General features: G+C 39.0%; 2 pseudogenes; one reads left to right on the forward strand and one right to left on the reverse strand.

Moving 5' to 3' along the window:
- Positions 1–8,412: 8,412 nt before the first annotated feature.
- Positions 8,413–36,738, reverse strand: LOC100663975 (protein Shroom3-like; annotated as a pseudogene).
- Positions 36,739–46,927: 10,189 nt separating this feature from the next.
- On the forward strand, positions 46,928–47,340 carry LOC100661823 (vesicle transport protein GOT1B-like; annotated as a pseudogene).
- The last annotated feature ends 24,749 nt before the right edge of the window (positions 47,341–72,089 follow it).

A 72,089-nucleotide genomic window follows, 5' to 3' on the forward strand; every position in this document is an offset into this window, starting at 1 on the left:
TTCTTTTGTTGCTCACTTTCTATTTGTTCAAGTTGTAGGGACAGTTCTCTGATTTTGGCTCTTTCTTCTTTTTGCATGTGTGCATTTATTGATATAAATTGGCCTCTGAGCACTGCTTTTGCTGTGTCCCAGAGGTTTTGATAGGAAGTATTTTCATTCTCGTTACATTCTATGAATTTCCTTATTCCCTCCTTAATGTCTTCTATAACCCAGTCTTTTTTCAGGAGGGTATTGTTCGGTTTCCAAGTATTTGATTTCTTTTCCCTGATTTTTCTGTTATTGATTTCCACTTTTATGGCCTTGTGGTCTGAGAAGATGTTTTGTAATATTTCGATGTTTTGGATTCTGCAAAGGTTTGTTTTATGACCTGATATGTGGTCTATTCTAGAGAATGTTCCATGTGCGCTAGAAAAAAAGTATACTTTGCACCAGTTGGGTGGAGAGTTCTGTATAAGTCAATGAGGTCAAGTTGGTTGATTGTTGTAATTAGGTCTTCCGTGTCTCTATTGAGCTTCTTACTGGATGTCCTGTCCTTCTCCGAAAGTGGTGTGTTGAAGTCTCCTTCTATAATTGTGGAAGTGTCTATCTCACTTTTCAGTTCTGTTAAAATTTGATTTATGTATCTTGCAGCCCTGTCATTGGGTGCGTAAATATTTAATATGGTTATATCTTCCTGGTCAATTGTCCCTTTTATCATTATGTAGTGTCCTTCTTTATCCTTTGTGGTGGATTTAACTTTAAAGTTTATTTTGTCAGAAATTAATATTGCTACTCCTCTTCTTTTTTGCTTATTGTTCGCTTGATATATTTTTTTCCATCCTTTGAGTTTTTGTTTGTTTGTGTCTCTAAGTCTAAGGTGTGTCTCTTGTAGGCAGCATATAGATGGATCGTGTTTCTTTATCCAGTCTGAGACTCTCTGTCTCTTTATTGGTGCATTTAGTCCATTTACATTCAGCGTAATTATAGATAAATATGTGCTTAGTGTTGTCATTTTGATGCCTTTTTATGTGTGTTGTTGACAATTTCATTTTTCTACTTTTTTGTGCTGAGACTTTTTCTTTGTAAATTGTGTGTTCCTCATTTTCATAGTAGTCGAATTTATGTTTGCTGAGTTGTTATGTTTTTCTTGGTTTTTATTTTGAGTTATGGAGTTGTTATACCTCTTTGTGGTTACCTTAATATTTACCTCTATTTTTCTAAGTAAAAACCTAACTTGTATTGTCCTATATCGCCTTGTATCCCTCTCCATATGGCAGTTCTATGCCACCTGTATTTAGTCCCTCTTTTTGATTATTGTGATCTTTTACATATTGACTTCCGTGATTCCCTGTTTCGAGCATTTTTTTTTTTTAATTAATCTTAATTTGTTTTTGTGATTTCCCTATTTGAGTTGATATCAGGATGTTCTGTTTTGTGACCTTGTGTTGTGCTGGTATCTGATATTATTGGTTTTCTGACCAAACAATTTCCTTTAGTATTTCTTGTACTTTGGTTTGGTTTTTGCAAATTCTCTAAGCTTGTGTTTATCTGTAAATATCTTAATTTCACCTTCATATTTCAGAGAGAGTTTTGCTGGATATACGATCCTTGGCTGGCAGATTTTCTCCTTCAGTGCTCTGTATATGTCATCCCATTGCCTTCTTGCCTGCATGGTTTCTGCTGAGTAGTCTGAACTTATTCTTATTGATTGTCCCTTGTAGGAGACCTTTCTTTTCTCCCTGGCTGCTTTTAAAATTTTCTCTTTATCTTTGGTTTTGGCAAGTTTCATGATAATATGTCTTGGTGTTTTTCTTTTTGGATCAATCTTAAATGCGGTTCGATGAGCATCTTGGATAGATATCCTTTCGTCTTTCATGATGTCAGGGAAGTTTTCTGTGAGCAGGTCTTCAACTATTCTCTCTGTGTTTTCTGTCCCCCCTCCCTGTTCTGGGACTCCAATCACATGCAAGTTATTCTTCTTGATAGAGTCCCACATGATTCTTAGGGTTTCTTCATTATTTTTAATTCTTTTATCTGATTTTTTTCCAGCTATGTTGGTGTTAATTCCCTGGTCCTCCAGATGTCCCATTCTGCATTCTAATTGCTTAAGTTTGCTCTTCTGACTTCCTATTGCATTGTCTAATTCTGTAATTTTATTGTTAATCTTTTGGATTTCTGCATGCTGTCTCTCTATGGATTCTTGCAACTTATTAATTTTTCTACTATGTTCTTCAATAATCTTTTTGAGTTTTTCAACTGTTTTATCAGTGTGTTCCTTGGCTTTTTCTGCAGATTGCCTTATTTCATTTCTGAGGTCATCCCTGATCTTTGATCTATTTTTAGCTAGTTTTTGTGCATGGTGTGAGGTATGGGTCTTGTTTCATTTTTCTGCTAATGGACATCCAGTTATTCCAGCACTATTTCTTAAAGACACTGGCTTTTCCCCATTTTACAGACTTTGGGACTTTGTCAAATATCAACTGTTCATATGTGGATGGATCTATGCCTGGATTCTCAATTCTGTTCCATTGGTCTATGTATCCGTTGTTGTACCAGTACCAGGCAGTTTTGACTACTGTGGCTATATAATATGTTCTAAAATCAGGTAGTATGAGGCCTCCCACTTTTTTCTTCTTTTTCAGTAATGCTTTACTTATCCAGAACCTCGATCGCTTCCATAAGAATTTGGTGATTTGTTTCTCCATCTCATTAAAACATGTCATTGGAATTTGGATCGGGATTGCATTGTATGTATAGATTGCTTTGGGTAGAATAGACATTTTTGCAATGTTAAGTCTTCCTATCCATGAGAAAGGTATGTTTTCCCACTTATGTAGGTCTCTTTTGTTTTCTTGCAGTAGTTCCTTGTTGTTTTCTTTGTATAGGTCTTTTACGTCTGTGGTTAGATTTATTCCTAAGTATTTTATCTTCTTGGGGGCTACTGTAAATGGTATTGATTTGGTGATATCCTCTTCAATGTTCCCTTCGTTGTTGTAGAGGAATCTAACTGATTTTTTATGTTTATCTTGTATCCTTATTCACTGCTTAACTTTTCTATTAGTTTCAGTAGTTTTCTTGAGGATTTTCTATGTGTAAGATCACGTCATCTGCAAATAGAAATACTTTTACTTCTCCCTTACCAATTTGGATGCCCTTTATTTCTTTTTCTAGCCTAAGTGCTCTTGCTACCACCTCCAGCACAATGTTGAATAACAATGGTGATAAAGGACATCCTTGTCTGGTTCCCATTCTCAAGGGGAATGCTTTCAGACTGTCTCCATTTAGGATGATGTTGGCTATTGGCTTTGTATAAATGCCCTTTATTATGTAAAGGAATTTTCCTTCTATTCCTATTTTGCTGAGAGTTTTTATCATGAATGGGTGTTGGATGTTGTCAAATGCCTTTTCTGCATCAGCTGATAAGATCATGTGATTCTTGCCTTTCGTTTAATTGTTTTTCTAATGTTGAACCATTCCTGCATACATGGTATGAATCCCACTTGGTCACGGTGAATTATTTTCTTGATATGTTGTTGAATTCTATTGGCTAGAATTTTGTTGAGGATTTTTGCATCTAAGTTCATGAGGGATATACGTCTATAATTTTCTTTTTTGTGGTGTCTTTACCTGGCTTTGGTATCAGGGATATGCTGTCTTCATTGAATGATTTTGGGAGTATTCCATCCTTTTCTATGCTCTGAAATACCTTTAGCAGTAGTGATGTTAACTCTTCTCTGAAAGTTTGGTAGAATTCTCCAGTGAAGCCATCAGGGACAGGGCTTTTTTTGTTGTTGTTTTTGGGAGTTTTTTGGTTACCTTTTCAATCTCTTTTGTTATGAGTTTATTTAATTGTTCTACTTCTGTTTGTGTCAGTTAAGGTAGGTAGTGTGTTTGCAGAAATTCTTCCATTTCTTCTAGGTTTTCAAATTTGTTAGAGTACAATTTTTCATAGTATTCTCTTATGATTCTTTTAACTTCAATTCAGTCTGTTGTGATATTGCCTGTCTCATTTCTTATTTGGGTTTATTTGCTTCCTCTCCTGTTTTTCTTTTGTTAGTTTGGCCAGTGGTTTATTGATTTTTTAAATGTCTTCAAAGAACCAGCTTTTGGTCTTGTTAACTCTTTCAATTGTTTTTCTGTTTTCTATTTCATTTAATTCTGTTCTAATTATTATTATTTGTTTTCTTCTGGTGCCTGAGGGTTTCTTTTGTTGCTCTCTTCCTATTTGTTCAAGTTGTAGGGATAATTCTTTGATTTTGGTCCTTTCTTGTTTGGGGATGCATGCATTTCTTGCTATAAATTGACCTCTGAGTACTGCTTTAGCTGGTCCCAAAGATTCTGATAGGAAGTGTTTTCATTCTCATTGGATTCCATGAATTTCTTTATTTTGTCCTTAATTTCTTCTAAACCCAGTAGTTTTTGAGCAAGGTATTGTTCAGTTTCCAAGTGTTTGGTTTCTTTTCCTTGTTTTTTCTGTTATTGATTTCTACTTTTATGGCTTTATGGTCAAAGAAGATGCTTTGTAATATATTGATGTTTTGGATTCTGTTAAGGCTTGCTTTATGGCCTAATATGTGATATACCCTAGAGAATGTTCCATGTGTGTTGGAAAAGAAAGTATACTTGGCTGTTGTTAGGTGGAGTGTTCTGTATATGAGGTCAAGTTTGTTGATTGTGACATCTAGATCTTTTGTGTCTTTATTGAGCTTCTTTTTGGATGTTCTTCCTTCAATGAAAGTTGTGTGTTGATGTCTCCTACTATTACTGTGGAGCTGTCTATCTCCATTTTAGAGTTTGTTTTATGTATCTGGAAGCCCTATCATTGGATGCATAAATATTTAGTATGGTTATATCCTCCTGGTATGTTGTTCCTTTAATCACTATATAGTGTCCTTCCTTATCCTTTGTGGTGGATTTAACTTTAAAGTCTATTTTGTTGGAAATTAATATTACCACTCCTGCTCTTTTTTGATTGCTGTTTGCTTGATGTGTTTTTTCCATCCTTTGAGTTTTATTTTGTTTGTTTTTTAAGTCTAAGGTATGTCTCTTGTAGGCAGCATATAGGTGGATCTTGTTTTTTTATCCATTCTGCCACTCACTGTCTCTTTATTGGTGCATTTAATCCATTTACATTCAGTGTAATTATGGATAGGTATGAGTTTAGTACTGTTATTTTAATGTCTTTTTTTGTGCATTGTGGACAGTTTCTTTTTGCACTTAATTTTTTGTGCTGAGTAGTTTATCTCTGTATATTGTCTCTTCTTGTTTTCCATTGTTGTTGATTTTGTTTTTGCTGAGTCTTTGTGTTTCTCTTGTATTTTGTTTTGATGTGTAGGATTGTTACGCTCCTTTGTGGTTACCTTAATATTTACCCCTATTTTTCTAAGTTTCAGCAAAACCTTACTCTCTTTATATGGCCTTGACTTCATCTCTATATAAATGATGTTTAACTACATTTTTTAGTCTGCCTTTATTGATTTAATATTGTCATCTTATACATAATGACATCGCTGTTACCCTGTTTTAGTGTTTTTTCTTCTTGATTTATTTTTGTGATTTCCCTACGTGGGTTGATATCTGGTTGCTCTGTCTTGTGTTCTATTCTTGGGTTGATGTCTGATGTTACTGATTTTCTAACCAGAGAACTCCCTTTATTACTTCTTGTAGTTTTGGTTTGGTTTATGCAAATTCCCTAAACTTCTGTTTATCTGGAAATGTCCTAATTTTGCCTTCATATTTGAGAGAAAGTTTTGCAGAATATATGATCCTTGGCTGGCAATTTTTTTTTCCTTCAATGGTTTATATATGTCATCCCATTGCCTTCTTGCTGCCTGGTTTCTGCTGAGTAGTCTGAGTTTATTCTTACTGATTTTCCTTTGTAGGTGACTTTTCGTTTATCCCTAACCACTCTTAAAATTCTCTCTTTTTATTTGATTTTGGTAAGTTTGATTATAATATGTCTTGGTGACTTCTGTTTGGGATCTAACTTATGTGGGGTTCGATCAGCATCTTGTATAGATACCTTCTTATCTTTCATGATATCACAAAAGTTTTCTGCCAACAAATCTTCAACAATTCTCCCTATTCTCCCTCCCTATTCTAGTACTCCAATCACTTGTAGGTTATTTCTCTTGATAGAGTCCCACATGATTCTTAGAGTTTCTTCATTTTTTCTTATTCTTTTATCTGATTTTTATTCAAATATATGGGTGGCAAGTTATTAATTCTGACTTCCATTTCCTCAGTTTTGCTCCTCTGACTTTGTATTGAGTTGTCTAATTCTGAAATTTTATTGTTAATCTGAACTTCAGATTGCTGTCTCTCTATGGATTCTTGCAGCCTATTAGATTTTTCGTTATGTTCTTGAATAACCTTCTTAATTTCCTCGACTGCTTTATCTGTCTGTTCCTTGGCTTGTTCTGCATTTTACTTGATCTCCTTCCTGATCTCTTGAAGAGTTCTGTATATTAATCTTTTGTATTCCACCTCTGGCAATTCCAGGAAAACATCTTCTTCTGTAACATTCCTTGATTCTTTGTTTTGAGAGCTTGCTGAAATGATCATGGTCTGCTTCTTTATGGATTCGATATTGACTGTTGCCTCTGAGCTATGTATAAGTTATTGTATTAATTTATGTTTACTTGTCCTATAGGGGTGCTATGAATTGGAATCGACTTGAGAGCACTGGGTTTTTTTTTTTTGGTTTACTGTATCCTAGCTTCTTGCTTTGTTTTGTTTTGATATGCCCAAATAGGCTGCTTGAGTGAGCTAGCTTGGTTACTTGTGCCTTTGAAGTTCTAACGTCCTGTCACCAGGTGGCTAGAACTGTCACCAGGTATATGAACCCAGGAGTCCATTCACTCTTTTTTGTATGGATTCAGCCCATGTGTCCAGGTAGCTGGTCACCAAGTGCGTGGTGCAGGCTCTGTCCTACAGTCTTAGAGGGGCAGAGGTGTTTGGTGTAAGCATAGGTATCTGGTTGCAGCAGGGTGTCATGCTCTGAGCAAGGCAGGGGGCTGACAACCATCCCCTGAGTGTCTGTGAGGAAAGTGCATACCTGTTCCCTCGAGTGCACAGGTGGGTGGGTTCTGCAGCTGGACTGTAGGCTTTTGGTTGTAAGGACTGGGAGGTACCACTTATCCTTGGACACCTGTCATGGGTGGTTAGGAGGCATGGGTGGAGCCACCAGTCCTCAGGTACTTGATGTGTGTAGGTGAGAACCCTGTTTAATAGGCAGAGTGGTGTGGAACATCAAAAACCCACCTCTCCACCACACAGTTGAAGTCAGATCTCAGGCACATACACCATTGCAGTCTGCCAACAAGGCCCTAAGCTCCTGAAATGGGCCCACACAAGTCCATGCAGCAGTGAAAGGCATTCAAACTCTGTGGACCATCAGTGCCTGGACAGGAGCCTCTTCTGCCCTGAGTTCCCAGCTTAGGGGAGCTGGCAGATTATCTTTCCCCCCAATTGTTAATTTATTTCTTCTCTAAGGCCAGAAGAATGGCTCAGGGTATGAAGCAGAACCTATCTCAGACCTTGGAAAATCAGCAGCCACTGAAACAAAATATAAGTACTTGCAGTAAATTAACACAAGTACTTATATTTTGCCAAGAGCACTGTTCTCTGATTCCAGAGACGTGAGAAGACTGTGCAGCTCACTGTCTCTCCCTGAGGAACCCATGTCCCAAACGCTACACTAGCCCTGCAGTGGTCATGCCACCAAGAGGCACTGGTTCCTGCCGAGTCAGGTCTAGCAACTCCTCGCTGTTTCTGAACCATCTCTCCCTCCTCCTGCTGCCCAGTCCAATTTCCTAACTTTGCCTTTGATATTCAGGGCCCCTACTTGCCATATATATAATCACTTCACTTGTTTTTTCAGGTCTTTGTTGTAAGAGGGATCACTGGAAGCAACTGACTGCTCCACTGTCTTGGTCCCACCTCCTGTCTGTCTTTTTAAGGCTTTATGTTGCAGACCCTTCATTAACGAGGACTTGTACCCTGCCATCAGGATACTCTACCCACAAGAAAGGAAGGCAATTGTTGATATAGTCCTATCGGTGGAACACACTGATCTATGTTGCCTCAGCCTATTAAAAATTAAATGATCAAATACCCTCCAACCAGTTCTCACAGTTTCATTAATTTTCTTGATACTAGAACGTAATGATGGAAAGGGGTAAGTCCCCAGGTGCATTCGAGCTCTCAGAGGATCAATCATGAAAGGAAAGAAGGAAAAAACAGACTTTCCTGGACAGAATTTATTTCCTTTTATCCAGAAAAAAATCAATAACCCATAAAGTTTAAACAGTGGTTTGTACTAAAACATTTTTCATAATAATTAGTGTTGAGAGAAAAGGTGATCTTTTGTTTGGATGTTTTCTAAGAGGTTAAAGTGGAGAGGTTAAAACCAAACCAAATCCATTGCCATCAAGTCAATTCTGACTCACAGTGACCCTAGAGGACTCAGTATAGTGCCCTATAGGGTTTCCAAGAGCACCTGGTGGATTCAAACTGCAGATTTTTTTGGTTAGCAGCCATAGCTCTTAACCACTATGCCACAAAGTTTTCCATGGAGAGGTTAATGCTGGATAAATACTACTGAAAGTACATTCCCCGCAGGAGCTGTTTCAATTGCAAGGTTAGGGGGCAAAGTCAGTGCCCCTGCCTTCAGAATGAAATCTGAGGAAAGGCTCTCCAGCAGACACTTGACCTGCTCCTGGCCCAGTTTGATCTTTTCATCCAGCTTTTGCTGTTCAGTGTGGAGTGCTGACTTCATTTTCACAAAATGCTGGTAGTCCTGGAGTTTCTCCTCCAAAAGGTAATTGGCCTATACGTCCAGCACCACCTGCTCTCTTCGATGGAGGTTGTCCTTGAGCTGCTGGGCATCCCACTTCTCCTTGAGGTAGCTCCATTCTTCATTACTGGCATCTTCCCCAAGGCCACTAAGGATGTTCTCAACATGGACCAGGCACCTCAAGAGGGAAAGCAGCAGGTTTACCATTTTGTCCAAGTCCCCTATGAACATCTTGTATTTGTCAAACTCATTGGGCTTGCAGCGCTTACGGATCAAAGCCTCTACTTTCTCAAGGCATTACTGAGCTTGACGTCCATCAGCAGACTCCCTTTCACTTTCTGAAGGGTGTCAAGCTTGTGCGTGAAGCTTCCCGTGAGTTCTTCCTTCTTTTCATCTGCCTGCTCCCCTTTCTCATTCACCTCTAATGGTATATTTTCAGTTTTGTTCAGAAGCTCAGCGTTGGATGCAGACACACTGTAGTAAGCAGGACAGTTGACCAACATGCCCATCATTTCCTTTTCTTCACTCCTCTTATCTTTGCACCCTGGGCAGTTGACAACTCTCACCATGGCCTTTCTCTTTATGTCATTTTCCATCATCAAGTTAACATCTCGGGGAAACAAGCCTTCCATCAGGTCCATAGTTCTCTTCATTCTAGAGTCTGAAACCAAAATATTTGCCTGAGATTTGTCTTGGTGGACAATTTCTTTGGCTAAAGGCTCTGTTCTGGTGTCTTTTAAGATCTTCTGAATACCAGCACTGATTTTCTTTTCTAAGCCCTGAGTTCCACTGACTGGATCGTGAGTGAGGCTTTGGGTCTGAATGGGAGGCGGCTGCCCTGGACTTAGCTGTGTGCCAAGAAACCCAGCCAGCTGGGGCTGGTCACCCATGATGGAGGGTCAGTTGGTCTCATTGGCCCCAAAGCCCTGATAGAAGCTTGGAGTCTAGAAGCCAGTATCTGACTACCCACCAAATGGGCTACACCAGGGTCTGGTCTTTCTCTTGAAGTCATCATCTTGGAAAATTTGCTAGAGCTGCTGGTATCGTGGTCCTCGTAAGCTTCTCTGTCCAGCTGTGCCTCACACACAGCTTGGGGAGAGGAAAGTCATCCAAGCTATTCACCAGGGTTTCCAGGCTCAGTGGAGAGGGTGGAGGTGGAGGAAGAGCTTCAAATGTGGGGCTAGAACTGGTACGGGTTGCAATTACTTCACAAACACTTCATTGTCATAATCTTCCCGAGGTGGTGGGGAAGCCTACAGGACTGACTTGGATAATGGAAGGCAGATCCTCCCTTGACTGCTTGGGGCCCCAACAGGTGTATCTGGCTCAAAAGTGCTCTTTAGCTTGGAAGACTCTGCTGTTTTTTATAGTTTTCAAGTTTACAAACTCTGGCGACAATGGTTTCTCAGGAAGACTGTCCTCTCAGACTGTGCTTAGGCCCATTTTACTTAAGGAGGAGGAGGTAGAAGAGGCCTCTGGGGCAGTGAGAACTTTTTCTTCATCCTCTTCTCTATCCCATTCTCTGGGCTGATGGATTCCAAGCCTCTGGAACTTGGAGACTGGGTCAGGCTGGGACTGTTGTTTTGGAGGGGTTATTGCAGGGGTGCAGAGTGAAAGAGGCTGTCGTCCTTCCTGACTGTTCTTCTCAGCCTACTGGTCAGCAGCAGCCTGTGAGCAGTAGGTAGAGGACACAGTGGAAGTCAGAGCGGAGCTGAGTGGGGTCTGTGGTCCCGCCCTGGTGTCTGTAAGATGGTCTTGCATTCCTGCTGGTAGTGGCCTGGGACAAGGTGTTCTGCTAGATTGTCTGTGAGGGTCCAGGGTTCACTGGGAACTGAGGGGCCACCAATTGCTCTGTAGCCTGCGGTAGGATGGTGTGTGAACAGTGGCTTCTTACCAAACAACTGAGTGACCTAGATCCAGTGCCAGTCAAGGAGCATGGATCCTTCACAAGAAGACTGTTGTCCCACAAAAGCATATCCTGGTGCTTTTTGTCTATAGTGGGAGATGACCTGGACCACATGTGGGCAGGAATAGCCAGGACACTGGAGCACTCCAGCAGGTCTTCAGCCGACTTGAAATTCCTGGTCCTCCTGAGTGTCCTAGCCACTCTCTGGGGGCCCCAAGGCCCATAGTTGGCCCCACCCAGCAGCTCAGTCCTGTTAGGCTCCTTTGATGCCTGGCAGTCCCCTCACTGTCATTCCCAGTTAACACAACTACAATTCAAATTTACGGACAAATAACTAAAGCCAAAGATAAAGAAACTAAAGATTTTTACCAACTTCTGCACTCTGAAATTGACTGAACATGCAATCAGGATGCATTGGTAATTATGGATGATTTGAAAGTAAAAGTTGGAAAAAGAAGAAGGATTGGTAGCTGGGAAATATGGCCTTGGTAAAAGAAACAATGCTGGAGATGGCATGATAGAATTTTGCAAGACCAACGACTTCTTCATCTTAAATACCTTTTCTCACCAACATAAACAGCGACTATACACGTGGACCTCACCTGATGGAATACACAGGAATAAAATTGACTTCATCTGTGGAAAGAGATAATGGAAAAGCTCAACATCAACAGTTAGAACAAGGCCAGGGACCAACGGTGAAACAGACCGTCAATTACTCATAAGCAAGTTCAAGTTGAAATGGAAGAAAATTAGAACAGGTCCACGAGAGCCAAAGTATGATCTTGAGTATAACCCATCTGAATTTAGAGACAACTCCAAAGACCAGATGAGTTGTGAAATGACATGGAGGACATCAGACATGAAGAAAGAAAGAGGTTATTAAAATACAGGAAAGAAAGAAAAGACCAAAATGGATATCAGAATGGACTTTGAAGATTGCTCTTGAATGTCCAGTACCTAAAGCAAAAGGAAGAAATGATGATGTAAAAGAGCTGAACAGAAGGTTTCAAAGGGCAACTCAAGAGAAAAAGAATTATAATGAAAAGTGCAAAGATCTGGAGACAGAAAACCAAAACGGAAGAGCACACTCAGAATTTCTCAAGCTGAAAGAGCTAAAGAAAAAGTGGAGCCTCGAGTTTCAATATTGAAGGATTCTACAGAGAAAATATTAAACATTACAGGAAGCATCAAAAGAAGATAGAAGGAATACAGAGTCACTATACCAAAAAGAATTGGTCGACATTTAACCATTTCAGGAGGTAGCACATAATCAGGAACCAATTGTACTGAAGGAAGGAACAAGTCCAAGCTGAACTGAAGGCATTGGCTAAAAACAAGGCTCCAGGAATTGATGGAATGCCAATTGAGATGCTTCAACACATGGATGTGTGCTGGAAGCGCTCACTCCTCTATGCCAAGAAATATGGAAGGCAGCTACCTGGCCAACTGATTGGAAGAGATGCTTATTTATGCCTATTCCCAAGAAAGGTCATCCAAATAAATGCAGAAATTATTGAACAATATCATTAATATCACATGCAAGTAAAATTTTACTGAAGATCATTCAAAAGTGGCTGCAGGAGTATATCGATAGGGAACTGCCAGAAATTCAAGGCAGATTCAGAAGATAACTTGGAACCAGGGATATCATTGCTGATGTCAGATGCATCCTGGCTGAAAGTAGAGAATACCAGAAAGATGTTTACCTGTGGTTTATGACTACAAAGAAATTCGACCATGTGGATAATAACAAATTATGGATAGCTTTGCAAAGAACGGGAATTCCAGAACACTTAATTGTGCTCATGAGGAACCTTTACATAGATCAAAAGGCAGTTGATCAAACAGAAAAAGGGAATACTGTGTGGATTAAAGTCAGGAAAGGTGTGCATCAGGGTTGTATTTGTTCACAATGCTTATTCAATCTGTATGCTGAGCAAATAATCCAAGAAGCTGGACTACATGAAGAAGAACGTGGCATCAGGATTTGAGGAAGACTTAGTAAAACTTGCCTTGTGCAGATGACACAACCTTGCTTGTTGAAAGTAAAAAGGAGTTGAAGCACTTACTGATGAAGATCAAAGATCCCAGGCTTGAGTATCAATTACACTTCAACATAAAGAAAACAAAAATCCTCATAACTGGACAAATAAGCAACATCATGATAAATGGAGAAAAGATTGAAGTTGCCAAGGATATCATTTTACTTTGTGCCACAATCAACACCCATAGGAGCAGCAGTCAAGAAATCAAAAGACACATTGCATTGGGCAAATCTGCTACAAAAGACCTCTTTAAAGTGTTGAAAAGCAAAGATGTCGCCTTTGAAAACTAAGGTGTGCCTGACCCAAGCCATGGTGTTTTCAATTGCCTCATATGCATGAGGAAGCTAGACAATGAATAAAGAAGACCAAAGAAGAATAGACATTTGCCATTGAATTATGGTGATGACAAAGAATATTGAATATACCATGGACTGCCAAAAGAACAAACAAATCTGTCTTGGAAGAAGTGCATCCAGAATGTTCTTTAGAAAGAAGGATGGCGAGACATCTCACATACTTTGGACATGTTATCTAGAGGGATCACTCCCTGGAGAAGGACATCATACTTGTTTAAGTAGAGGTTCAGCAAAAAAGAGGAAGACCCTAAATGAGATGGATTAACACAGTGGCTGCAACAATGGGCTCAAGCATAACAAAGATTGTGAGGGTGGTGCAAGACTAGGTAGTGTTTCGTTCTGTTGTGCATAGGGTCGCAATGAGTCAGAACCGACTCAATAGCATGTAACAACAACCCAACAATAAAGGGCATTTATACAAAACCAACAGCTCACGTCATTCTAAATAGAGAGACTCAAACTGTTTACCTTGAGAACAGGAACCAGACTAGGATGCCCTTTATCATCACTCTTATTCAACATTGTGCTGGAAGTCCTAGCTACAGCAATAATGCAAGAAAATAAAGTGCATCCAAATTGGTATGAAAGAGGTAAAACTATACCTGTTTGTGGATGATGTGACCGTATACCCAGAAAACCCCAAAGCATCCAGAAGAAAGCTACTGGAACTAACAGAAGATTTCAGCAAAGTCACAGGATAAGAGGTTAACATACAAAAATCAGTTGGATTCCTCTGCACTGACAAAGAGAACTTCCAAAAGGAACTCAGCAAATCAATGCCATTTACAATAGCCCCCAAGAAGATAAAATACTTAGGAATAAATCTAACCAGGGATATATAGACCCTATACAAAGAAAACTACAAATCACTACTGCCAGAAACCAAAGGAGACCTACCTTCATGTTCATGGATAGGCAGAGTCAACATTGTGAAAATGTCAATACTCCCCAAAGTGATCTATAGATACAATGCAGTCCCAATCCAAATTCCAATAGCATTCTTTAAAGACATGGACAAAAAAATCATCACATTTATATGGAAAGGGAGAGGCCCTATGTAAGCAAAGCATTAAAGAAGAAAAGAACAAAGTAGGAGGCCTCACACTACCTGATCTCAGAACCTATTATACAGTCACAGTAGTCAAAGCAGCCTGGTGCTTGTACAACAACAGACACATAGACCTATGGAAGAGATTCGAGAACCCAGATGTAAATACGTCCATCTATAAGCAGCTGATATTTGACAAACCATCAAAGTCTATTGAAACGGGAATAGACAGTCTTATTAACGAATGGTGCTGGCATAACTGGATGTCAATCTATTAAAAGAACGAAACAGAAGCCATATCTCACACGATACACAAGAACTAACTCAAAAATGATCAAAGACATAAATACAAAACCTAAAATCACGGAAGAAAAAATAGGGACAACACTAAAACCCACTCCGTCAAATTGACTCCGACTCATAGCGATCCTATAGGACAGAGTAGAACTGCCCCATAGAGTTTCCAAGGAGCACCTGGTGGATTAGAACTGCCAACCTCTTGGTTAGCAGCCATAGCACTTAAACAATACACCACCAGGGTTAAAAATATATGGCATAAAAAAAAATTATACACTATAATAATTTGCAGACCAGAAGATAAACTAGATAACTAGGTGTACCTAAAAATTAAACTTATGCTCATCAAAAGACTTCACCAAAAGAGAAAAAGAGAACCTACAGACTGGAAAAAAATTCTCGGCTACAGCATTTCCAACAAGGGTCTAATTTCTAAAATTAGCTGCCTGAATGTCTCCTTTGGTGAAGTGTCTGTTCATATTCTTTGCCAATTTTTTATTTGAATTATTTGTCTTTTTCTTATTGAGGTGTTGAAGTATTCTATATTGTTGGTGTTGTTAGGTGCCGTAGAGTTGGTTCTGACTCGTAGCGACCCTATGCACAACAGAGCGAAACGCTGCCCGGTCCTGCGCCATCCCCACAATCGCTGTTATGCTGGAGCTCATTATTGCAGCCACTGTGTCAATCCACCTCATTAAGGGTCTTCCTCTTGTCCACCTAACCTTTACTTTGCCAAGCATGATGTCCCTCTCCAGGGACTGATCCCTCCTGACAACATGTCCAAAGTATGTAAGACGCAGTCTCACCATCCTTGCTTCTAAGGAGCATTTTCGTTGTACTTCTTCCAAGACAGACTTGTTCATTCTTTTGGCAGTCCATGGTATATTCAATATTCTTCACCAACACCACAATTCAAAAGTGTCAATTCTTCTTTGGTCTTCCTTATTTATAATCCAGCTTTTGCATGCATATGAGGTGATTGAAAACACCATGGCTTGAGCCAGGTGCACTTTAGTCTTCAAGGTGACATCTTTGGTTTCCAACACTTTAAAGAGTTCTTTTATAACAGATTTGCCCAATGTAATGTGTCGTTTGATTTCTTGACTGCTGGTTCCATGGGTGTTGATTGTCGACCCAAGTAAAATGAAATCCTTGTCAACTTCAATCTTTTCTCCATTTATCATGTCATATTGTTGGTCCAGTTGTGAGGATACTTGTCTTCTTTACATTGAGGTGTAATCCATACTGAAGGCTGTGGTCTTTGATCTTCATCAATAAGTGCTTCAGGCCTTCTTCACTTTCAGCAATCAAGGTTGTGTCTTCTGCAGAGATTATTAATGAGTCTTCCTCCAATTGTGATGCCCCATTATTCTTCATATAGTACAGCTTCTCAGATTATTTGCTCAGCATACAGATTGAATAGATATGGTGAAAGAATACAACCTTGACACACACGTTTCCTGACTTTAAACCAATCAGTATCCCCTTGTTCTGTCTGAACAACTGCCTCTTGATCTATATAACGGTTCCTCATAAGCACAATTAAGTGTTCTGGAATTCATATTGTTTGCAATATTATCCATAATTTGTTATGATCCACACAGTTGAATGCCTTGGCATAGTCAATAAAACACAGGTAAACATCCTTCTGGTATTCTCTGCTTTCAGCCAGGATCCATCTGACATCAGCAATGATATCCTTCATTCCATGTCCTCTCCTGAAACCTGCCTGAATTTCTGGCAGTTCCCTGTCGATGTACTGCTGCAGTCGTTTTTGAATGATCTTTAGCAAAATTTTGCTTGCGTGTGATATTAATGATAGTATTCTACAATTTCCACATTTGGTTGGATCACTTTTCTTGGGAATAGGCATAAATATGGATCTCTCCCAGTGAGTTGGCCAGGAAGCTATCTTCCATATTTCTTGGCATAGAAGAGTGAGCACTTCCAGTGCTGCTTCTGTTTGTTGAAACATCTCAATTGATATTCCATCAATTCCCTGAGCCCTGTGTCTGTCAGTTTGTCATACTGTGGGGACTTGTGTGTTGCTGTGATGCTGGAAGCTAGGCCACCAGTATTCAGTATGCCACCAGTAGGGTCACCCATGGAGGACAGGTTTCAGCTGAGCTTCCAGACTAAGACAGACTAGGAAGAAGGACCCAGCAGTCTACTTCTGAAAAGTATTAGCCAGTGAAAACCTTATGAATAGCAGCAGAACATTGTCTGATATAATGCTGGAAGATGAGCCCCCGGGTTGGAAGACACTCAAAAGATGACTGCGGAAGAGCTGACTCCTCAAAGTAGAGTCGACCTTAATGATGTGGATGGAGTAAAGCTTTCGGGACCTGCATTTGCTGATGTGGAATGACTCAAAATGAGAAGTAACAGCTGCAAACATCCATTAATAATCGGAACCCGGAATGTACGAATTATGAACCTAGGAAAATTAGAAATCATCAAAAATAAAATGGAATACATAAAAACATTGATATCCTAGGCATTAGTGAACTGAAATGGACTGGTATTAGCCATTTTGAATCAGACAATCACATAATCTACTATGCTGGGAATGACAACTTGAAGAGGAATGGTGTTGCATTCATCATCAAAAAGAACATTTCAAGATCTATCCTAAACTACAATGCTGTCAGTGATAGGATAATATCCACAGGCCTACAAGAAAGACCAGTTAATACGACTATTATTCAAACATGCGCACCAACCACTAGGGCCAAAGATGAAGAAATAGAAGATTTTTATTAGCTGCTGCAGTCTGAAATTGATGAAACATACAGTCAAGATGCATTGATAATTACTGGTGATTTTAATGCGAAAGCTGGAAATGAAGAAGGATAAGTAGTTGGAAAATATGGCCTTGGTGATAGAAACGATGCTGGAGATTGAATGATAGAAGTTTGCAAGACCAGCGACTTCTTCATTACAAATACCTTCTTTCACCAACATAAACGGCGACTATACACATGGACCTTGCCAGACGGAACACACAGAAATCAAGTTGACTACATCTGTGGAAAGAGACAATGGAAAAGGTCAATATCATCAGTCAGAACAAGGCCAGGGGCCAACTGTAGAACAGACCATCAATTGCTCATATGCAAGTTCAAGTTGAAACTGAAGAAAATCAGAGCAAGTCCACGAGAGCCAAAATATGACCTTGAGTATATCCCATTTGAATTTAGAGACCATCTGAAGAATAGATTTGATGCATCGAACACTGGTGACCGAAGACCAGATGAGTTGTGGAATGACATCAAGGACGTCATACGTGAGGAAAGCAAGAGGTCATTGAAGAGACAGGAAAGAAAGAAAAGGCCAAGATGGATGTTGGAGAGGACTCTGAAACTTGCTTTCAAACGTTGAGCAGCTAAAGCAAAAGGAAGAATTGATGAAGTAAAAGAACTGAACAGAAGATTTCAAAGGGCTTCTCGAGAAGACAAAGTAAAGTATTATAATGACATGTGCAAAGAGCTGGAGATGGAAAACCAAAAGGGGAGAACATGCTCTGCATTTCTCAAGCTGAAAGAACTGAAGAAAAAATTCAAGCCTCAAGTTGCAATAGTGAAGGATTCTATGGGGGAAAATATTAAATGACGCAGGAAGCATCAAAAGAAGATGGAAGGAACACAGGGAGTCATTATACCAAAAAGAATTAGTTGATGTTCAAACATTTCAAGAGGTAGCATATGATCAGGAACCGATGGTACTGAAGGAAGAGGTCCAAGCTGCTCTGAAGGCATTGGAGAAAAACAAGGCTCCAGGAATTGATAGAACATCAATTGAGATGTCTCAACAAATGGATGCAGCACTGGAGGTGCTCACTCGTCTATGCCAAGAATATGAAAGAAGCTTCCTAGACACATCCAAATACCTTGAGGGACGAAGTTGCTGGGGCAGAGCTTTAAGGACTACGGTCTCGGGGGACATCTAGGTCAAACGGCACAACATAGCTCATAAAGAAAATGTTCTATTCCCTACTTTGGTGAGCAGAGTTTGGGGTCTTAAAAGTTTGCAAGTGTCCACCTAAGATGCATCTATAGGTCCTATCACATTCTGGTCAAAGGAGAATGAAGAAAACTAAAGACACAAGGAAAATATTAGTCCAGAAGATTAATGGACCACATGAACCACAGCTTCTACCAGCTGTGCCCAGAAGAACTAGATGGTGCCAGGCTACCACCACCAACCACTCTGACAAGGATCACAATAGAAGGTCCCAGGCAGAGCAGGAGAAAAATGTAGAAAAACATCCAAACTCACAAGAAAAGACAAGAATCTTATTGGTCTGACAGAGAATGGAGGAGTCCCCTAGAATATGACCTCAAACACTGTGTTAACTCAGTACTGAAACCACCCCTGAAGTCCACCTATCAGCAAAACATTAGATAGACCTATAAAACAAAAAATAACACACATGAGGCAGGTGCTTCTTAGTTCAGTCAAGTATATGAGACTAAATAGTTAACATCTGTCCAAAAGCAAAGAGAAGGCGGAAAGGGACAGGAAAACTGGACGTATGGACATAGAGAACTCAGGGTAGAAAGGAAGTGGGGAAGAGTGCTGACACATTGAGGGGATTGCAAACAATGTCACAAAACAATTTGTATATAAATTTTTGAATGAGAAACAAATTTGCACTATAAACTTTCACATAAAACACAATAAAATAAAAAACAAGGAAAGGGGCAAAAGAGTTTTTTGGGTTTGTCTTATTGAAATGAATTAAAAATGTTAAAAAAAAATTTTATATTCAATTCTTCCACTAGCTCACCAATAGATTGTAAAATGAGGGTTATTTTGAGTTTGATCAAGCTCACTGTAGGGAACGTTTCGGAAAGAGAAAAAAAGAAATATAGCTACTTATACACCCATCTGCATAAAAAAAATAGAAATAGAGGGGAGAAGGTATATTCTAAAGATAATTACTACTTGGGAACCAGCTAGACAAGAAAATGCCAGTGAGAAAGATAAACTAGGATGGCACCCAGTTAATGGATTGTGCTGTTATCAGGGATAGGTGGTATAGGTTGAAAAAAAGTGTATATTCACCTTGACAAGTTTATAGGATATCCAGAGAGATACAGAATAAGTGCTTGGAAATATCAGTCTACAGTTTAGATGTGAAGTCAGGATAAGCAGTTAAATTTTTGAGTCACCACTTCACTGAAATAGGCATATCAAGGGACATGGGTGGTTCAGTGGTAGAGTTCTCACCTTCCATACTAGAGGCCAGGGTTTGTTTCCTGGTAATGTACCTTATGTGTAGTAAAATTTTGCTGAAGATTATTTCTAAAATTGTTGCAGCATCTACAAGGAACTGCCAAAATTCAAACCAGATTTAGAAGAGGACGTGGAATGAGGAATATCATTACTGATTTCAGGTGGATCTTGGCTGAAAGCAGAGAATAGCAGAAAGATGTTTATCTGTGTTTTATTGACTAGGCAAAGGGAGTTTACCGTGTGACTCATAACACATTATGGATAATCATGTATTGCATTGAGCAATTTTGTTGCAAAGAAATCTTTAAAGTGTTCAAAAGTAAAGGTGTCACTTTGAGGGCTAAGGTGGACCTGACCCAAGCCATGGTATTTTCAATCATATGCATGCAAAAGCTGGAAAATGAATAAGGAAGACCGAAGATGAATCGATGCCTTTTAAATTTTGGTGTTGGAAAAGAATATTGACTATACCATTGAATGTGAGAAAAATGAACAAGTCTGTCTTGGAAGAAATACAGCCAGAGTGCTTCTTGGAAGCAATAATGGCTAGACATCATCTCATGTACTTTGTCCATGTTATCATGTGGGACTGTTCCCTGGAGAAGGACATCATGCTTGGTAAAGGATCAGCAAAAAAGAGAAAGACCCTCAACGAGATGGACTGACACAGTGGCTGCAACAATGGGCTCAACTATATAACGTTTGTGAGGATGAGGCAGGATGGGGCAGTGTTTTCGTTCTCTTGTACGTAGGGTTGCTATGAGTCAGAAGTGACCCGATGGCACCTGACAACAATGCACCTCGTGTGTAGTCAACAGCTGTCTGTCAGTGGAGGTTTGTGCGTTGCTGTGATGCTGAACAGATTTCAGTAGCCCTTCCACACTCTAACAGACTAGGAAGAAAGACTGCGCTATCTACATCTGAAAATCAGCCAACGGATGACTCTGTGGATCACAACGGTCCAATCTTCAATCGACTGTGGAGATAACGCAGGACTTGTCAGCATTTTATTCAGTTCTGCACGGGGCCGACTCCAAAATAGCTAACAAATTTCACTGAAAGTTTTTTCTTTGGATATCCACTAATTCATTCAGCAACCATTTATTGAGTGGTTATTTTATGCCATGCACTTATTCCAGTGTCAGAAATAAAACATATCCCTGCTTTTATGAAGTTTACTTTTATGAAGTGAATACAGATGTATTTATCCAGAGATAAAATAACTACCATTTTCTGTGAGTTTATCCTGTATGCCAATACTGTACAAAGTACTTTTTTCCAAAAAATCACCAAATTCTATAAGACCATTGTTAAATAAGGAATAAATATTACAGTTTCAATTTATACATAAGATAATACAGCATTTAAAAAATTTAAAATAATTTTTTCCAAGCTATTCAGCTATAAGTCAGCTGAATCAGAATTCAAACTTTTTTTTTTTCTGACTCTAATGCTCTTTAACTCCTACACTGCATAGATAATAAAAGAGCCCTGAAGAAGCAGCCTGGGAAATGCTCCTATATAAGGAAGGCCAGCAGAAGATAGCCCAGGAGCAAGGTAGGAAAGGAAGTGGAGTCTCAAAAGGAAAGAGAATTGCCCCCAATCAGAAGAATGACTTTGAGGACAGGTAACAAGTAAAGGGACAATCCACTGGGTCAAAAGCCCCCAGAAGTATGAGGTCACACATTGTACAGAGAACCCACTGAAGTCAGCTATGAGAAGGTCAATGATGTGACCAGAGAGCAGCAAGAGCCAGAAATGGAGGGCTGATGGGAGACAAGCAAGTGGCAACGTTGACTGTGAGAATATATCATGTAACTTAATTGGAGAGAATTTAGGAAGGAGAGTAAAGATACATTGCCTTAGTAACAGGGGAATTAGAATCAACATGGTAGATTAACTGGAATGATCCTACTATATAGGTTGTAGAGAAATTTCAGATTTTTTTTAACAAGAAAATTCCATATTGCTACACTTTGGGAGCACTTTTGTTTTCAGAGTAATTGGATGAAGGCTGTTCACTTCTTGCAATTTTATAATAGCCAAAATTCTATTGATGTTTTGTCTGAAGAAACTAACTAAATATTTATAAAAATTAAATGTAGTTCACATTAATTTCTTATGTGACCTTTCTATAAGCTACTTAATATGACTCTGGTTAAAACCAAGTGGTTGGGACAAAGGTCACGAATATTCTACTGCCATAATTATGGGTATTATGATATAGGAGGTGGGGTACTTTGTGGAGGAAATGTGTACCTATGGTGTTTTTAAAAAAAATTTGGTGAAAATTATCATCTTATAAAATGATGTATGTAATTCACACCATGATTTGCCTAAGATGCCGAGCAAAACAAGACGGAAAAATATGACTTTTGGCAGGAGAAAACAGATCACAAGTGCTATACAAGGAGACAGGCACCAGTTATGGAATTTGATGAGCACTTGAAGGCATCAGCTTGATTTTCACAAGCTTATTCATTGATTTTGTAAATGTTTTAGAAAAAAGGCCAAAAAAAAAAAAAAAAACCAATAGTAATAACAATAAGCTTGATAGTTGGAAAAGTTTTTAAACTTTCCCTCTGAGGACGTCATTAGGATCTTTAAAAGGCCCATCCTTTAATCATATCAGTTTAAATTAATGAGGAATAACACTAATGCAATTATTGTTACTTTTCGATACTTTCCCTCTCTTTCTCCTTCTTCCCTTCCCTCCCCAACATTATTTTATAAAATTTAATTCTTGAGTACCTTATTCATATTATAGTGTTCATGACCAAAAAATTATTTCTCCACCAGGTGAAAATAATCTCTTTCCTTTTTGTTTCCTCATTTTCTCCATGTTTTTTTTTTAGTAGATGGTAATGGCAAGGCATTCCCCCTTGCCCTCAGTTGTTAGGAGTCAGCCTGCTGACCATTCTCAATTATAACCTCTCCCAGGAGTTACCCTGATGCACTGGAAGCCAGCTTTACTGGAAATGTCTGAGAGTGGGAAATTCCACATGACACAGACAGAATAGAGGTGGGAGATAGAAGGGGTAATCAACGACTGGCTTTTTGGGGGTACAAAAAAACAACCTCTCTCCTCAACTCCTTAGAGGCTTTCTTGCTCCAGAGCCTCTCCATGGGATCAGACTGAGGTTCTCCTTCCCCGTGTTCTGTCCTTGCTTCGCTCACAAGTTGCACCTGAGAGCATCTACTCACTCTACCATTTACGAAAGAATCCCATCTCAGGCTCTGCTTTCAGGAAACCAGACCCAAGTGCTTCTGTCAGAGTACTTGCCACTCTTTAACTTGTGAAGTTCTGTAAATACCTGCTTGAATGACAATATTTCAATATATTTCCCCAACTATTAAGTCATGTTGCATTTTAAACCGTACTAATGATTAAAAAAAAAAAAAAAAACCCTATGTCGCAATTCTACTTTCTAACACATGGGGTCTTCATGGGTCAGAATCTACTTAATGTCAACTAACCAAAGCAACAAAAACACCTTAAGATGAAGACATGAAAACATGAGAGCAAAGTTTTTGTCATTGTAGGTGATTCATTTGCACGTCAGAGGCCTTTCTGAAGTCACATCCATGGCTGGGGATGCTGCTGTAATCCATCCCAAGTACCTTAAGTATTATTTATCTTCCCCCATAGCTTCCCTAAATAAATATGTGAACAAGGAACTGAAAAATGCTAAGTTATATAGTTCAATAATTATTAACGAATCAAATAAATGAAGTCACCTACCCACTTGCTTCTCTATCCATATACCTCTAGTGTTCATCAAAGGTGAGGGCATTTAGCAGAGTGGTTGAGAGAGTCGGGGAGTGTTCAGAACACATACAAAGCTGAGTTCAAATCTCAGCTCTGCCACCTATTAGATTTGGTTCTTGGGAAACTTACATAACCTTGCCATGTTTTCTTTTCCTCATCTATAAAATAAGGTGTACCAACTTCGAAGAATATTGTGAGAACCAAAGCTGGCCATAGAGTAAGAATTTAACAGTTTTCAGCCATTTTTATTCTGAAATGTCTTAATGCATTTTACAATAGAACATTTTAGATAAAATTACTTCCTAGGGTTTTATCCATCAATTTTTCCTAGGCATCTCCAGGTCTAGCCTAGAAATCAGGAGGACGATTAGAAGGACAGATGGAATAAATCCCAAGTTTACCACCAGGAAATCAAGAAAGCAGCAGTCTGAGCTTTCACTACAGAGAAAATCAGTATTGAAATCAGACACAGAAGACATGAATTACATAGTCAAAGCCCTTTCCAGGACTCCCTTTCTCCCTCTATCTCTTCTGTAGATAGGCTAAGAGTACAAAGACGCAGGGAATATCAAAGTATTCCTTGTAATTTTCAAATATCCATGGCTTAGACTGGTATGGAAGAATATTGAGAAAAGTCATCCCTTAGTTCCTAAACTCCTCAAGGATAGAGGCTACATCAAATATCAAATAGATTTTGAAGTCTTTCCCATAGTGGCCCATACAGTGATAGTCATAGAGTAAATGATTGATAAATTCTTGAGGAACTAAGCTAAAGTAAATCTGCATACCAGAAGAGGAGAGTTTGTTTTAAAGGAAATAATAATAATAATAATGTATAACAAAGGAGAAACACAGAAATCCATGGCAAAGAAACAACAAAGACAATTATGCAGTAGTGGTGACAACATGAACCACAAGAACAAAGGTTCCTCCCACGTCAAAGACTTAATCATTTTACATAATTATGACTTACCATATTATTATTTTTATTAAAAAAAAGCTGTACATAGAGATGGCATCTCACAAATTCATGAAAAATGGAGTCAAATAATCTGGCATAAGGAAGAGATGATGCAGGTCTTTGGCCTATTAAGAGGGCAAAACAACCAGTGAAGGAAATAGTTCAAACACTTAGGATCGGGAGGTAGTTGGCATGCAGTCCGGGGCCAGGCATCCTTACCCCACAGACAAGCCAGATAGTGGGCTTTAATGGGAAGTTAAATCACCTGTGCCCAATTTAACATAAAATACATCTCTTTGGGCAAATTTCTTATCCCAGGGCTTTCTGAAACTTACTGGTTGTGGGAAAAAATAAGAACTATAAAATGAATATAGTAATCATGATTTTAATTTTTTATGTTATCCTTAGGCCCACAGTAGGAGGTAAAAAGTAACTTGCTGAATGGATAAATAAATGTCAATTTCTTCACAGCTATGAAAAACACTGGAGTAGGATTGACTGGCTGCTGATTGCTTAGGAGCAGAGGGACCAAGACTTGTAAAACACGAATTTGCTTATTTCATTTCAACATGTGTTGGGTAACAACCCAGCGGCACCTGAACCCAAGGTCAGCCGCATCTCCAAGAGACTGAGAAAGTCTCTGGAACCAGTGGTCACGACATATGTATGGTTTGTTTGGAAAGCTTACTTACAGAACTGTGGCCCAGGGTGGTGGCTGGACCAGTTCAGCTCTCCACAAGCACCTAGCAAGGAACACAAGCTTATATACTATTCCAGCTGGAACCAAGGCTCATTGTTTTTCTCCCATGTCCTTGGGCAGTCAGTGTTCCCAGGGACTTCATGTCCAGGCCTGGACGGTTTCCTTCCTATTGCTAAGGCATTCCTCGGCCTTGGTCGCTGGCCCAGCCATGCCACTCCTGGCCTTGTACCTTAGCCCTGGTCCATCCTGAATTCAACCCCAGTGTGCTTTTTTAGGGAAGAGCCAAGCTGATTCCATTAGAAGGGGAAGCATATAGCTGAACAGCATTGCCCTACAATATGCATCATTAACACTCCTCTGTATGCACAGTAGGAAACCCTGGTGGCACAATGGTTAAGTGCTAGGGCTGTTAACCAAGAGGTCGGCAGTTTGAATCCTCCAGGCGCTCCTTGGAAACTCTATGGGGCAGTTCTACTCTGTCCTATAGGGCCGTTATGAGTCGGAATCGACTCAATGGCAGTGGGTTGGGTATGCACAGTGAGGGTACTGGTGAATCAGTGTTAAAATTCTCACCTTCCATGTGAACACTCGGGTTGGATTCCCAGCCAATGCACTTCATATCCACCCATCACCATTCTGTTTGTGGAGGCTTTCATGTTGCTATGTTGCTGAACAGGTTTTAGTGGAGCTTCCAGACTAACACAGATTATGAAAAAAAGCCTGGTGATCTACTTCTGAAAAGCAGCCAAGAGAAACCCTATGAATCACAGCATTCCAATAACACACTGATCTTGGGGAAGAGGCAGGACCAGGCAGGGTTTCCATCTGTTGTGGCTTGGCATCACCATGAGTCAAGGACTGACTACATGGCAGCTAACAACAATGTGTCCAACACTGGGCTAAGTGTTTAGCAGTGATAAAGAGAATTATACACGCAGATTCAAGCCTCAAGAAACTTGTAATCCAGTTTAGGGTGCTTACAGTGGGAAATACAGCTTTAAGTTTAAAAACACAGTACTTCAAATTGCTTTCTGCCATCACCCACCCTGCGGCCACAACCGGTGCAGAGTCCACCACCCACAATACTGCCAACACCTGTGCCGATTCCACCACATGCACCACCACCACCACCTGCTTTGCCACTGTTACCTGTGCCATTGTTGTCACCAATGTCACCCCTACTTGCACTGGCATCACCACTTGCACTGCCCCTACCAATGCTGCCACCACCACCCTTTCCACAACCACTGACCATACACACCATGGCCACCACCGACCTTTGCCACACTGTCATCGTGGTTGCCACCTGCACTATGTTAATATCTGTGCTGCTAAAACCAACCATGCTGCCTCCACCACCTGTGCCCTCACCACCACTTGCACCATTGTTACCACCCACATCATGGTCACCACCCATGTCTCCTCCACTTCCCACGTTGCCTCTACCGCCCGCACCACCACCACCACCTGCATAATAGTACCCATCTGCACCGCCCTCACCACCCACACTTCTGTGACAACCCACGTCATGGTCACCACTGACACTGCCGCCACCACCTGCATCATGATCATCATCTTTATCACCAACAGCACCTGCATTATGGTCACCACCCACACCACCATCACCACCCACACTGCCATCACCACCTGCATCTCTGCCACCACCTGCTTCATGGTCACCACCTGCATGGCCACCACCACTCTGAAACAGAAGGGAAATTCCTCAACAAAATAAAGGGCATCTCTACAAAACCAACAGGCAACACCATTCTCCATGGAGAGAGGCTGAAAGCATTCCCTCTGAGAATGGAAAAAAGACAAGAATATCCTTTATCGCCACTCATATTTACCATTGGCTGGAAGTCCTAGCCAGAGCAATAAAGCAATATAAAGAAATAAATGTTATCCAAATTGAAAAGGAAGAATTAAAACTATCCCTATTCACTGACGAGATGATCTTATACGTAGAAAACCCAAAAGAAACAACACAAGAAACTACTGGAACTAATAGAAAGATTCAGCGGAGTAGCAGGATACAAGATCAACATACAAAAATCAGTTCATTCTGACTTCCAGCCAACATGGCACCATAGACAGAAGTACCATGCCATCCCTCCACAGCAAAGATCTGAAAAACTAAATAAAACGGAGACAAACATCATTCCAGAAACCTGAAGTGTCAAATGAAAAGATAAAGAACTCAGCCAAACACTGAATGGAATAAGAAACTGACAGAGACTGAAAGCAAGGAGAGTTATGTGCCAAGGTGCCTTATTAGCTAACGCAGCGTGGATTCCTTGTCAGATCTTGGACTTGTCAGAGATCGGCTGACAAGGAGCACGGGAAAGCAGTTTCATGGAGCTCCCAACAGGAGACAGAGCACCTGGTAATGAGTGATATATGCTTTCCTAACCCCCACATTTCTTCCCCTCCCTCTTCAGCCTCCTCTGCTTCCCACCAGCCACAGTCTCATGGCCAGGAGGCAGTTGCATCCTCCTCGGGCCACTTGAATTTGCCCCATCCACACTGGCTGTGTCCCTGAGTTAGTGTTGCTTCTTTTCATCTCTTTTGGTTTCTTCCATGCCTCCACACCACCTCCCCTTCCGTTCTCTCAAATGCCTGGCTCTGTGTGCCATCATTGCTTCTCCTTGAAAGGCTGTGAAACCACACTTGACTGGGGATCCATACTGGTGGGATCCCTGGGGCTTTTTTTTTTTTTTTTTTGGCTTGTTTTGTCTTCCTTTGTTCTGTTTTGTTTTGCTTGTATCTTTGTTTTTATTTCTCTTTTCACACTGGGGAGCCCCTTCTAGCCAGGCTGCACTACTGGCCTAGGAGACACTCCCCCAATATGTGCAGCCGTGCAAGCGAGATCCCTGGGGGCATTTTTTCCCATTATTTTCTTAATTTTTTTTCTTTTTTCCTTCTCTCTTTTTCCCCTTTTGTCTTTCTTCATTTCTCAGTTCTTGTCTGTCTATAATTACCTTCTTTTCCTGTCTCCTGAAAATCCGGTGCTGTGTGACATCTATACCGCCTCTAGCCAGGCTATACTGTGCAACCTGGGAGACTTCCCTGGTCTTCGTGGATGCACTGGTGGGACCCCTGGTGACTTTTCTTCTTTTTTATTTTCCAATTTTTTTTTTTTTTAATTTTTATTAAGCTTCAAGTGAACATTTACCATTCCAATCAGTCTGTCACATGTAGGTTTACATACATCTTACTCCCTTCTCCCACTTGCTCTCCCCCTATTGAGTCAGCCCTTACAGTCTCTCGTTTCGTGCCAATTTTACCTTCTTCCCTCTCTCTCTATCTTCCCATCCCCCCTCCAGTCAAGAGGTGCCAACACACTCTCCTGTGTCCACCTGATTTAATTAGCTCACTCTTCATCAGTATCTCTCTCCCCCCCACTGACCAGTCCTTTTCATGCCTGATGATTTGTCTTCGGGGATGGTTCCTGTCCTGTGCCATCAGAAGTTCTGGGGAGCATTGTCTCTGGGATTCCTCTAGTCGCAATCATACCATTAGGTGTGGTCTTTTAATGAGAATTTGGGGTCTGCATCCCATTGGTCTCCTGCTCCCTCAGGAGTTGTCTGTTGTGTTCCCTGACAGGGCAGACATCGATTGTGGCCGGGCACCAACTAGTTCTTCTGGTCTCAGGATATTGTAGGTCTCTGGTTCAAGTGGCCCTTTCTGTCTCTTGGGTTCTTAGTTGTCGTGTGACCTTGGTGTTCTTCCTTTGCCTTTGCTCCCGGTGGGTTGAGACCAATTAATGTATTTTAGATGGCTGCTTGTTGGCATTTAGGACCCCAGGTGCCACAATTCAAAGTGGGATGCAGAGTGTTTTCATAATAGAATTGTTTCGCCCATTGATTTAGAAGTCCTCTCAAACCAAGTTCCCCAGACCCCAGCCCCTGCTTCGCTATCCTTTGAAGCTTTCATTTTATCTCAGAAACCTCTTTACTTTTAATCCTGTCCAATTAGGCTGACCTTCCATGTTATTTTCCAATTTTTTGTCTCATTTTTTCTTCTTTTCCTTTTTGCTTCTCTCCTTTTGTCAGGTTCTCATTTCTCCACTCCAACAACAAGCTCCCTTTGCATTCTTCTTTGTTACTGTTTGTTTGTTTTTCCTTTGTTTGTTTCTGGCACCTGTTTCTCTCTCCTTTTTCTCATACCCATACTAGCTCCATACATCACAACCTCCACCTCTTTCCTGCCTATCTGCACTGTACACTGAACATCAAACCTCAAAGCAGCACAGGCACGGCCTACTGGAACCTGCCTGGCACTGATTCCTGGCCCATCCTGTCAGCCCTACTATATGCCACATGCAACCCATCCCACCCTCTCCTATTCAGCTGAACCTACCCTGCTGCACCATAGCTGAATGACTGCCCCATCCATTGGACAAGGAGGTGAAAAGTATCACAACTACAGATGAGCAAACAACAAAGAATGCATAGACCACCTGCTCAGACATAACAAAACAAGACAAAAAAGAAGGATGAATCAAACAAATCTACAATCAAGAAACAAAGGAGATAACTACTGAATGTCCCGAAGACAGTAGGCAATATCAAAACATATAAAAAAAAGGACAGGATGGTTCCAGTAGGTGACCAAAATAAAACACCAGATGACTTTCCAGTAGAAGAAAAGGCACTAGAACTACCTGACAGGGAATTCACATCTCTTATATTCAGAGATAGCCAAGAGTTGAAGCAAAAAGCAGACAAAATGAAGAAAAAATATAAATTTACTGAAAAGGCAGACAAATTCAGGGATAATATAGATAAATATGGATAATATAGATAAAAATGGAAGAATTCAGGAAAATAATACAGGAACAAAATATAAAATAAATTCACCACTAGAAATCATACAAAAACAACAATTAGAAATCCAAAAGATAAACGACAAAATTTCAGAAATGGACAGTGTCATAGAAGGGTGGAGGAGCAGGTTTGAAATGATGGAAGGTAGGATCAGTGAAATTTGAAGACAAACACTTGGATACAACTCTGAGGAAAACTCAGAAAAAGAATGGAGAAAAATGAGGAAACCCTGAGAATTATTTGGGGTACAATCAGAAGCAAAAATCGTGAGGGAGCAGAGTTCCAGAACAGGGAAAGAAAACATAAAACACAGAGAAGATCATTGAAGAATTGCCAACAGAAAACTTCCCTAATACCAAGAATGATGAAAAGTTGACCATCCAAGAAGCTCAATGAAAGCCATATAGGATAGACCCCAAAAGAAAAACACCAAGGCGTATCATAATCACACTCACTAAAACCAAAGACAAAGAAAAAATCCTAAGAGCAGCTTGAGAAAAACAAAAATTCACATAAAGAGGAGAAACAATAAGACTAAGCTCTGATTATTTGGCAGAAACCATGCAGGCAAGAAGGCAACTGGATGATATATGTAAAACCTTAAGAGAAAAATATTGCCAAACATGAATAATATATCCTGCAAAACTTTTGTCCAAGTATGATGGTGAAATTAGGACACTTTCAGAGAAACAGAAATTAAGGGAATATGTAAAAACCAAACCAAACCTACAAGAATTATTAAAGGGAATCCTTCAGTCTGAGAGCAAACAACATCAGACCACAGCCTGAAACTAGGATGCAAGATTGAGCAGCCAGATACCAAACTAGGAAATGACCTCTCAAGGTCTATCCAAAAACAAAAGAATTACAATAGGGAACCAGAGAAGTTAATCTGTAAATGGCAAAAAACATTATAACAATAAAAGAGAATAAACAGTGTACATATAGAACTTTCTAATGGAGAGGAAGGCAAGGTGATACCAAGTAATAACAGACTGATTTAACCCTAGTAAGATAAGGGTAAAATTCAAGGTAACCACAAAGAAAGTTAACAAACCTACTCATCAAAACAAAGAAGAAAAACGTAAAGCCTCAGTAAAAACAAAATCTAAGAAAACAAAAGAAGTGAAAAAGAAATTCACAAACAAGAGGAATTCACCACAGGAGACTAAGAGGAACAAAGAAAATGTTGGTACCACCAAAAAAAAAAAAAAAAAAGGCACTACAAAATGACAGCAATAAACTCACACTTATCAATAATTACACTGAATGTAAATGGTCCAAATGCACTCATAAAGAGACACAGAGTGACAGAATGGATTAAAAAAACAGGATCCATTAATATGCTGTCTACAAGAGGCACACCTTAGAAACTAAGATGTAAATTTATTAAAAATCGAAGGGTGGAAAAAATATACCAAGCAAATAACCACCAAAAAACAGCAGGAGTGGCAATAATAATCTCAGATAAAATAGACTTTAAAACAAAATCCACTGTGTAAAAGACAAAGGTGGGCACTATGTAATGATTAAAGGCCAATCCATCATGAAGACTTAACCGTAATAAACATCTACACACCCAATGACAGGGCTCCAAAATACATAAAACAAACTCTAACAGCACTGAAAAGAAAAATTGACAGTTCCACAATAATAGCAGGAGACTTCAACACACCACTCCCAGTAAAGGGCAGAACATCCAGAAAGAAATTCAACAAAGATACAGAAGAGCTAAAGAGCACGATCAGCCAACTTGACCTCATAGACATATATAGAACACTCCACAAAATAACTACAAAGTACACATTCTTCTCCAATGCACATGGTACATTCTCCAGAATAGACCACATCTTAGGCTACAGAGTAACCCTCAACAAAATCCAAAACATGGAGATAATACAAAGTATTTTCTCTGACCACAGTGCCATCAAAGTAGAAATTAACAACAGGAAGAGCAAGGGAAAAAAAAAATAAAAAACATGGAAACTGAATAACACCCTGCTTAAAAACCACTGAGTACTAGAAGAAATCAGAGATGGAATAAAAAAAAATTCCTAGAATCAGACAAGAATGAAAACACATCATACCAAAACCTTTGAGACACAGCAAAGACAGTCCTCAGAGGTCAATTTATAGCAATAGATGCACACATCAAAAAAGAAGGGACAAAATCATAACATTAGCTACAGAACTTGAACAAATAGAAAGAGAACAGCAAAAGAAGCCCACAGCCACCAGAAGAAAGGTAATAGCAATGATCAGAGGAGAAATAAATGAAATAGAGAATAGAAAAACAATAGAAAGAATCAACAAAACCAAACAATGTTTTTTTGAAAGGGTCAACAAACTGACAAAATTGACAAAAGAAAAACAATAAGAAATGAAATGGGGGACATTACAACAGAACCAACTGAAATAAAAAGGATTCTAACAGAGTATTATGAAAAACTATACTCCAACAAAAAAAATCTACCTACCAAAACTAACACAAAATGATGTTGAAAGTCTGAACAGACCCATAACAAGAGAAGAGATTGAAAAGGTAATATAAATAAATAAATAAAACTCCCTACAAAAAAAAAAAAAAATCCCTAGCCCAGATGGCTTCACTGGAGGATTCTACCAAACATTCAGACAGGAGCTTAAACCAGCACTACTCAAAATATTTCAGAACATAGAAAAGGAAGCAATACTTCTGAATTCATTCTATGAAGCCAGCATAACCCGGATACCACAACCAGGCAAAGACACCACAAAAATAAAATTATGGACCAATATTCCTCATGAATATAGATGTAAAAATTCTTAACAAACTTCTAGCCAAAAAAATTCAATCCACCCAGTGCCATCAAGTCGATATCATATCACAAAAATAATATACCAGGACCAAGTATGCAAGAATGGTTCAACATTAGAAAATCAATCAACGTGATCCACCATATAAACAAAAAGAGACAAATCACTTGATCATCTCGATAGATACAGAAAAGGCATTCAAAAAAGTCCAATGCCCATTCCTGATGGAAACTCTCAATAATAAAGGGCATAGATGCAAAACAAACAGCCAATATCATTCTTAATGAAGAGGGGCTGAAAACATTCCCCTCGAGAACAGGAACAAGGCAAAGATGCCCTTTATCACCACTCCTATTTAACATTGTGTTGGAAGTCCTGAAAACTAGAGCAAGAAGGCAAGAAACAGAAATAAAGGGCATCCAAATTGGTAATGAAGAAGTTAAACTCTCCCTATTTGTGGATGATATGATACTGTGGATGATATGATACTATACATAGAATAGCCAAAAGACTCCACCAGAAAACTACTGGAACTAACAAATTCAGCAGAGTAGCAGGACACTAGATACACATACAAAAATCAGTTGGATTCCTATACGCCAATAAAGAAAATGATGAAAAGGAAATCGGGAAAACAATACCATTTGTAATAATCCCTAAAAAAGAAAATACTTGGGAATAAACCTTACCAGCGATGTAAAAGACCTATACAAAGAAAACTACAAACACTCCTGCAAGAAAACAAAAGAGATCTACATAAACGCATAAACAGACCATGCTCATGGATAAGTAGACTCAACATTGTGAAAATGACAATTCCACTCAAAGCAATTTTTTAAATACAATGCAATCCCATGTACCAACAACATTCTTTAAAGAGATGGAAAAACTTATCATTAACTTTATATCCAAAGAGAAGCAGCCCCGGATAAGTAAAGCACTATTGAAGAATAAAGTAGGAGGACTTGCACTACCTGATCTCAGAACCTACTATACTGCTATGGTAATCAAAACAGCCTGTTACTCGTACAATGACAGATACAATGACCAATGGAACAGAATTGAGAGCTCAGATGTAAATCCATCCACCTACAGTCACCTGATCTTCTACAAGGGCCCAAAGTCCATCATATGGGGAAAAGACAGTCTTCTTAACAAATGGTGCTGGCAAAACTGGATGTTCATTTGCAAAAAAAAAAAAAAAAAACAGGACCCATACCTCACATCATATACAAAAACTAACTCAGAATGTATCAAAGACCTAAACATAAAGCCAAAAACCATGATGTTCATAGAAGAAAAAATAGGATCAATGCTAGAGGTCCTAATACATGGCATTAACAGGACACAAACCACAACAAACAACACACAAGCTCCAGAAGATAAGCTAGATAAATGGGATCTTCTTAAACACTTGTGCTCATCAAAAGACTTCACCAAAAGAGTAAAAAGAGAACCTACAGAATGGGAAAAAAAATATTGGCTATTACAAATCAGAAAAAGGTCTGATCTCTAAAATCTACAAGAAAATTCAACACCTCTACAACAAAAAGATAAATAATTCATTTTAAAAATGAGCAAAGGAAATGAACAGACACTTCATCAAAGGAGACATTAAAGTGGCCAACAGACACATGAGGAAACACTCACGATCTCTAGCCACTAAAGAAATGCAAATGAAAACTACAATGAGATACCACCTCAGCCCGGCATTATTGACACAAATCAATAAAACAGGAAATAAACGTTGGAGAGGTTGAAGGGAGATCAGAACTCTTATGCAAAATGCAAAATGATACAACCATTTTGGAAAACAATATGGCACTTCCTTAGAAAGGTATAAAAAGAAATACCATATGATCCAGCAAACCCACTCCTAAGAATATATCCTAGAGAAATAAGAGTGGTCACACGAATAGACATATGCACACCCATGTTCATTGCAGCATTGTCCACAATAGCAAAAAGATGAAAACAATCTAGATGTCCATCAACAGATGAATGGATAAACAAACATGGTACATATACACAATGAAGTATTAAGCAATGATAAAGAGCAATGATGAATCTGTGAAGCATCTCATAACATGGATGAATCTGGCGGGCATTATGCTGAGTGAAATAAGTCAATTACAAAAACACAAATATTGTATGAGACCACTACTGTAAATGCTCATGAAAAAGTTTACATACAAAAAGAAGCAATCTTTAATGGTTATGAGGGAGGGGAGGGGTGGGGATAGAAAAACACTTAATAGACAATAGATAAGTGGAAACTTTGGTGAAGGGTAAGACAGTACTCAATACTTGGGAAGCCAGCACAACCTGTACAAGGCCAGGTTATGGTAGCTCCATGGACGCATCCAAACTCCCTGAGGGACCGAATTGCTGGGCTGAGGGCTGTGGGGAGCATGATCGTGGGGGAATATCTAGCTCAATTGCCATAGAGTTTATAAAGAATATGTTCTACATTCTACTTTGGTGAGTAGCATTTGGGGTCTTAAAAGCCTGTGAGCAGCCATCTAGGATACTCCACTTGTCTCACCTCTTCAGGAGCAAGGAAGAATGAAGAAAACTAAAGATACAAGGGTAAGATTAGTCCAAAGGACTAATGGACCACATCTACCATGGCCTCCACCAGACTGAGTCCAGTACAACGAGATGGTGCCCTGCTACCACCACTGACTGCTTTGACAAGGATCACGATGGAGGGTCCTGGACAGAGCTGGAGAAAAATGTAGAACAAAGTTCTAATTCAAAAAGAAAGACCAGACGTGCTGGCCCTACGCAGACTGGAGAAACCCTGAGAGTATGGCCCCTGGACAGCCTTTCAACTCAGTAATGAGGTCACTTCTGAGGTTCACCATTCAGCCAAAGATTGAACAGGCTCATGGAACAAGGCAAGCCTAAAGGAATGCACCAGCCCTGGGGCAGGGACTGGAAGGCAGGAGGGAACAGGAAAGTTGGTAATAGAGAACCTGGGGTTGAGAAAGAAGAGCGTTGACATGTCGTGGGGTTGTTAACCAATGTCACGGCACAATGTGTGTACTAACTGTTTGATGAGAAACTAGTTTGTTCTGTAAACCTTTAACTAAAGTCCAAAAAAAAAAAAAGATGCTGAATAGAGTAAAAAAAAAATCTGTTCATTCCTATACACCAAAGGAGATAATTTCAAAAAGGAAATCAGGAAAACAATACCATTTACAAACAGCCCCTAAAAAGACAAAATACTTAGGAATAAATCTAAACAGGGACACAAAAGACCTATACAAAGAATACTGAAAAACACTATTGCAAGAATGGAAAAATATACCATGTTCATGGATAGAAAAACTCAACATTGTGAAAATGTCAATTCTACCCAAAGCAATTTACAGATATAATGCAATACCAATCCAAATTCCAACATTCTTTAATGAGATGGAAAAACTAATCACCAACATTATATGGAAAGGGAAGAGGCTTCATATAAGCAAAGAATTACTAAAGAACAAAGTAGGAGGCCTCACACTACCTGATCTCAGAACCTACTATACAGCCACAGTAGTCAAATCAGGCATATATAGACAAACAGGCACATACAAAAACAGGCATATAGACCAATGGAACAGAACCAAGCACCCAGGTGTAAATCCATCCACCTAAAGTCAGCTGATCTTTGGCAAAGAACCAAAGCCCATTAAATGGGGAAAAGACATTCTTTTTAACAAACGGTGCTGGCAAACTGAATCTCTCTGGTGGACAGGGAGTATGGGAAAGCAGATTCACAGAGCTCCCAGCAGAAGACACAGCACCTGGTAACTGGCAATATACACTTGACCCTTTCACCCTTAATTCCCCCCACTGGGACTCTGCCACTTCCTTCTGGCTGCAGTCTCTTGGCCGGGAGGCACTGGATTCGGCCCTGTTCTGCTTGGATTCACCCCGCCCACACTGGCTGTCTCCATCAATGTCATTTGCTTGTTGCTGATGTTGCTTTAGTCTGTGCCTTTTGGTTTCCTTCCTGCCTCTCATCACCTCCCTCCCCTCTTTCTCAAACACCTGGCTCCACGTGGCAGCTTTGGTTCTTCCTGAAAGGCTGTGAAGTGCCACTCAGCTGGGGAGCTGCTTCCCTGGTCAGTGCCACCATGCTGGTGGGGTCCTCAGGATTTTTTTTTTCTGTTTTTTTGTTTATTTGTTTTTGTTTTGGTGGCTTGGGAGCCCTTTCTGGCCAGGCTGTACTGCCCAGCTTGGGAGCTACCTTTCGGGTCTGCGAAGCTGGGCTGGTGGGATCCCTGGGGACATTTCCTTTTTTTGTTTTTGTTTTTCTTGTTTGTTTTCTCTTCATTTTCTTTGCTTGGGAGACTCTTCTAGCCAGGCTGTACTGCACAGCCTGGGAGCCACTACCCTGTTCTTCACAGCTGCACTGGTGGCATTCCTGGGGGCTTTTTACTTTTCTTTTCTAATTTTTATTTATTCTACTTTACTTTTTCTTTTCTTTTCTCTTTTTGTTTTTCTCCATTTCTCAGTTTCTCATTTCTTCACTCTAACAGCAAGTTCCCTTTGCACTTTTTTTGTTCGATTTTGACTTCTATTTCTCTCTCCTTTTACTCTTCTTTTCCATACCCATCTTAGCTCCAAACATCACAACCTCCCCCCTCCTTCCTGCCTACATGCATCATGTGCTGAAAATCACACCCCCGAGCAGCAGAGGCACAGAGTACCAGAACCTGCCCTGCACTGATTCCTGCCCCTGTCAGCCCTGGGACTGCCACAAACAACCCATCCCAGCCCCTCTTCTTCAGCTGGACCTGTCGTGCTGCACCATAGCTGAGCAACTGGCCCTGCCCATTGGACAAGGAGGTGAAAAGTATCATGCCCAAAGACAAGCACACAACACCTGCTAAAACATAACAAAATAAAACAAAAAAGTAGGTTGAAACAAACAAATGTACAATAAATAAATGAAGAAAATAATTACTGAATATCCCAAACACAGCAAAAATATCAAAACATATTAAAAAAAAAAAAAAAGGACAGGGCGGTTCCAGTAGACATCCAAAATAAAACACCAGAGGACTTTCCAGTAGAAGAAAAGGCACTAGAACTACCTGGTAGGGAATTCAAATCTCTAATATTCAGAGCTATTGAAAAGTTGAAGCACAATGAGGGAAAAACAGACAAATTCATGGAAAAGGCAGACAAATTTGTGGAAAATACAGACAAAAAAAAATGGAAGAATTCAGGAAAGTAATACAAGAAAAAATGCTGAGACAAATTCACAATTAGAAATCATACAAAAAGAACAATTAGAAATTCAAAACATAAACAACAAGATTTCAGAAACGGACAGTGTCATATACGGGCTGAAGAGCAGGTTTGAAACAGTGGACAAGATCAATGAAATTGAAGACAAGTACAGATACGACTTGGTTTGAGGAAAAATTTAAAAAAAAGAACAAAGAAAAATGAAGAAATCCTCAGAATTATGTGGGATACAAACAAAAGCAAAAATTTGCAAGTGATCAGAGTTCCAGAAGGGGGCGGGGAGAAAACAGAAAACACAGAGAGAATTATTGAAAAATTGCTGACAGAAAACTTCCCTAATATTATAAAAGATGAAAAGCTGACCATCTTAGAAGCTCAATGAACCCCATATAGGATAGACCCCCCAAAGAGAAAATGAACGAGGAATATCATAATCATATTTGTTAAAACCAGAGACAAAGAATCCTGAGAGGAGCTCAAGAAAAATGAAGAGTCACATAAAGATGGGAAACAATAAGACTAAGCTCTGATTATTTGCCAGAAACCATGCAAGCAAGAAGGCAATGGGATAAAAAAAAAAAAAAATCCTTGAAAGAAAAAAATTGCCAACCAAGAATAATATATCATGCAAAATTCTCATTCAAATATGAGGGTAAATAAGATAAACAGAAATTAAGGGATATATAAAAATCAAACCAAACCTACAAGAATTATTAAAGGGAGTCCTTTGGTTTGGGAACAAACAACATCAGACCACAGCCTGAATCTAGGATGAAAGATAGCACCAGCCAGATACCAACCTAGGAAATAAACTCTCAAGGACTATCCAAAACCAAAAGAATTCCAACAGGGAACCAGAGAGGTTAATCTGTAAATGACAAAAACATCAGAACAATAAAAGAGGGATAAACTGTGTAGGTATAGAACTTTCTAATAGAGAGGAAGGTAAGGTGATACCAAGTAATAACAGACTGGTTCAAACCTAGGAAAATAAGGGTAAATTTCAAGGTAAGCACAAAGAAAGTTAACAAACCTACTCATCAAAATAAAGAAGAAAAACATAAAGTCTCAATAAAAACAAAAGAAATCCACATGCAAAAGGAACTCAGCACTGGGGAGTAAGAGGAACAAAGAAAATATCAGGATCACAGAAAAAAAGCACTACAAAATGACAGCAATAAACTCATACCTATCAATAATTACACTGAATGTAAATGGCCCAAATGCACCCGTAAAGAGTCAGAGAGTGTCAGAAAGGGATTAAAAAAAAAAAGGGTCCATCAATATGCTGTCTACAAGAGACATACCTTAGAAACAAAGACATAGATTTATTAAAAATCAAAGGATGGAAAAAATATACACCAAGTAAACACCTACCAAAAAAGAGCAGGAGTGGCAATACTAATCTCAGGTAAAATAGACTTTAAAACAAAATTCACCATAAAAGACAAAGAAAGGCACTATATAATGATTAAAGGGATGATCCATCATGAAGTCTTAACCATAATAAACATCTACACACCAAATGATGGGGCTCCAAAATACATAAAACAAACTCTAAAAGCACTGAAAAGAGAAACTGACAGTTCCACAATAATACTAGGAGACTTCAACACACCACTCTAAGTAAAGCACTCTCAGTAAAGGACAGAACATCGAGAAAGAAACTCAACAAAGATATAGAAGAGCTAAAGAGCGCAATCAGCCAACTTGACCTCATAGATGTATATAGAACACTCCACCCAACAACTGCAAAGTACATATTCTTTTCCAACGCTTGTGGAACATTCTCCAGAATAGACCACATCTTAGGCTACAGAGCAATCCTCAACGAAATCTAAAACACCGGAATAATACAAAGTATCTTCTCTGACCACAACGCCATCAAGGAAGAAACTAACAACAGGAAGAGCCAGGAAAAAAAAAAAAATCAGTTACGTGGAAACTGAATAACACCCTGTTTAAAAACCACTGGGTAATAGAAGAGATCAGAAATGGAATTTAAAAATTCCTAGAATCTAATGAGAATGAAAACACATCATGCCAAACCCTTAAGGACACAGCAAAGGCCGTCCTCAAAGTCAATTTATAGAAATAGATGCACACATCAAAAAAGAAAAAAAGGGACAAAAGCAAAGCATTAGCTACACAAATCGAACGAATAGAAAGACGACAGCAAAAAAAAAAAAGCCCACAGCCACCAGAAGAAAGGAAATAATAATGATCAGAGCAGAAATAAATGAAAAGAGGATAGAAAAACAATAGCAAGAATCAAAAAAACCAAACTAAGGTTCTTTGAAAGGAGCAACAAAATCAACAAACCACTGGCCAAATTGACAAAAGAAAAACAGAAGAGGACACAAATAACCCAAATGAGAAATGAAATGGGGGACATTACAATAGACTCAGTTGAAATAAAAAGGATCATAACAGAGTATTATGAAAAACTATACTCCAACAAATTTGAAAACCTAGAGGAAATGGACAAACGTCTAGAAACACATTACCTACCCAAACTAACACTAAATGATGTTGAAAATTTGAACAGACCCATAACAAGAGAAGAGACTGAAAAAGTTAAAAAAAAAAAAATTCCAACAAAAAAAAAGCCCTGGCCCAGATGGCTTCAATAATTCCACCAAACATTCAGCGAAGAGCTTATACCAGTCCTACTCAAACTGTTTCAGATCATAGAAAAGAAAGCAATATATCTGAATTCATTCTACAAAGCCAGCATAACCCTGATACCAAAACCAGGTAACCACAAAAAAAGAAAATTACAGACCAAAATCTGTCATGAATATAGACGCAAAAATTCTCAACAAAATTCTAGCCAATAGATTTCAGCAGCACATCAAAGAAATAATACACCACAACCAAGTAGGATTCATACCAGGTATGCAAGAATGGTTCAGCATTAGAAAATCAATCAATGTAATCCACCATATAAAGAAGAGAATCACATAATCATTTCAAATGATGCAGACAAGGCATTCAACAAAGTCCAACACCCACTCCTGATAAAAACTCTCAATAAACTAGGTATACAATGGAAATTTGTCAACATAATAAGGGCATCTAACCAAAACCAACAGCCAACATCATTCTTAATTGAGGGAGGCTGAAAACATTCCCCTTGAGAACAGGAACAAGACAAGGATACCCTTTATCACCACTACTATTAAACATTGTGCTGGAAGTTCTACCTAGAGCAATAAGGCAGGAAAAAAAAATAAAGGGCATCCAAATTGGTAAAGAAGAAGTAAAACTGTTCCTATTTGCAGATGATATGATAGTATACATAGAAAAACAAAAAGACCACAAGGAAACTACTGGAACTAATAGAAAGATTCAGCAAAATAGCAGGATACAAGATAAACATACAAAAATCAGTTGGATTTCTATACACCAATAAAGAGAATGATGAAAAAGAAATCAGGAAAATAAATACCATTCATAATAGCCCCTAAAAAAATTAAATACTTAGGAATAAATCTAACCAGGAATGTGAAAGACCTATATGAAGAAAACTAGAAAACACTGTTGAGAGAAATCAAAACAGAGCTACATAAAGGGAAAACATACCATGCTCGTGGACAGGTAGACTCAACATTGTAAAAATGACAATTTTACCCAAAGCGGTTTACAAATAAAATGCAATCCCAATCCAAATACCAACATTCTTTAAAGAGATGGGAAAACTAATCATTAAACTTTAAAAAACAATAATTTTTATTGTGCTTTAAGTGAAAGTTCACAAATCAAGTCAGTCTCTCACATATAAACTTATATACACCTTACTACATACTCCCATTTACTCTCCCCCTAATGAGTCAGCCCAGTCCCTCCTTCCAAACTCTCCTTTCGTGACCGTTTTGCCAGTTTCTAACCCTCTCTACCTTCCCATCTCCCCTCTAGACAGAAGATGCCAACACAGTCTCAAGTGTCCACCTGATACAAGTAGCTCAATCCTCATCAGCATCTCTCTTCCAACCCCTTGTCCAATCCAATCCATGTCTGATGAGTTGTCTTCGGGAATGGTTCCTGTCCTGGGCCAACAGAAGGTTTGGGGACCATGACTGCCGGGATTCTTCTAGTCTCAGTCAGACCATTAAGTCTAGTCTTTTTATGAGAATTTGGGGTCTGCATCCCACTGCTTTCCTGCTCCTTCAGGGGTTCTCTGTTGTGCTCCCTGTCAGGGCAGTCATCAGTTGTGGCCGGGCACCATCTAGTTCTTCTGGTCTCAGGATGATGTAGTCTCTACTTCATGTAGCCCTTTCTGTCTCTTGGGCTCATAGTTATCGTGTGACCTTGGTGTTCTTCATTCTCCTTTGATCCAGGTGGGTTGAGACCAATTGATGCATCTTAGATGGCCGCTTGTTAGCATTTAAGATCCCAGACGCCACACTTCAAAGTGGGATGCAGAATGTTTTCTTAATAGAATTTATTTTGCCAATTGACTTAGATGACCCCTGAAGCCATAGTCCTCAAAACCCCACCCTTGCTCTGCTGACCTTTGAAGCATTCGGTTTATTCAGGAAACTTCTTTGCTTTTGGTCCAGCCCAGTTGAGCCGACCTTCCCTGTATTGAGTGTTGTCCTTTCCTTCACCTAAAGTAGTTCTTATCTACTATCTAATCAGTAAATAACCCTCTCCCACCGTCCCTCCCTCCTCCCTCTTCTAACCACGAAAGAATGTGTTCTTCTCAGTTTAAACTACTTCTCAAGATCTTATCATAGTGGTCTTACACAATATTTGTCCTCTTGCACCTGACTAATTTCACTCAGCATAATGCCTTCCAGGTTCCTCCGTGTTATGAAATGTTTCACAGATTCATCACTGTTCTTTATCAATGAGTAGCATTCCATTGTGTGAATATACCATAATTTATTTATCCATTCATCCGTTGATGGACACCTTGGTTGCTTCCAGCTTTTTCTATTGTAAACAGTGCTGCAATAAACATGGGTGTGCATGTATCTGTTTGTGTAAAGGCTCTTATTTCTCTAGGATATAGTCCGAGGAGTGGTATGTCTGGGTCGTATGGTAGTTCTATTTCTAACTTTTTAAGGAAATGCCAGATAGATTTCCAAAGTGGTTGTACCATTTTACATTCCCACCAGCAGTGTATAAGAGTTCCAATCTCTCCACAGCCTCTCCAACTTTATTATTTTGTGTTTTTTTGGATTAATACCAGCCTTGTTGGAGTGAGATGGAATCTCATCGTAGTTTTAATTTGCATTTCTCTAATGGCTAATGATGGAGAGCATTTTCTCATGTATCTGTTAGCCACCCGAATATCTTCTTTAGTGAAGTGCGAGTTCATATCCTTTGCCCAATTTTTGATTGGGTTGTTTGTCTTTTTGTGGTTGAGTTTTAACAGAATCATATAGATTTTAGAGATCAGGCGCTGGTCGGAAATGTCATAGCTGAAAATTCTTTCCCAATCTGTAGGTGGTCTTCTTAATGTTTTGGCGAAGTCTTTGGATGAGCATAGGTGTTCGATTTTTAGGAGCTACCAGTTCTCTGGTTTCTCTTTGTCATTTTTAGTAATGTTTTGTATTCTGCCTATGCCTTGTATTAGGGCTCCTAACGTCCCTATTTTTTCTTCCATGATCTTTATCATTTTAGTATTTATGTTTACATCTTTGATCCACTTGGAGTTAGTTTTTGTGCATGGTGTGAGGTATGGGTCCTGTTTCATTTTTTTGCAAATGGATATCCAGTTATGCCAGTACTATTTGTTAAAAAGACTATCTTTTCCCCAATTAAATGACACTGGGCCTTTGTCAAATATCAGCTGCTCATATGTGGATGGATTTATATGTGGGTTCTCAATCCTGTTCCATTGGTCTATGTGCCTGTTGTTGTACCAGTACCAGGCTGTTTTGACTACTGTGGCTGTATAATAGGTTCTAAATTCAGGTAGAGTGAGGCCTCCCACTTTCTTCTTCTTTTTCAGTAATGCTTTACTTATCCAGGGCTTCTTTCCCTTCCATATGAAGGTGGTGATTTGTTTCTCCATCACATTAAAAAATGTCGTTGGAATTTGGACTGCAATTTCATTGTATACATAGATGGCCTTTGGAAGAATAGACATTTTTACTATGTTAAGTCTTCCTATCCATGAGCAAGGTATGTTTTTCCACTTAAGTACGTCCTTTTTAATTTCTTGTAGTAGTGCTTTGTAGTTTTCTTTGTATAGATCTTTTACATCTTTGGTAAGATTTATTCCTAAGTATTTTATCTTCTTGGGGCTACCGTGAATGGTATTGATTTGGTGATTTCCTCTTCAATGTTCTTTTTGTTGATGTTGAGGAATCCAAGTAATTTTTGTATGTTTATCTTATAACCTGAGACTCTGCCAAACTCTTCTATTAGTTTCAGTAGTTTTCTGGAGGATTCCTTAGGGTTTTCTGTGTATAAGACCATGTCATCTGCAAATAGAGATAATTTTACTTCTTCCTTGCCAATCCGGATACTCTTTATTTCTTTGTCTAGCCTGATTGCTCTGGCTAGGACTTCTAGCACAAAGTTGAATAAGAGTGATGATAAAGGGCATCCTTGTCTGGTTCCTGTTCTCGAGGGAAATGCTTTCAGGCTCTCTGCCTTTAGAATGATGTTGGCTGTTAGCTTTGTATAGATGCCTTTTATTATGTTGAGGAATTTTCCTTCTATTCCTATTTTGCTGAGACTTTTTATCATGAATGGGTGTTGGCCTTTGTCAAATGCCTTTTCTGCATCAATTGATAAGATTATGTGGTTTTTGTCTTTTGTTTTATTTGTATGGTGGATTACATTAATGGTTTTTCTAATATTGAACCAACCTTGCATACCTGGTATAAATCCCACTTGGTTGCAGTAGATTAATTTTTTTGATGTTTTTGATGGTTAGAATTTTGTTGAGGATTTTTGCATCTATGTTCATGAGGGATATAGGTCTGTAATTTTCTTTTTTTGTGGTGTCTTTACCTGGTTTTGGTATCAGGGAGATGGTGGCTTCATAGAATGAGTTAGGTTGTAGTCCATCATTTTCTATGCTTTGAAATACCTTTAGTAGTAGTGGTCTTAACTCTTCTCTGAAAGTTTGGTAGAACTCTGCAATGAAGCCATCTGGACCAGGGCTTTTTTTTTGTTGGGAGTTTTTTGATTACCTTTTCAATCTCTTTTTTTGTTATGGGTCTATTTAGTTGTTCTACTTCTGATTGTGTTAGTTTAGGTAGGTAGTGTTTTTCTAAGAATTCATCGATTTCTTCTAGGTTTGCAAATTTGTTAGAGTACAATTTTTTGTAACAATCTGATATGATTCTTTTAATTTCATTTGGGTTTGTTGTGATATGGCCCATCTCAGTTCTTTTTCAGGTTATTTGCTGTATTTCTTTAGTCAGTCTAGCCAATGGTTTATCAATTTTGTTATTTTTTTCAGAGAACCAGCTTTTGGCTTTGTTAATTCTTTCAATTGTTTTTCTGTTCTCTAATTCATTTAGTTCAGCTCTAATTTATATTATTTGTTTTTTTCTGGTGCCTGATGGATTCTTTTGTTGCTCGCTTTCTGTTTGTTCAAGTTGTAGGGACAGATCTCTGATTTTGGCTCTTTCTTCTTTATGTATATGTGCATTTATTGATATAAATTGGCCTCTAAGCACTGCTTTTGCTGTGTCCCAGAGGTTTTGATAGGAAGTATTTTCATTCTCATTGCATTCTATGAATTTCTTTATTCCATCCTTAATGTCTTCTATAACCCAGTCTTTTCTGAGCAGGGTATTGTTCAGTTTCCAGGTATTTGATTTCTTTTCCCTGATTTTTCTGTTATTGATTTCTACTTTTATGGCCTTGTGGTCTGAGTAGATGCTTTTTAATATTTCGATGTTTTGGATTCTGCAAAGGTTTGTTTTATGACCTAATATGAGATCTATTCTAGAGAATGTTCCACGTGCACTAGAAAAAAAGTATACTTTGCAGCTGTTGGGTGGAGTGTTCTGTATAAGTCTATGAAGTCAAGTTGGTTGCTTATAGCAATTAGATCTTCAATGTCTCTACTGAGCTTCTTACTGGAAGTCCTATCCTCCAAAAGTGGTGTGTTGAAGTCTCCTACTATAATTGTGGAGGTGTCTATCACACTTTTCAATTCTGGTAAAGATTGTTTTATGCATCTTGCAGCCCTGTCATTGGGTGCATAAATATTTAATATGGTTATATCTTCCTGGTAAATTGTCCCTTTAATCATTATGTAGTGTCCTTCTTTATCCTTTGTGGTGGATTTAACTTTAAAGTGTATTTTGTCAGAAATTAATACTGCCACTCCTAAATCGTTAGCTTTTTATGGAAAGGAAAGAAGCCCCGGATAAGTAAAACACTACTGGAGAAGAAGATAAATTAGGGGGACTCACAGTACGTGACTTCAGAACTTACTATATAGCTATGGTAGTCAAAACAGCCTAGTACTGGTACAACGACAGAGATATTGACCAATGGAACAAAATTGAGAACCCAGATATAGATCCATCCACCTACTGTCAACTGATCTTCAACAAGGGCCCAAAGTCCACCAAATGGGGAAAAGACAGTCGTTTTAACAACTGGTGCTGACAAAACTGAATGTCCATCTGCAAGAAAATGAAACAGGACCCATAGCGCACACCATACACAAAAACTAATTCAAAATGGATAAAAGACCTGAATATAAAGCCAAAACTATAAAATTCATAGAAGAAAAAATAGGATCAACACTAGAGGCCCTAATGCACGGCATTAGCAGGATACAAATCATAACCAACAACACGCAAACACCAGAAGATAAGCTAGATAACTGAGAACTTCTAAAAATTAAACATTGCTCATCAAAAGATTTCGCCAGACTTCTTGAATTCATTTCTCCTGACTCAGCTTCACAACCTGAGCTCCCCATAATGCTACCACTACATCTGCTTCTGCCACTGCCCTCATCACTGCAGCCATGATCTCCTTAACAGATACCCAGAAAACTGGAATGGGGTTAACAGGATTTGGAGTGTTTTTCCTGTTCTTTGGAATGATTCTCTCTTTTGACAAAGCACTACTGCCTATTGGAAATGTTTAATTTGTAGCTGGCTTGGCTTTTGTAATTGGTTTAGAAAGAACATTCAGATTTTTCTTTCAAAAACATAAAATGAAAGCTACAGGATTTTTCCTGGGTGATATTTTTGTAGTCCTTGTCGGTTGGTCTTTCATAGGCATGATCTTCAAAATTTATGGGTTCTTTTTCTTGTTCAGAGGCTTTTTCACTGTGGTTGTTGGCTTTATTAGAAGAGTGCCCTCCTTGATCCCTCTTGAATTTACCTGGAATTAGATAAAGTTGGAGGAAGCAACAATATGTATAACAATAAGTGAACTGAAGACTCATTTAAAATGTTGTATTATTTATAAAATCTTTGAAGACTATTCAGCACAAAATTAAATTACATGAAATAGCAATTAGCAAAGAAGCAGTGAAAACAAGTTTGTAATGAAGTGATCTAAGTAGTCAGCAAACAAACTGTAGGAGATGAAATCTGTGTTACAATCCTTATTGAAACTCTTGAAGGCTCTTTTTATTGTTTTTCTCCAATGTGTGAAACACAGCCATCTTTAGAGAACTGGGATGCCTGTTCTTTTTATTCTGAAGGTACAGGAGCACCCATAGGCATTGCTTTTTAAAAGTGTCCACTGCAGTGGCAAAAAGTCTTTCCAGTTGCACTGTGTCTCCGGAAGTGGTGATGGATGAGTTAGATTGGGTTACGTCATTTTATTGTATTAAAACCAAAGAAAAACCAGTTTTGATTTATGAATCACTGTTTTTTTTTTGTTTTTTTTGTTTTAACACATGGTTAAAATAAAACTGTTATGGTTCTTTTGAATCTTAATGTTTTAAAGCCAGATGAAAATCTGAGCTAGATATTCTTTGTTAGAATACTCAAAGGTCATTCTTTAGTTACTATATTACCATTCACCAAGTGCTTTTTTGGTCAGCAACACACTCCAGAAGTACTCAAACTTCTTGGGAGTTTGACCTCCTAAGTATCTGCCCGTGTTCACTTAACAGACAGAACTCTTGACTATGAAGTAATCTGCTACACACTTGTCTCAGTGAATAGTCTTTTATTTAAGGTACTAAATGATGCAAATGAAATATATTTTTCCATGTTGTGATGTAGTTTTTCTTTCTTTTTTTCTCTATTTTTTTTTTTCATTTTAGAGGTAATTTATTATTTTGTTTTTCATAAATTAAAGTAACTATTGGTAGTGTTTACTTTAAAACAAAAGATATTAAAAGGTGAAACTTACGGCTAGTTTTTAAGGGCTACTCATTAAAGCTGCATTGTTCCTTTACTTTCAGCTTTTTTGTAACAGAAAAATCAATATGCACGATGTATGCTTCGTGTGAGCACTCTTCATCTTGAGTAATGGAGAAAATTTCTGAATGCACCTGCTAAAGTTATTTTACTGTAATTAAAGTGGCTATTGCTTTTTAAAAAGACAACACTAAGAAAATAATGTGTTGTCTTTTCTACTTCTGCTGCCTGACAGGCACTAGGAAGCAGTCGTTGTTTCTTTAGTAGCTTTCCATGGTAGCAGCTTTTGTGGTAGATGTAGGGACACCTTTCAAAAGCCATAGTACTATTTGTTTTATCACTAATGATTACACTATTTACTCTTTTTTAACAGTTGTAAAGCCTTTGAATGCATAAGATTATAATCAGAATTTGTGATTTTTATTTAAAAACATGTCTACAAAATATATTACAGCTTATGTTATTCTTAAATTTAACCTCTTAATGCTCACAGAACTCCTAACCTCGCTCATCTAAAGAAGGAAAGACTTGGCATATAGCCTGATGGTTCGTTCTTGTGGATTACTGTCTTTTTGGTACTGGCACTTGATTTACAATATAATCTGTGAAAATGCAATGATATTGGAGAAGTGGAGACTCTTAGCTCAATAGTTCATGGAATAATAAGAGACCTGGAGTTGTGTCTAATGTTCTTTTAAAAAAGTAGTATCATCTTCACTTGGAGACTGTGAAATATATACAAAGATACACACTTTGGGGATTGACTTATAAAAGGTGCCCTGTAGGACTCTAACATACATATTTTTGACTGACTTGAATTATTGAAGTGGCTAGATAATCCTACCTTTTTAGACCAAGAACAGTATCTGCTAATGTAAGGAACACCTATATTAATTACTTTGTAGACATAAATCTCTATCGAAATGTTCTTTGTACTGTGACAGAGATCCCTTTTTCAACAATCTTATTTCAGAAAGCATTACTGGATAGAAGCACGGGAAGGCTTTGGTAATCTCCCAGACCTTAGTAAAATTGAGAGCCTGGAGCAGTTTTCAGTTTTAAATGAGTCCACAATTAATATCAAGTATGAGTTTGGGACTGCTTGGCAGCATTGTATATTTCTCTTTCAGCACCATTAATGAGGTTCTATTTTGAACTGTACCAGCCTTCTGACAGAAAGCACTGTTCATCCTACTGTCTCTTCCGTTCCAAAATTAGCCTTCTGTCTTTGTGGAAAAATTGTACTTCAATTATTTCCTTAGAGAGGGAGGAAAAGGTCTAATACTAGTCAGCCTTAAGTGTTTCTGTCATTGTTCAAATCTATTTTCTGTAACAGAAACATACATGTATTTGGAATGTTTTTCTTTTCCCCTTATAAATTGTAATTTCTGAAATATTGCTTCTTTAAAAAGTCTCATGGTCAAATTATATGATCTAACAATTGAATATTGTAAATACACTTGTCTTACCTCTCAATATAAAGGTACTTTTCTATTAAAAAAAAAAAAAAAAACTTCACCAAAAGAGTAAAAAGAGAACCTACAGACTAGGGGAAAAAAATTGACTACTACAAATCAGACAAAAGGTCTAATCTCTAAAATATACAAGAAAATCCAACACCTCTACAACAAAAAGACAAGTAATTCAATTTAAAAAATGGGCAAAGGAAATGAACAGCACTTCACCAAAGAAGACATCAAAGCAACCAACAGCCAAATAGGGAAATGCTCATGATCACTAGCCATTAAATGCAAATCAAAACCGCAAAGAAATACCATCTCACCCTGGCATTACTGGCTGGAATCAAACAAACAGGAAATAACAAATGTTGGAGCAGCTGCAGGGAGATTGGAACTCTTATGCACTGCTGGTGAGAGTGCAAGATGATACAACAATTTTGGAAAAAGATACGGCATTTCCTTAGAAAGCTAGAAATAGAAATACCATATGACCCAGCAAACCCACTCCTAGGAATATATCCTAGAGAAATAAGAGCTGTCACACAAATAGACATATGCACACTCATGTTCATTGCAGCATTGTTCACAATAGAAAAGATGTAAACAACCTTGATGCCCATCAACAGATGAATGGATAAACAAACTATGGTACATACACACGATGAACTATTACACAACAATAAAGAACAATGATGAAGCTGCAAAGCATCTCATAACATGGATTAATCTGGAGGACATTACTCTGAGTGAAATAAGCCAATCACAAAAGCACAAATATTGTATGAAACCACTACTGTAAAAACTCATGAAAAGGTTTACACACAAAAAGAAACAGTCATTGATGGTTAAGAGGGAGGGGATGGGCGGGGATGGAAAAACACTAAATAGACAGTAAATAAGTGGTAACTTTGGTAAAGGATAAGACAGTTCATAGTACTGGGAAAGCCAGCAGAACTTATAGAAGGCAAGGTCATGGAAGCTCCATAGACACATCCAAACTCCCTAAGGGACCGAATTGCTGGCCTGAGGGCTGTGGGGACCGTGGTCTCAGGGAACATCTAGCTTAATTGTCATAACATATTTTATGAAGAAAATTTTCTACATTCTACTTTGGTGAGTAGCGTCTGGGGATTTAAAAGCCTGTGAGCAGCCATCTAAGATACTTCACTAGTCTCACCCTTTCGGGAGCAAGGAATAACGAAGAAAACTAAACATACAAGGGAAAGATCAGTCCAAAGGACTAATGGTCCACATCTGCCATAGCCTTCACCAGACTGAGTCTAGTACACCTAGATGGTGCCCAGCTACCACCACTGATTGCTCTGACTGAGATCACAATAGAAAGTCCTGGACAGAGCTGGAGAAAAATGTAGAATAAAATTCTAACTCACAAAAAAAAGCTGACTTACAGGCCTGAGAGAGACTGGAGAAACCCCATGAGTACGGCCCCAGGACACCCTTTTAGCTGAGTAATGAAGTCAGTCCCGAGCTTCACACTTCAACCAAAGGTTAGACAGGCCCATAAAACAAAATGAGACTAAAGGAGCACAACAGCCCAGGGACAAGGACTAGAAGGCAGGAGGGGACAGGAAAGCTGGTAATAGGTAACCTAAGGTCGAGAAGGGAGAGTGTTGACATGTTGTGGGGTTGTTAACCAATGTCATAAAACAATATGTGTACTGTTTAATGAGAAGCTAGTTTGTTCTGTAAAACTTCGAAGTACAATTAAAAAAAATTACTGTTAAAAAATATGAACCATCATCTGAAAAAAAAAAACCAAAAAATGGATCTCCATCTATAAAAAAATTAAACATGACCCATACCTCACACCATACACAATATCTAACTCAAAGACGTAAGTATAAAGCCTACAACAATAAAGATCATGGAAGAAAACATACAGACCACAATAGGGAACCTAATACATGGCAAAAAGAGAATATAAACCATAACTAACACTGTACAGACACCAGAAGATAAACTAGATAATGGAAAACACTTAAAATTAAAGTTTTGCTCATCAAATGACTTCACCAAGGGGGTGGCCAAGACAGAGGAATAATCAGACACTTCATATCATCACTCTTACAACAAAGACCAGAAAAAAAAAACAAGCTAATCAATATATATGACAATCTAGGAACCTTAATCACCAAAGGCAAAGCTGAAGAATTAGAGTGATAGGTGGAAATCGAGACAATTCAAAAACAGCAGAAATAGGAAATTACAGACTGCTGGATCACAGGCATCCTGCTAGCCAAACCAACCTGTACAGTGCAGATATATTGAGGCAAGCAGCAATATCTCAAGTTGAAACCCATTTCATCTGGTGAAGCTAAGCAGAAGTGACTCTGCACACAAATCCAGACTCAGACAAGAGTTACACCAGAACTGCAAAAGTCAAGTGCACACTCCCAATTAACCACATGTACCACAGCCCCTCCCCCCCACCAGAGCTCCATGGCCAAGGAGCACTCCCTCCTGCTGAACCATACTCTTCCCTGCTCCAACACCAGTGGCGGGATTCAACACTGCCATGTCCTCTAAGCCTGGAACTAATAGGCCTGGTCTGGAGGTGCCCACCCTTTCTCCAGCTTCTGACACAGTGGGTCCATGGGCTTGAAGTGACCTCTGCCCTCTGCAATCACCTGAACCAGTGCTGGGCTGGCTGAGTCAGCACAGCACGTACACATTGGCATAAGCTGGGCAGAATTCCCAGCCGAAGCCCATTTTCACTGGTAGCAACCAGACTGGAGTTACAGGTCTGTGACATCCAACACCTCCTCACACCCTAAGCCTGTTACTCTCAGTTTAGTTTGAGGTGCCTGACTTTTAGGCCACCCACTGGCACAGGGGGTCCACAGACTTGGAGTGTGTTTCACCCCTGCCGATCACCTGTATCAGTGCTTTGTTGATAGATCCAGCACAGAATGCCCTCATTAAGGAAAAGTGGACATGGCTCCCAGCAGAAGCCCATTTCACCTGCAGCAGCGAAGTGGGCCCTGCAGATCTGTGGCATTTGACACTGCCCTGCCCCCTAAGAAGTGGCCTCAATCATACACTCTGGGGGCTTGAGAGCCACTGGTTCCACCCACTCCATATAGCTTCCCATGACAGGGGCCTGAGAACAAGTGGCACCCTCCAATCCTTCCAGCAAAAGGCACTATGCACCTAAATACCAGCTGCAGTACCCCCACAATACATACTCTAGGGGACAAGGGCATGTCCAATATCTAGGCACCCAGGGGCAGCCTACAGTGCTCTACCTTCCTCCTGCGTTGCCCCCTCCCCATTGCAACCAGAGTCCTATGCCTTCTCCAAATACTCCCACACACACTTGCCCACCCAGGATTGTAGGTGAGAGTCTTCAAACCACACACACAGTGACTGATGACTCAGGCAACTTCTCCCCAACAATTCAGCAACCAGCAGAGCACACACACACACCACACAACCCAACAACTAGGGATAATGCCCCCTGTATCCATGGCCATATGACCAGCAGGAGAGATACATTACCTAACTAAAAATGCTACCTATATCCTGAGCAGCCCTGCAAGGACGGTGAAAAGAGTCCCAGGCTTATATACCTAGTAGATATTCTCCTCAACTGCAGACAGGAGGTGAGTGCTCAATGTGGCCAGATTAACAACCAGAGTATTCGTACCCAGCCTACTTGGATATACAAGACAAAAAAAAAAAAAAAAAAAACAGGATGCAGTAAAGAAACATACAATAAATATAATAACTTACTGATGCCTCAGAGACAACAGTCCATATCAAATCACATAAAGCAGCAGGATAAGAAGACACTAGCAAGTAACCAAAATAAAGATCCAGAAGACCTTTGGGAGGAAGATAAAGCAATGGAACTAACTGATAAAGAATTTAAGAGACTAAAATTCAGAGCTCTCCAAGAGACCAAGAAGGAAATCAGGGGAAACAAAGACAAAGTCAGGAAACACATAGACAAAAAAAGGAATGATTCAGGTAAACAATACAAGAACAAAATCACAGAATAAATAGGCTACTAGAAACCATACATAAGCAGCAACTAGAAATCAAAACATTAACAATAAATTTTCAGAATTAGATAACTTAATAGAAGGCGATAGGAGCAGAATTGAGAAACTGGAAGTCAGAATTAGTGAGACTGAAGACAAATCCATTGACACCAAATTGTTTGAGGACATAACAGAAAAAATAATGAAGGAAAATGAAGACAGCCTAAGAATTATGTGGGATATAACCAAGAGGAAAAAAAACTAAGAGTGATTGAAGTTCCAGAATGGGAATGGGGGGAATCACAGAAAACATAGAGAGAATTGTTGAAGATTTGCTGCCAGAAAACTTCTGTAATATCATGAAAGACGAGAAGATATCTATCCAAGGAGCTCAACAAACCCATACAGGATAGATCCCAAAAGAAAGTCACCAAGACATATCATAATCAAACTTGCCAGAACCAAAGACAAAGAAAGAATCCTGAGAGCAGCTAGTGATAAATGCAAAGTAACCTACAAAGGAGAACCAATAGGACTAAGTTCTGATTACTGAGCAGAAACCATACAGGCAAGAAGGTGATGAAATGACAAATATAAACCCTTGAAGGACAAAAATAGACAGCTAAGAATTATATATCCAGCAAAATTGTCTCTCAAACACGATGAACATACTAGGTCATTTCCAGATAAACAGAAAGTAACAGAATATGTAAGAACCAGACCCAAATTACAAAAAATATTAAAGAGAATCACCCAGTTAGAGAACAAATAACACCTGACAACAATCCAAGACTAGGACACAAGATAGATCAGCCAGATATCAAGCTGAAAAAGTTAAAAGACTGACAATAAGCAACCAAGGATCAATATGTAAACAATCACAATGTCAGAACAAAAAAGAGGGAAAAAACGGTGTGGTCAAAGAACTTCCACATAGAAAGGAAGTCAGGGGAATATCAAGAAATAAAAGCCTGGTTTAAACTTAGAAAAATAAAAGTAAGTATCAAGGTAACCACAAAGGAAGCCAACAAGCCTACCCAACAAAATAAAAAAGATGACAAACATAAAAACCCAAAACACAAAATGAACAATAATGAAAGAAAACCCATAAACAAAAAGAAATCAGCACAAAAAATTAGGCGGAACAAATAATTTGTCAGATTTACAAAAAAAAAAATGACAGCAGTAAACTCATACCTATCAATAACTACACTGAATGTAATTGGCCGAAATGCAAGAGTAAAAGGCAGAGTGGCCGAATGGATTAAAAAAAAAAAAAAAAAAGATCCATCTATATGCTGTCTACGAGAGACACTCTTGAAAAACAAAGACATAAACTACACCTCAAAGGATGGGAAAAAAATATATCAAGCAAACAACAACAAAAAAGAGCAGGGGAGGCAATATTAATCTCCAATAAAACAGACTTGAATGTAAAATCCACCACAGAGCATAAGAATAATAATTAAAGTGTCAATTCACCAGGAGAACATTACCATATTAAACGTACTCACCCCATGACGGGGCTCAAAAATACATAAAACAAACTAAAGGCATTGAAAAAAGAAATAGTTCCACAATAATAGTAGAAGAATTCCACGCACCAATTTTGGTGGACAGGACATCTGGGAAGAAACTCAGTAAAGATACGGAAGATCTAAATGCCACACTCAACCAACTCAACCGCATAAGAAAGTAAAAAATAGACGTATACAAAACACTCCACCCAAGAGCAGCAAAGTATGCATTCTTTTCCAATGCACGTGGAACATCCTCCAGAGGAGACAATGTTTTAGACCACAAAGCAAGCCTCAAAAAAATCCAATACATTGAAAAAATACACAGCATCTTCTCTGATCATAATGCCATAAATGTAGAAATCAATAACACAACCAGCAAGGAAAAAAACCAAATACTTGAAAACTGAACAACGCCTTGCTTAAAAACAATTGGGTCATAGAAGAAATCAAGGGTGGGATAAAAAATTTATAGAATCAAACAGGAATGAAAACACATCTTCCCAATGCCTTTGGGACACAGCAAAAGCAGTGCTTAGAAGTCAAATCATAGCAGTAAAAATACACATCAACGTGAACAAATAGAAAGAGAACTGTAAAAGGAGCCCACAGGCATCACAAGGAAGGAAATAATAAAGACTATAGCAGAAATAAATGAAATAGGAAACAAACAAACAAAAAAAATAGATTCAAGAAGGCCAAAAATTAACTCTTTGAAAAGATTAACAAATTAGACAAACCAGTGGTTAAACTGGCAAAAGAAAAACAGAAGAGGAAGCATATAACATGAATAAGAAATAAGATGAGTGATATCACAACAGACACAACTAAAATAAAAAAGATCATAACAGAATATTATGAAAAATTGTACTCCAACAATTTTGAAAATCTAGAGGAAATGGACAAATTTCTAGAAACACAGTACCCATATAAACTAACACAAACAGGTAGAAAAACTAAGTCAACTCATAACAAAAGAAGAGATTGAAGAAGTAAAAACAAACAAAAAAGTTCCACCACTACCACCACCAACAAAAAATTCTTGACTCAAACTTCTTCACTGGGGAATTCTACGAAATTTTTAGAGAAGAATTCATACCAATAGAGTTCAATTTATTTCAAAGCATAGAAAAAAAAGGTAACACTCCTGAATTAATTTTATGAAGCCAGCAAAACCCTGATATCAAAGCCAGGCATACACCACAAAAAAATAAAACTACTGACCAATATGCTTCATGAAAATAGATGCAAAAGTTATCAACAAAATTCTAGCCAATTAAAAAAAAGGCCAGACTGAGAGGCAGGGCCAAGATGGCAGAGTAGTCAGATACTTCCGGTGGTCCCTCTTACAACAAAGACCCAAAAAAACAAGTGAGTCGATTATATATGAACATAAAGGCAAGGTTCAGAAATCCGACTGAGTGGCAGGGGAAGGGAGAGACAGAGCAGTTACTGGACCTGACTCTGCAGGAACTGACACCCTCAGCCCTGATCACCTGGCACAAGCATGGGAGCTGGCAGTAGCATTCCAGATGCAGTTTCTTTAGCCACAGAGAGCCAGCAGCACAGCGACTACTCACACCTCTGAAATCAGCAAAGAACAGCACTCTCAGCATAAGATAAGTGATTGTGTCTAATTTAAAGCACAGATTGAATAGCTCCCCTTTCAAAAGAACTCTATCCCATTTATCTGATCCCTCTTCCCTCTGCCCCAAGCCCCATGTCAGCTTCAGTGACAGTTGATCTGGCTGGGTCTGAGGTAGGTCCTGCTGCACACCCTAGCCATAATCCTGGCCTTAGAGAAGGAATAAATTAACAAATGGGAAAAAATAATCTGCTGGCTCCCCTAAACTTAGAAATTAGGACAGAAGTTGCTTCTGTCCAGGGAAAAGCAGTCCAAGAAGTTTAAATGCCTTTCACCCCTACATGGACACATGCGGCTCCATTTTAGCACCTAGGCCTTTGTGATTACAGCGCAAGGGTACATTATGTGCCTGAGGTCTGACTTTAACTGTTTTAGCTGTGTGGTAGAGAGGCAGGTTTTTGATGTTTGACGCCACTCTGCCGATTAAGCAGGGCCCCCACCTACCCACGTCAGGGACCTGAGGACAGGTGGCTCACCCATGCTGCCTAGCCACCTGTGACAGGGGTCCAAGGATAAGTGGTGCCTCCCAGTCCTCACAACCAAAAGCATTGGCTGCCTATGGTCTGGCTGCACAGCCCACCCACCTCTGGGCTCTAGAGAAGAGAGATGCACCTATCTCACAGACACTCAGGGGACAGTTGTCAGTCCCCTGCCTTGCTCAGAATGTGACTCCCTGCTGCAACTAGAAACCTGTGAATACACCAATCACTTCTACTTCTCTAAGACTGTATGTGAGAGTCTGCACCGCACTCTTGGTGACCAACTACCTGGTGACCTGAGCTGAATCCATACTAGAATAGTGAATGGACTCCTAGGCTCATATGCCTGGTAACAGCTTTAGCCATCTGGTGAGACGACATTACAGCTTCAAAGGCCCCAATAATGAAGCTAGCTCACTCGAGCAGCCTATTTGGGTATATCAAGACAAAACAAAGCAAGAAACTGGGAAACGGTAAACAAACATAAGATAAATTAATACAATAATCTATAGATGGCTCAGAGACAACTGTCAATATCAAATCACATAACGAAACAGACCATGATTGCTTCAACAAGCTTCCAAAACAAAGAATCTTCTAGATGAAGAGGTATTCCTGGAATTGCCAGAGCTAGAATACAAAAGAATACTATACAGAAATCTTCAAGACATCAGGAAGGAGGATCAGGCAAAACTCAGAACAAGCCAAGGAACACAGACATTAAGAAGATTATTCAAGAGCATAATGGAAAATTTAATAGGCTGCAAGAATACATAGAGAGAGCAATCATAAATTCAGAAGACTAACAATAAAATTACAGAATTACGCAACTCAATAGAAAGTCAGAGAAGCAGAATTGAGCAAGTGGAAGGCAGAATTGGTGAGCTTGAAGATAGAGCACTTGGCACCAATATATTTGAAGAAAAATCAGGTAAAAGAATTTAAAAAAAAGAAGAAGAAACCTTAAGAAACATGTGGGATTCTATCAAGAGACAACCTCTGAGTGATTGGAGTACAAGAACAGGGAGGGATAACAGAAAATACAGCAAGAATTGTGAAACATTTGTTTGCAGAAAACTTCCCTTATATCATGAAAGATGAGAAGGTATCAATCCATGATGCTCATCTAACCCCACATAAGGTAGATCCCAAAAGAAAGTCATCAAGACATATTATAATCAAATTTGCAAAAACCAAAGATAAAGAGAGAATTTTAGAGCAGTTAGGGATAAACGAAAAGTCACCTACAAGTGAGAGAGAGTCAGTAAGAATAAGCTTGGACTGCTCAGCAGAAACCATGCACACAAGAAAGCAATGGCATGACGTATATAAAGCCTTGAAGGAAAAAAAATTTGAGCCAAGATCATATATCCAGCAAAACTGTATCTCAAATATGAAGGCAAAATTAGGACATTTCCAGATAAACAGAAGTTTAGGAAATTTGCAGAAACCAAACCAAAACTATAAGAAATACTAAAGGGAGTCTTCTGGTTAGAAAATCAATAACATCAGTGAACAACTCAAGACTAGAACACAGGAAAGAGCAACCAGATATCAACCAATAAAGGGAAATAACAAAAATAAATCAAGATTAAAAAAATGCTCAAAAGAGGGAAATAGATATCACTAAGTAAAAATGACAGTATTAAATTAATAAAGAGGCACTAAAAAATGTAGTCATAAATCATATGGAGAGGAAGTCAAGGTGACATAAAGAATAAAAGCTAAGTTTAAACTTAGAAAAATAGGGGTAAATAATAAGGTAGCTTCAAAGGAGACTAACAATCCTACACATCGAAAGAAAATACAAGAAAAACATAAAGAGCAAAAACAAAATCAACAACAATGACAAACAGGAAAAGACAATTTATAACGAAAAACTACTCAGTACAAAAAATTAAGTGGAAAAAAGAAACTGTCAACAACACAAAAAAAGACATCAAAATGATAGCACTAACCTCACACCTATCCATAATTACACTGAATGTAAACAGACTAAATAAAAAGACAGAGATGGCAGAATGGATTTAAAAAAAAAATCCATCTATATGCTGTCTACAAGAGACACACCTTAGATTTAATGACACAAACTAAAACTCAAAGGATGGAAAAAAAATATATCAGGCAAACAGCAATCAAAAAAGAGCGGCAGTGGCAACATTAATTTCTGACAAAATAGATTTTAAAGTTAAATCCACCACAAAGGATTAGGAAAGACACTAGATAATGATTAAAGGGACAATATACCAGGAGGATATTACCGTATAAAATATTTACACACAACAACAACAGGGCTTCAAGGTACATAAAACAAACTCTAACAGAATTGAAAAGTGAGATAGAATATAATAGTAGGAGATTTCAACATACCACTTTCAGTGAAAGACAGAACACCCAGAAAGAAGCTCAATAAAGACACAGAATATCTAAGTGCCACAATCGACCAACTTGATCTCATAGACATATACAGAGCACTCCACCCAATGGCAGACAAGTATATTTTCTTTTCCAATGCACATGGAACATTCTGTAGAATAGACCATATATTGGGTCATAAAGCAAGCCTTAACAGAATCCAAAACATCAAAATATTACAAAGCATCTTCTCTAATTACAAAGCCATAAACATAAAAATCAATAACAGAAAAAGCAGGGAAAAGAAATCAAACACTTGGAAACTGAACAACGCCTTATTCAAAAACAACTGGGTTATAGAAGAAATTAAGGATGGCATAAAGAAATGCATAGAATCCAATTATAATGAAAAGACTTCCTATCAGAACCTCTGAGACACAGCTAAAGCAGTGCTCAGACCTCAACTTATAGCAATAAATGCACACATCCAATCCCCAAAAAAAAAAAGAGCCAAAATCAATGCGTTCTCCCTGCAACTTGAACAAATAGAAAGACAGCAACAAAAGAAGTTCCCAGGCACCAGAAGAAAACAAATAAGGAAAATTAGAGCAGAATTAAATGAAATAGAAAATAGAAAAACAATTGAAAGAGTTAACGATACCAAAAGTTGGGTCTCTGAAACAATTAATAAAACAGATAAGCCGTAAGCCAGACTGACAAAAAGAAAAACAGGACAGGAAGCAAAGAACCCGAATAAGAAATGAGGTAATTGATATTACAACAGACCCAACTGAAATTAAAAGAATCATATCAGAGTAATATGTACTAGAGTACAAACTGTACTCTAACAAATCTGAAAGCCAAGAAGAAATGGACAAATTTCTAGAAACACTCTACCTACCTAAACTAACACAAACAGAGGTAGAACAAATAAATAAACGCATAACAAAAGAAGACATAGAAAAGGTAATTTCAAAGCTCCCAGCAAAAAAAAGACTCTGGCTTTGATGGCTGCACTGGAGAATTCTATCAAATTTTCAAAGAAGAGTTAACACCACAACTACTAAAGGTATTTCAGAGCATAGAAAAGAATGGAAAACTCACAAATTCATTCTATGAAGCCAACATATCCCTGATACCAAAACCAGGTAAAGACATCACAAAAAAAAGAAAATTACAGACCTATATCCCTCAAGAACTTAGGTGCAAAAATCCTCAACAAAATTCTAGCCAATATAATTCAACAACATATCAAAAAAAATAATTCAACATGACCAAGTGGGATTCAAACCAGGTATGCAGGGTTGGTTCAACATTAGAAAAACAATAATGTAATCCATCATACACATAAAACAAAAGACAAGAACCATGTGATCATATCAATAGATGCAGAAAAAGCATTTGACAAAGTCTAACACTGTTCATCATAAAAATTCTCAGCAAACTAGGAATAGAAGGGAAATTCCTCAACATAATAAAAGACGTTTATATAAAGCCAACAGCTAACATCATCCTAAATGGAAAGAGTCTGAAAGCATTCCTCTGAGAACGGGAACCAGAAAAGAATGCCCTTTATCACCACTCTTATTCAACATTGTGCTGGAGGTCCTAGCCAGAGTAGTTAGGCTAGGAAAAGAAATAAAGGGTATCCAAATTTTGGTAAGGAAGAAGTAAAAGCATCTCTATTTGCAGATGACATGATCTTATACACAGAAAACCCTAAACAATCCTCAAGAAAACTACTGAAACAAAGAGTTCAGCAGAGTATCAGGATACAAGATCAAAACCCAGTGCCATCAAGTCAATTCTGACTCATAAACATACAAAAATTAGTTGCATTTCTCTACACCAACAAAGAGAACTTCGAAGAGGAAATCACCAAATCAATACCATTTACGATAGCCCCCAAGAAGACAAAATACTTAGGAATAAATCTAACCGGAGACTTAAAAGACCTATACAAAGAAAACTACAAGACACTACTGCAAGAAATCAAAAGAGACCTGCATCAGTGGAAAAACATACCTTGCTCATGGATAGGAAGACTCAACATTGTAAAAATGTCTATTCTACCCAAAGCCATCTATAGATACAATGTCATTCCAATCCAAATTCCAATGATGCTTTTTAATGAGATGGAGAAACAAATCATCAACTTCTTATGGAAGGGACAGAGGTCCTGGATAAGCAAAACATTACTAAAAAAGAAGAACAAAGTGGGAGGCTTCACACTACCTGATTTTAGAACATATTATACCACCATGGTTGTCAAAACAGGTTGGTACCAGTACAACAACAGATACATAGACCAATGAAATAGAACTGAGAATCCAGATAAAAATCCATCCACATATGAGTAGGTGATATTTGACAAAGATGCAAAATCTGTTAAATGGTGTCTTAGTTATCTAGTACTGCTATAACAGAAATACCAAAGTGGATGGTTTTAACAAAGAGAAATTTATTCTCTCACAGTCTACTAGGTTACAAGTCCAAACTCAGGGTGTCAGCTCTAAGGGAAGGCTTTCTCTCTTTGTCGGTTGTGGAGGAAGGTCCTTGTCCTCAATCTTCCCATGGTCGAGGAGCTCTCAGGAACAGGGATCCCAGGTCCAAAGGATGCACTCTGCTCCCGGCACTGCTTTCTTGGTGGTATGAGGTCCCCAACTCTCTGCTTGCTTCCCTTCAGGTAACACCCCAGGGAAACTCACTTTACCTTGGATCAGGGAGGTGACCTAAGTCAGGGCGGTGTTACAGCCTAATCCTCTCAACATAAAATTACAATCACAAAATAGAGGACAACCACACAATACTGGGAATCATAGCCTAATCAAGTTGATATTCATATTTTTTGGGGAGGGACATAATTCATTCCATGGGATTCTACCCTTTGGTCCCCCAAAATCACATCCTTGCAACATGCAAACATATTTATCCCATCATTTCATAGCAAGAGTCTTAACTCCAAGTCCAAAATCTAAAAATTCCTCTTCATCTGTGAAATCTAGAATACAAGTTATCTGCTTTCAATGGTACAATGGCAGAACAGGCACAAGCTAAACAACAAATTGGAGAAATTGGAGGAAAAGAAGGGATAACAGGCACCAAGTAAGTCAGCAGAACACATTTCGTTAGCCCTCAAACTTTGAAAATAATCCTCTGTTCTCTAAGACAATTTACACAAAGGCCCCGCCCTCAAGACTCTTTTGTATTGGCCACACTTTCCAGATTCTTAGGGGAGGCCCCTCAGCCCTGGGCTTCAGCTCTGCCTTCCAGGCCCACTGGGACAGCAACTCTACTTCCTCGGCTTTAGACACACTATTCTCCTAGTCCATTTGAGTGGCAACTCCACCCTTAGAAACACTGGAGGCCATGGCTCCACCCTTTGAAACCCCTGAGGTCATGGCCATACCTTTTGAGACTGAGGCAGCTCAGCTTCTTACTTCCCTTGTCTCGTTTATGTTTCCTGGTTTCTTCTCCTCTCAGCACCTCCGGCCTCATGCCTGCATCTGCCCTTCTGGGCAAGTGTTCCAAAGCTCAGTAGCTCCACAGATAAGTGCCTGGAGATACCCCACTCCACCTGGAAGCCTCCTGCACACAGGCACTCGGCCCTCTGGCTCTGTGGCTTGGCAAGCCTAGCTCTACCGGTGAGTGCCCAGAGGCACCCTACTCTGCCAGGAAGCCTCCTGTGCACAGGCACTCAGCTCTCTTGCTCCATGGGTTGGCTCCAGCACCATCTTACACTGGTCTCCTGGTTCTGCTGCTGCTGGTTCTCTGCTGTTGCCATTTCTCCACAGCTGCAGGTTCTCTGTTGCTCTGGTCCTCTGCCACTGCCACAAGTCTACCCATTCACAGTTTCAAAACCACTTCCACAAGTTAGATATCTGTTAGAGCAGCACCCACTCTATTGGTACCAAATTCTGTCTTAGTCATCTAGTACAGTTATAACAGAAATACCACAAGTGGATGGCTTTAACAAAGAGAAATTTATTCTCTCACAGTCTACTAGGTTACAAGTCCAAATTCAGGATGTCTGCTCCAGGGGAAGGCTTTCCCTCTTTGTCAGCTGTGGAGGAAGGTCCTTGTCCTCAATCTTCCCATGGTCAAGGAGCTTCTCAGACACGTGGACTCCAGGTCCAAAGGACATGCTCTGCTCCTGGCACTGCTTTCTTGGTGGTATGAGGTCCCCAACTCTCTGCTTGCTTCCCTTTCCATTTATCTCTTGAGAGAAAAAAACGTGGTACAGGCCACACTCCAGGGATACTCCCTTTATTTTGGATCAAGGAGGTGACCTGAGTAAGGACAGTATTACAATCCCACCCTAATCCTCTCAATATAAAATTACAATAAAAAATAGAGGACGGCCACACAATACTGGGAATCATGGCCTAACCACGTTGATACACATATTTTTTTGGGGGGGGGACATAATTCAATCCATGACAAATGGGGAAAAGACAGTCTCTTTAACAAATGGTTCTGGCATGGCTGCATATTCAACTGCAAAAACATGAAATAAGACCCATACCTCACACCATGCACAAAAACTAACATAAAATGAGTCAAAGACCTAAATATAAAATCTAAAACGATAAAGATCATGGAAGAAAAAGTAGGGACAACACTAGGAACCCTAACACATTGCATAAACAGTATACAAAACATTACTAACAGTGCACAAACACCAGAAGAGAAACTAGATAGCTGGGAGCTCCTAAAAATCAAACATCTATGCTCGCCCAAAGACTTCACCAAAAGAGTGAAAAGATTACCTACAGACTGGGAAAGAGTATTTGGCTACAACAATTCTGATCAGCATCTGATCTCTAAAATATACGTGATACTGCAAAAACTCAACAACAAAAAGACAAACAACCCAATTAAAAAATGGGCAAAAGATGTGAACAGGCACTACACCAAAGAAGACATTCAGGTAGCAACAGATACATGAGGAAATGCTCACAATCATTAGCCATTAGAGAAATACAAATCAAAAGTACAATGAGAAAGGAGTCAGGGCCAAGATGGCAAAGTAGTCAGATGCTTTTGGTGATCCTTCTTACAACAAAGACCCCCAAAACAAGTGAAGTGGTTATATATATGAGAAGTTAGGAGCCCTGAACATCAAAGGCAAAGTTAGGAAATCAGACTGAGAGGTGGGGGAGGGAGATCTGGTTCAGAGGTGGTGAGGAGTTGCCAGATCTGACTTGGTGGGAACCGTAGCTCCTCAGGTACCATCCCTGGTGTGACCATGGAGGGGCTGGCAGAGTTTGGGACTCAAGTTTCTCAGGGAAAGACAGCGAGCTGCACAGTCTACTCATACCTCCGGAATCAGAGAACAGTGCTCTCAGCAAAAGCTGAATATCTGCATCTAATTTACCTTGCTCCCAGCCCCCAAGCTGGCTTCAGTTTTGGTCAATTTCCCTGGGCCTGAGATAGGTTCTGCTGCACATCCTGAGCCATTCTCCCAGCCCTGGAGAAGGAATAAATTAACAATTGGGGGAGATAATCTGCCAGCACTCCTAAGCTAGGAACTCAGGACAGAAGCAGCTTCTGTCCAGGCACAAATGGTCTATGGACTTCGAATGCCTTTCACCCCTGAGTGGACTTGTGTGGGCCCATTTCAGGAGCATAGCCCCTTGTTGGTAGACTGCAACAGTGTATGTGCCTGAAATCTGACTTTAACTGTTTCAGTTGTGCACTGAAGAGGCGGGTTTTTGACATTTGATGCCCCTTTGCCTATTTAACAGAGTCCCCACCTACCCACATCAGGGCCTGAGGACTGGTGGCTCCACCCACCCCACCTAGCCACTCGTGACATGGATACAAGAATAAGTGGTGCCTCCCAGTCCTTACAATCAAAAGTATTGGGTGTCCATGGTCCAGCTGCAGAACCCACCCACCTGTGTGCTCACAGACAATCAGGGTATGGTTGTCAGCTCCCTACCTTGCTCAGAGCATTACCCCCTGCTGCAACCAGATATATGTGCCTACACCAATAACCCCTGCCCCTCTAAGACTGTAGGACAGAGTCTGCATCACACACTTGGTGACAGGCTACCTGGATATGTGAGCTCAATCCATACAAGAAAAGTGAATGGACTCCTAGGTTCATATACCTAGTAACAGCTCTAGCCATCAGGTGACAGGATGTTAGAGCTTCAAAGGCACAAATAATGAAGCTAGCTCACTCAAGCAGCCTATTTGGGCATATCAAAACAAAACAAGATGCTAGGATACGGTAAAGAAAAGTAAACTAAATACAATACCTTATAGATAGCTCAGAGACAACAGTCAATATCAAATCACATAAAGAAGGAGACAATGACCACTTCAACAAGCTTTCAAAACAAAGAATCAAGGAATCTCCTGGATGAAGAAGTATTCCTGGAATTGCCAGTGGTAGAATACAGAAGATTAATTTTCAGAACTATTCAAGAGATCAGGTTGGAGTTCAGATAAAATGCAGAACCAGCCCTGATATTGTGAAAGATGAGAAGATATCTATCCAAGGTGCTCATCAAACCCCACATAAGGTAGATCCCAAAAGAAAGTCACCAAGACAATTATAATCAAATTTGCCAAAACCAAAGATAAAGAGAGAATTTTAAGAGCATCTAGAGATAAATGACAAACTCAAAAATCTACATGATACTGCAAAAGCTCAACAACAAAAAGACAAGTAACACAATCAAAAAATGGGCAAAGGATATGAACAGGCACTTCACCAAAGAAGACATTCAGGCAGCTAACAGATACCTGAGGAAATGCTCTGATCATTAGCCATTAAAGAAATGGGAATCAAAACTACAATGAGATACCTTCTCACTCCAAAAAGCTTGGCATTCATCCAAAACACACAAAATAAGCAATGCTGGAGAGGTTGTGGAGAGACTAGAACACGTACACATTGCTGGTGGGAATGTAAAATGGTACAACCACTTTGGAAATTGATTTGGCGCTTCCTTAAAAAGCTGGAAATAGAATTACCATACGATCCAGCAATTCCAATTCTTGGAATATATCCTAGAGAAATAAGAGCTTTCACAGGAACATATATATGCATACCCATGTTCATTGTAGCACTGTTTACGATAGCAAAAAGATGTAAGAAACCAAGGTGCCCATCACTGAAGAATGGATAAATAAATTATGGTATATTCACACAATGGAATACTACGCAATGATAAAGAACGATGATGAATCTGTGAAACATTTCATAACGTGGAGGAATCTGGAAGGCATGCTGAGTGAAATTAGTCAGTTGCAAAAGGACAAATACTGTATAAGACCACTATTATAAGAGCTCAAGAAAAAGTTTTAACACAGAAGAAAATATTCTTTGATGGTTACAGGGTGGGGAGGGAGGGAGAGGGGTATTCACTAATTAGATAGTAGACAAGAACTATTTTCTCATAAAAAGACCAGGCTTAATAGCTTGAATGAGACTAGAGGGATCCTGGAGGTCATGGTTCCTGGACCCTTTGTTAGTCCAAGGCTAGAACCATTCCTGAAGCCAGTTCTTCAGACAGGAATTGGACTGGACAGAAAACAGAAAATGATATTGGTGAGGAGTGAGCTTCTTGGCTCGCGTAGACAGATGAGACTATGTGGGCAACTCCTGTCTGGAGGTGAGATGAGAAGGCTTAATGGACATGGGGAACATGGGGTGGAGAGGAACAGTGTGCTGTCTCATTAGGGGGAGAGCAGCTAGGAGCACATAGCAAGGTATATATAAGTTTTTGTATGAGAGACTGACTTGATTTGTAAACTTTCAGTTAAAGCACACACACACACACAAAACAAAAAAACAGACTTACTGGCCTGACAGAGACTGAAGAAACCCCAAGAGTATGGCCCCTGGACTCCTTTTCAGTTCAGTAATGAAATCACTCTGGAGGTTCAACTTTCAGCCAAAGATTAGACAGGCCCATAAAATAAAATGAGACTAAAGGGGCTTGACAGCCCAGGGGCAAGGTCTAGAAGGCAGAAGGGGACAGTAAAGCTGGTAATAGGGAACCAAGTTCAAGAAATGAGAGTGTTGACATGTTGTGGGATTGTTAACTAATGTCATAAAACAATACGTGTACTAACTGTTTAATGAGAAGCTAGTTTGTTCTGTAAACCTTCATCTAAAGTACAATAAAAAGAAAAAAATTCTAGCCAATATAATTCAACAGCATATCAAAAACAAAAAAATAATACATCACAACAAAGTGAGATTTATACCAGTTATTCAGGGATAGTTCAACATTAGAAAATCAATCAACGTAATTCACCACATAAATAAAACAAAAGAAAAAAATCACATGATCATCTCAATCAATGCAGAAAAGGCATTTGACAAAGACCAACACCCACTCCTGACAAAAACTCTGAGCCAAATAGGAATAGACGGGAAATTCCTCAACATAATAAAGGGCATTTATACAACACCAACAGTTCACATCATTGTAAATGGAGAGAGACTGAAAGTATCCCTCTTGTGAACGAGAACCAGACAAGGATGCCCTTTATCACCACTCTTATTCAACATCACGCTGGAAGTCCTAGCTACAGCAATAAGGCAAGAAAATAAAGCACATCCAAATTGATATGGAACAAGTAAAACTATACCTATCCTCAGATGATGTGATCTTATAGACAATAAACCCCAAAGCACCCACAAGAAAGCTACTGGAACTAATAGACTTCAGCTAAGTAGCAGGATACAAAATTAACATACAAAAATCAGTTGGATTCTTCTACACCAACAAAGAGAACTTCCAAAAGGAATCCAGCTAATCAATGCCATTTACAATAGCCCCCCCAAGTAGATAAAATACTTAGAAATAAATCTAACCAGGGACTTAAAACCTACAGAAAGAAAACTACAAATTACTACTGCAAGACACCAAAAGACAACTACCTAAATGGAAAAGCATACCATGCTCATGGATAGGAAGACTCAACATTGTGAAAATGTCAATACTCCCAAAGTGATCTGCAGATATAATGCAATCCTGATCTAGCATTCTTTAAAGACATGGACAACAAAATCGCCATCTTTATATGGAAAGGGAAGAGGCCTGTATAATAAAAGCATTAATGAAGAAGAACAAAGTGGGAGGCCTCAGGCTACCTGACCTCAGAACCTACTATAGAAACATCTATGGTGGTCAAAACAGCCTGGTGCTTGTACAACAGACACATAGACCTATGGAACAGAATCAAGAACCCAGATATAAATCCATCTATCTACGATCAGCTGATATTTGACAAAGGGCCAAAGCCTACTGAATGGAGAATAGATGATCTTATTATCAAACGGAGCCCTGGTGGCACAGTTGTTAAGAGCTACGGCTGCTAACCAAATTCATTAACAGTTCAAATCCACCAGTTGCTGCTTGGAAACTCTACAGGGCAGTTCTACTCTGTCCTGTAGAATTGCTATGAGGTGGAATCAACTTGATGGCAACAGGTTTGGTTTATTGGTTTGTTAAGAAATGATGCTGGCATAACTGGATGTCCATCTCTAAAAAAGATGACCCATTCCTCACACCATACACAAAAACTAATTCAAAATGGATCAAAGATGTAAATATAAAACCTAAAATGATAAAGATCATAGAAGAAAAAATAAGGACAATGCTACAGGCCCTAATACATGGCATAAAGAAAATATACACCATAACTAATAATGCACAGACATCAGAAAATAAACTAGATAAACGTGCTCATCAAAAGACTTCATCAAAAGAGAAATAGAGAACCTACAGACTGGAAAAAAATTCTTGACTACAGCATCTCCAACAACAGTCTAATTTCTAAAATCTATAGAATACTTTAACATGTCAGTAACAAAAAGACACATAATCCAATTGAAAAATTGGCAAAGGATATAAACAGACACTTAATCAAAGAAGACATTCAGGCAGCTAACAGACACATGAGGAAATGCTCATAATTATAGGCCATGAGAGAAATGCAAAACACACACACACACACACACACACACACAATGAGATACCATCTCACCCAGACATTACTGGCACTAGTAAAAACAAACAGGAAAAAAATTTTGGACAGGTAGCAAGGAGATTGGAACTCTTATGCACTGCTATTGCAAATGAAAAATGGTGTAACCACTATGGAAAACCACATGGTGCCTTTGTATAAAGCTAGAAATAGAAATACCATACAATCCAGTAATTCCACTCGTAAGAATATTAAAAAAAAAATTTATTAAGAATATATTCTAGAGAAATAAGAGCCATCATATGAGTAGGCATATGCACAGCCATGTTCTTTGCAGCATTATTCAAATAGCAAAAATATGGAAATAGCCTAAGTGCTCATCAACAGATGAATGGATAAACAAATTATGATGATACATGCACACAATGGAATTCTATGAAATGATAAAGAACAATGACGAATCTGTAAAACCTCCTACTACAGGGATGAATCTGGAGGATATTACGCTCAGTGAAATAAGTCAATCACAAAAGGACAAATATTGTATGAGACCGCTATTATAAATAAACCCAAGAAAAGGCTTACACACGCACACAAAGAAAACCATCTTTGATGGTTATGAGAGGGGGAGAAATTGGGAAGAAAGAAATCACTAACTAGGTAGTAGACAACTGTTAGCTTTGGTGGAGGGAAGGACAGCACACAATATAGGGAAAGCCAGCACTACTTGACCAAGGCAAAATCATAGAAGATTCCTAGACACATCCAAACACCTTGAGGGATGGAGTTACTGGGACTGAGGGCTAGGGATCGTGGTCTCAAGGGACATCTAGGTCAATTGGCATAACATAGTTCATAAAGAAAATGTTCTACACCCCACTCTAGTGATTAGAGTCTGGTGTATTAAAAGCTTGTGAGCAGTCATCTAGGATGCATCTACTGATCACATCACATTCTTGTCAAAAGAGAATGAAGAAAACCAAAGACACAAGGAAAATATTAGCCCAAAGGACTAAAGAACCACATGAATCAGAGACTTTACCAGCCTGAGTCCAGAAGACCAAGACGGTGCCTGGCTACCACCAATGACCGCCCTGACAGGAAACATAACACAGATTCCCAGACAGAGCAGGAAAAAAATTTAGAAAAGAATTCAAATTCACATAAAAAGACCAGACTTAATTGTCTGACAGAGACTGGAGGAACCCTTGAAACTATTGCCCCCAGGAGCACTCTTAACCCAGAACTGAAACCATTCCCAAAGCCCACTCTTCAAAGATTAAAACAAAAAATGATACATTTGAAGAATGTGCTTCTTAGTTCAAACAGAGTAAGAGACCAAATGGGCAGAATGAGAAGGCAAGAAGGGACAGGAACTTGGTCTAATGGACATGGGAAACCCTGGGGGATAGGAGGGAGAGTGTGCTGGCACATTGTGTGGATTGCAACTAATGTCATGAAACAATATGTGTATAAATTTTTGTATGAGAAATTAACTTCAGCTGTAGACTTTAACCTAAAGCACAACTAAAAAAATAAAATAAAAACTTCATTATAAAATAAAATACTAAAAAAATTTTTTTTTAATTGTATATTCAATCCTGCCACTGTCTCACTGAGACATTGTGAGCAACGCTCAGTCTATAGGGATTTCCATTATTTCATTTGTAAATCGAGGGTTATTTTGAGTTTGATAAAGCTCACTGTAAGGAATGTTTTGGAAAAAGACAAAAAGAAATGTAGCTAATTATACAGCCATCCACATAAAAGAATTAGTAGAAATAGAGGGGAGGAGGTAAATTCTAAAGATAATTAGTACTTGGGAACCAGCTAAATACAGAATGCCAGGGAGAAAGACAGGCTAGGATGGCATCAAGTTAATGAATGGTGTCATTACCACAGGTAGGCAGTTAGGTTGGGGTAAGTGTATGTTCACCTTAAAAATTCTATAGACTTTCTCCAGAGAGATACAAAATAAGTGCTTAGATATATTGGTCTACAGTTTAGAAGAGAAATTAGGATTAATATAAATAACCATTCTTAGTTTGTGGGCCACACAAAAACAGGCAGCATTTCAGATTTGGCCCAGGTGCTGTGGTTTGCATGGTCCTGCTCCATATGGGTGTACTGTAACCTAGTAACCACACTATTGATGGGTATTTTGTTTGATTCTAATCTTTTATTGTTACTAACAGTGCTGTAGGGAATAACTTTGTGTAAATGTTCTTGCCATGTGGATAAGTAGATACATAGGGTAAGTTACCACCAACGGAATTACTGAGTCAAAGCTAGGTGCATGTTGTAATTTTGACAGATATTGCCAAAGTGCCCTATGTAAGCTTTATGCCGATTTATTCTCCCAACAGCAATGTGTGAGCAGCTACTCTTTTTGGC

This window comes from Loxodonta africana, chromosome 4 (genome assembly GCF_030014295.1).
Source record: "Loxodonta africana isolate mLoxAfr1 chromosome 4, mLoxAfr1.hap2, whole genome shotgun sequence".
In the NCBI taxonomy this organism is placed as follows: domain Eukaryota; kingdom Metazoa; phylum Chordata; class Mammalia; order Proboscidea; family Elephantidae; genus Loxodonta; species Loxodonta africana.